The sequence below is a fragment of the Aquarana catesbeiana genome, linkage group LG04 (assembly GCF_042186555.1).
Source record: "Aquarana catesbeiana isolate 2022-GZ linkage group LG04, ASM4218655v1, whole genome shotgun sequence".
NCBI lineage: Eukaryota > Metazoa > Chordata > Amphibia > Anura > Ranidae > Aquarana > Aquarana catesbeiana.
In genome coordinates this window covers 48440-119977 of record NC_133327.1, presented here as the reverse complement: position 1 = coordinate 119977, position 71538 = coordinate 48440, and the positions used below count along the sequence as shown (strand labels likewise).

General features: G+C 48.8%; 2 protein-coding genes and 1 pseudogene across 2 annotated transcripts; 1 reads left to right on the top strand and 2 right to left on the bottom strand.

The window, feature by feature from the left end:
• LOC141141315 (nuclear factor 7, ovary-like) overlaps positions 1-968 on the bottom strand; it is a 3257-nt pseudogene extending 2289 nt beyond the window's left edge.
• Positions 969-16009: 15041 nt separating this feature from the next.
• Positions 16010-21427, top strand: LOC141138965 (E3 ubiquitin/ISG15 ligase TRIM25-like). The gene has a single exon (XM_073624702.1). It carries the CDS (start codon positions 16070-16072, stop codon positions 17654-17656), a length of 1587 nt encoding a protein of 528 aa, XP_073480803.1. The 5' UTR covers positions 16010-16069; the 3' UTR covers positions 17657-21427.
• Positions 21428-41045: 19618 nt separating this feature from the next.
• On the bottom strand, positions 41046-42769 carry LOC141141314 (nuclear factor 7, ovary-like). The gene has a single exon (XM_073628990.1). The coding sequence runs from the start codon at positions 42615-42617 to the stop codon at positions 41046-41048; it is 1572 nt and encodes a 523-aa protein (XP_073485091.1). The 5' UTR covers positions 42618-42769.
• Between the last annotated feature and the right edge of the window lie 28769 nt (positions 42770-71538).

Here is a 71538-nt window from a genome sequence, read left to right as displayed (position 1 = left end):
GTACCGCTCACTGACTAGTTACTAGAGGTTGCAGCACATGATTTCTGCTTGTTGATTGGTTGCTAGAGATTACTGTACATCAATACTGCTCACTGATTGGTTACTGCACATCATTACTGCTTACTGATTGGTTTCTAGAGGTTACAGCACATCATCTCCTCACTGGCTGCACACCATGGACTGGACCTTGCTCACCTGTGCACCCCAAACTGTAATTCCTTCTCTGCCTACCTCTGCACACCACACACACACTACACCCCCCCCCCCCCCACTAATTTGCTTACCTTTGCAGAACAGGCTGATGGTAGGCTTAATGACCACAGTTGTAGGCAGGACTTTCAAGCATGCCCCTTTATCTCCCCAGTGGGTAGCATTCAGTATAGGTGACGGTGGATATGACCTCAGGGGTGCATGATATACATATGAATTCCACCTCAATGCTGCCAGTCTGCCACTATTTACATATGAATGCTGCCGGTCTGCCACTATTTACATATGAATGCTGCCGGTCTGCCACTATTTACATATGAATGCCACTGCTATTTACATATCAATGCTGGTATTTATATGTAAACACAGGGTCTGCAGGTGAGTCATCTGTACACAACAACAAGATAGAGCTGGGCAGCATTAATAACAGAACTTCACACTGAGATATTAGGACAACAGCATGAGACTAAAACCTCAAGGGACGAGGGAATTTAAACTGGGAAACTTGGCAAGTATGAGGCAGCTGCTTTGGGCCCCACAACAGTGACAGTGCCCAGGGCAGCTGCCCCTTTTGCCCTGCCTTAAAGACGGCCCTGGCACTGAGGACAGGAATAATTTCCAGACCCCTCCTGTATATCCAACACACGGTCAATGCAGACCCGGCAGAAGTTGTGTCCACATTTCAACATGAAAGGATCCGTATAAATGTTCAGGCAGACGGTACAATACAGCTCCGCACTCAGGTCTGAGGACGCCATCGCTGATAGAAGACTGAAAAATGAAAAAGGAGTTCCTTATTCTCCAAAACCAGTTGTCCAGTGAGGGAGGTTCCTCCACAGGACGCGGCTAAGGATGTGCCCAGTGTGAGCACAAAGGGGATGTAAAGGTCACAAAACACAGCTGAAAGATAGTTGAAAAAAAAATCAATGATCCCACCCAAAAACAAGCAAAACAATGGAAACTCAGCGAGGACTGGTCCTTTTGACCAAACCCCCCCCCCCCCCCTCGCCCAGGCCAATTCTGATATTTCAAACATACGTGTAAAAGTCAGCATTTATTTATTTTTCTAGAAAATGACTTAGAACCCCTAAACATTATATATTTTTTTTTAAAAAGCAGGGACCCTGGAGATTAAAATGGTGGGTTGCAATTTGTTATGTTGCGCAGATTTTTAGAAAAAAAAATACACTTTAATTATTGCATACAAACGCAATATAATACCCAGTTTTTTGCTAAAATATAAAAGATGATGTTATGGCGAGTAAACAGATACCTAAAATGTCACTCTTTAAAATTGCGCACGCCTGTGGAAGGGCGACAAACGACCGTACCTAAAAATCTCCATAGGTGACAATTTAAAAGCTTTTACAGGTTACCAGTTTAGCGTTACAAAGGAGGTCTGGTGCTAGAAGTATTGCGCTCTGTGCGATCGCTGTTGACATGTGTTTGCAGGACCTACACGAGTGCTCCCATTTGTGCGTGAGCATGGGGGGGAGGGATGGGGTACTTTAAGTTTTTATTATGTTATTTATTTATTTAAATTAAATTCATATTTATTATTTATTTAATATTTTATTATTTATTTTATTTTAAAAAATTTACACTGTCCTTTTAATTTTTTTTTAATCAACTTTATTGCTACCACAGGGAATGAACAGCGTCCCTTGTGATAGCATGGGCCATGACAGGTCCTCTTTATGATGAGATCTGGAGATCTATGATTAGACCCCGTATCTCTCCTCTGGCCTCCAAAGCATGTGTGGCTGTATGGTAAGCTGAAATGGCACCACATCTGCACCGAAATAGTGCAGACCCCCTTTTTTCCCCCTGCACCTGAATCGCATCGCATGGGGTGTTCACACCCATGCGATGCGATTCTGGCAATCGCACTGCATTTTGTGATCTGTTTTGGGGGGTGTCATTGAGATAACATTGACACCCACAGCAGATCACATGGACACCGTGCAATTGCAATGCGATGCGGGAAACGCACAGGATTCACTGCGTTTCCCGCATTGCATAAGTTTGAACCTAGACTAAAATGAATTAACTTTAAATGTCAGAAACCAGGAATGGTAGAAATGGAGTGGAATGAAAAAATAAATGAATACTTTTTAAAAATACATTTTTTAAAGTGCCCCTGTTCCCCCCTGTGCTCGTGCGCAAAGGTAAAACGCACGCATCAGTCCCACACGCACGCAAGCCGCAATTGTCCCACACATGTGAGGGATCACTACGTATGTCAGATCGAGGGCAGTAATTCTAGCACCAAGACCTCCTCTGTAAATCTAAAGTGGTAACCTGTAATGGCGTTTAAAGCGCATGGATAGTTAAATTTACATCATTTGTTGCTTACGCAAGTTTAAAAGTGTGACATGTTTGGTATCTATTTACTTGGTGTAACATCATCTTTTATATTGTACCAAACTATTTTTTATTATAATATATTTATTTAATATAATATAAGAATATATTTTTATTATAATATAATTATTATATTGCGTTTTTGCACATTAAAACTCTATCTATCTATCTATCTATCTATCTATCTATCTATCTATCTATCTATCTATCTATCTATCTAGATATAGATATAGATATCGATATCGATATCAATATATATATATATATATATATATATATATATATATATATATATATATATATATATATATGTTTGAGGGTTCTAAAAAAAAATTTGAGCAAAAAAATACTGATTGTTACATGTAAACAAAAAGTGCCAGAAAAGGTCTGGAGCTAAATAAAATAATTTCACTTTAATGCCAGAACCCAGGAATGGTGTGAAACACACAGGGTCTGTCTAAGAACTATATTGTGGGGGTAGATACACAGGATCAGACATAAGGAACCTGCATACAAATTGTCTTCCAATGTCTCACCACAGGGGACCTGCAGACAATACGGACACTTTGGGTTGAATGGGAAACCAGTGATTGGAATAGTATTGTGTTATCAGACAGAAAGGTGTGCAGACCACATCAATTACCATCCAAAAGAGCAAAAACAAGTTCTTCCTGGAATGAAAAGCCATCATCATTCTTTACTCAAATGCACCATTTATCTTTAACCACCTGAAGACCAGGCCTTTTTCGGACACTATTGTTTTTCAAGTAAAAATCTGAATTTTTTTGCTAGAAAATTACTTACACTCCCAAATATTATATATATATTTTTTAAAGCAGAGACCCTAGAGAATAAAACGGTGGGTGCCGCAATCTTTTATGTCACACGGTATTTGCTCAGCGGTTTTTCAAGCACAATTTAATTTATTTTTTTTAAATACGCTTTAATGAATTTTAATGCACAAAAAAATAATAATATAATACCCATGTGTTTGTTAACGACTTCAGCCCCGGAAGGTTTACTCCCCTTCATGACCAGGTCATTATTTCCGATATGGCGCTGCGTTACTTTAACTGACAATTGCGCGGTCGTGCGATGCTGTACCCAAATAAAATTGGTGTCCTTATTTTCCCACAAATAGAGCTTTCTTTTGGTCATATTTGATCACCTCTGCGGTTTTTATTTTTGCGCTATAAACAAAATAAGAAAAGTAAAAAAAAAAAAAAACCCCCAATATTTTTTACTTTCTGCTATAAAACATATCCAATAAAAAAATGTAAAAAAAATTGAATTTCTTCATTAATTTAGGCCTATATGTATTCTGCTACATGTTTTTGGTAAAAATAAAAAATCCTAATAAGCGTATTAGCGGCCCTCCTGTGCGAAATCACGTACAGGTATGTGATTTCCTGTGCAGTGTCTGGGGAGTGCCCGGGCACAACCGGCAACCCACTCAGTCAATCAGCGGGTCCTGCAGATGCGATGTCTGCTGGGACTCGTTGGTTACGCAAAAGTTATCACATCTACAAACTAGTGGATATTTTTATGGAATTTTTTTTTTTTTTTTTTTACTAGTAATGGCGGCGATCAGCGATTTTTAGCGGGACTGCGACATAGAGGCGGACAAATTGGACAGCGAACTGACACTTTTGATACTTTTTGAGGACCAGTGACACTAATACAGCGATCAGTGCTAAAAAAATATGAACCGTCACCGTACTAATGACACTGGCAGGGAAGGGGTTAACATCCGGGGCAATCAAAGGGTTACATGTGTTCCTAGGGAGTGCTTTCTAACTGTGGGGGGATGCTGTGACTGGAGGAAGACAGAGATCCGTGTTCCTGCTTAGCAGAAACACAAGATCTCCATCTTCCTCTCTCACAGAACGGCAGTCTGTCTTGTTTACATAGGCAGACCATCATTCTGCTTCTCCAGAGAACGATCAATGAGTCCCAGCAGACATCGCATCTGCAGGACCCGCTGATTGACTGAGTGGGTTGCCGGTTGTGCCCGGGCACGCCCCAGACACTGCACAGGAAATCACATACCTGTACGTGATTTCGCACAGGAGGGCCGCCCAGTATATATGTGTGGTGGTGCGGTCCATAAGCGGTTAAAATCTAAAAGACAATGTTATAATTAGTAATTAGACACCAAACATGTCATGTTTTAAAATTGCGCACGCCCGTGGAACAGCAGCAAACTATGTACATTACCACAATATAATACCCGATTTTTTGGGATAAAACATAATACGATGTTACACTGAATAAATAGATACCTAACATGTCATGCTTTAAAATCACGTGCACGCTTGTGGAATGGCGACAAACTATGATACCTAAAAATCTCCATAGGCGTAACGCTTTAAAACATTTTACAGGTTACCTGTTTAGAGTTACAGAGGAGGTCACACGTGTAGTGCGAACACCGTTTACATATGCGTGCGCGACTTACATATGTGTTCGCTTCTGCACGCAAGCACAGAGGGATGGGGTTCTTTAAATGTTTTTTTTTTCTTTTCTTTTTTTTTTTACACTGTCCCTTTTTTTTTTTTTAATCACTTTTATTCCTATTATAAGAAATGTAAACATCCCTTGTAATAGAAATAAAGGGTGACAGGTCCTCTACCTAAGAAAGCAAAAGAATACATTTTTGGTTTAAAAAAAAAAAAAAAAAGTTTACATCTGCCCTAGATGGGAAGTGACATCATGCTGTCGTTCCGATCCTCCTAGATGATAGAGGTGATCAGAGACAAACTGATTTCTCCTCCCCTCTATGGCCAGCCACGCGAACCATTGGACCGTCTCCCGGGCTCACAGGTAAAAATGGTAAGCCTGAGAATCCCTGACGAGCGCCGGTGGAGGGGGTGACCCCCCTAGCTGCTTCTAAAAGCCATCCAGTGGCTAATCAGCTCTGATTGCTTTTATGAAGAAAGAAAATACCAGGGTTATGGCCAGGGCAGTTTTTAATATTGATTGGACCCTGGGCGACAATTTTCTTTTGGCCCCCCTGCATACAATTCTGCTCTCCACCTGCTTTAAACCTACAATAAATAGGAGCTAAACTCAGTTTAGTGTAGCAGATAAGGCAGCAATTGTGATTGGTTGCTAGAGGTTACAGCATAACATTACCACTCACTGATTAGTTGCTAGAGGTTACAGCACATCATTTCTGCTTGCTGATTGGTTACTAAGGGTTACTGCACATCATCACCGCTCACCCATTGGTTTCTGGGGCTAGGGGCGTTGTGATCAGTGGTGGTGGTGGGGGTGGAATGGTATTCATGGCAGTGCTGGGGGGAGAAGGGTGGTGTGATCATTGGCAGTGTTGGGGGGGTTGATGGCATCAGTGGCAGTGCTGGGGGGTGGGATCAGTGGCAGTGCTGGGGGGATGGGGAGTGGGATGAGTGAAGACAGTGCTGGTGGGGATGGGATGAGTGGCAGTGGAGAGATGGGATCAGTAGCAGTGCTTGGGGGGGGATGGGATCGGATCAGTAGCAGTGTTGAGGGGGGGGGGGTGAGTGGCAGTGCTTGGGGTTGATGTGATTAGTGGCAGTGCTGGGTGCAGATCAGTGACACTCACTTGTCCACTCAGTTCCCCCTGCTTGCATGTGAGAGAGAGAGGGGTGGGGGGGGGGGAGCCAGAGAGGTGGGTGAAAGAGAGAGGGGTCAGAGAGGGGGGTTAGATAGAGAGAGGGGGGTCAGATGGGGGAGAGAGGAGTCAGAGGGGGTGAGAGAGAGAGGGGTCAAAAAGAGGGCTGAGAGAGGGGTCAGAAAGGGGGGTCAGAGACGTGGTGAGAGAGAGAGTTGGTCAGAGAGAGAGAAGGGGTCAGAGAGGGGGTGAGAGTGAGATGGGGGTGAGAGAAATAGGGGTTCAGAGAGAGGGGTGAGAGAGAGGCGTTCCAATCAGACGCATTCTACAAACATTTGTGAAAGATTGACCCACTCTCAGGGGCTCGGTGAATTCAAGCGTGCTACCGTGATAGGTTGCCACCTGTGCAATAAATCCATCCATGAAATTTCCTTGCTACTAAATATTCCACGGTCAACTGTTAGTGGTATGATAACAAAGTGGAAGCAACTGGGAACAACAGCAACTCAGCCACAAAGTGGTAGGCCACGTAAAGTGATAGAGAGGGGTCAGCACACGCTGAAGCCCACAGTTCGCAGAAGTCGCAAACTGTCTGCAGAGTCAATAGCTACAGACCTCCAAACTTTGTGTGGCCTTCAGATTAGCACAACAACAGTGTGTAGAGAGCTTCATGAAATGGGTTTACATAGCCGAGCAGCTGCATCCAAGTCTTACATCACCAAGTGCAATGAAAAGCGTCGGATGCAGAGGTGTAAAGCACGCCGCCTCTGGACTCTAGAGCAGTGGAGACGCGTTCTCTGGAGTGACGAATCACGTTTCTCTATCTGGCAATCTGATGGACGTGTCTGCATTTGGCGGTTGCCAGGAGAGCGGTACTTGCCTGAGTGCATTGTGCCAACTGTAAAGTTTGGTGGAGGGGGGATTATGGTGGGGGGTTGTTTTTCAGGGCTTGGCCCCTTAGTTCCAGTGAAGGGAACTCTTGAGGCGTCAGCATACCAAGACATTTTGGACAATTTCATGCTTCCAACTTTGTGGGAACAGTTTGGGGATGGCCCCTTCCTGTTCCAACATGACTGCGCACCAGTGCACAAAGCAAGGTCCATAAAGACATGGATGAGCGGAGTTTGGGGTGGAGGATCTTGGCTGGCCTGCACAGAGTCCTGACCTCAACCTGGTAGAACACCTTTGGAATGAATTAGAGCGGAGACTGCGAGCCAGGCCTTCTCGTCCAACATCACTGCCTGACCTCACAAATGCGCTTCTGGAAGAATGGTCAAACATTCCCATAGACACACTCCTAAACCTTGTGGACAGCCTTCCCAGAAGAGTTGAAGCTGTTATAGCTGCAAAGGGTGGGCCAACTCAATATTGAGCCCTACGGACTAAGAGTGGGATGCCATTAAAGTTCATGTGTGTGTAAAGGCAGTCGTCACAATACTTTTGAAAATAAAGTGTATATATGTATTGTGGTCTGGGAAGTGGTTAACGGTACAAAGTAACATGGTTACTTTAGCATGTACTCTTTATTTTTAATAAAACGTGTTTCTATTTAACCCCTAATAGATCCCATTTTTATTATTTCTATTTTTCTAATCATTAATATTGTAAAAAAAAAAATTGTATTTATTCATTTTTCTCATTTTTTTAATTAAATGCAATAAGAACATTTTAAAAATAACAAATAAAGTTTTCTTCTTTTCTTTTTTTTTATTTATAAATAACTTTACAATGCTTTAAAGCAGAATCTTAATTTTAGCAGTTTAGTTTCTAAAAATGTACGAAGTTATTAATCCAGGGAATCTACATTCATTGTTTGTCAGAATAAGGTAGAAAATAAATGTTATCATGTTTACATTTATTATCTAATTTCCTCCTCTATCATTCATTGGAATTGTTACATTGTTAAAAATATACTTTTTTTTTTTTTTTTCCCTGGAGTCCTCAGCTAAATCCAGTGTCCATCCGGTGGTATTTTACTACTCCCCATAATAAAAGAACATTTACTTAGAAGCAGAACAAATACTGTATACATGCTGAATCATTGAATAAATAGCTATGTGATTTTTTTTTTTAAAGACAAATTGGCCTTAAAAAACGACTGAGCAAATACTGTGTGACATAAAACATTGCAACACCCACCATTTTATTCTTTAGGGTCTCTGCTTTAAAAATATTTATATAATTATATATACTATTATAAAATCAGCTGCATTAAATACAATTTTTTTTTTTTTATACTCACCTTTTCAGGTCTGTTGCTAGGGGGTCCCTTGTAATCTGCCTCTTCCTCTCCAAGGCGCCTGACGTCATTTCCCTCGGCGCCCGTGCTCACTAGGTTTCCTGGGAGATGTCTGTCATCATTTCCCAGGAGTCACTAGGCAGCGCCGAGGGCTGTAATCGGCGCTGCGGCCGCCGTTGAATCGCGCATGCGCGAGAGCGAGAGGTGTATGCTGGTTACCCAGCATGCACCTCTACAAAGATATTCCAGGAAGCGATATCGATGTGGGCTTCACATGCCCACATCAATGATGGAAACAGCCACAAACCAAATACAATATTACAGTAAGGAATTTATATATTTGAAAAATATATCTAGATCATTGTATATTATTATTTTAATTACAGTAGCAATAATACTAGGATCCAAAAAAAAAAAAATTTTATCACCGCAACGCCGCTTTAAGTGGTTAAACCCCCATCATTTACACACCAATGTGTATTCCTTTGATCTAAAGGACAAATCGTTACAATGTTTATACTTAAGTTCCACTGCTAAAGAATGTTGTGATTCTTGGCAGACTGCCCGTTTTTTTTTTCTTTTTTCCTTTCTTTTGATGGCTGTCGGCTTTAGCAGAGCAGAGAGAATTCTCTGCATAGAAAGAATCGGGAAATACTTTGTCAAGATCGCAACGGGGGGAAAAAAAAAATTGCGGTAACGATTCTAAACAATTAATCGGGCAGATCTAGTTCCAAGCCTTTTCTGGCACTTTTTGTTTACATGTAACAATCAATATTTTTTTGCTAGAAAATTTCTTAGAACTCCCAAACATTTTATATATATATATATATATATATATATATATATATATATATATATATATACATATAGATAGATATACACACACACACATACATATACAGTGGGGACGGAAAGTATTCAGACCCCCTTAAATTTTTCACTCTTGGTTATATTGCAGCCATTTGCTAAAATCATTTAAGTTCATTTTTTTCCTCATTAATGTACACACAGCACCCCATATTGACAGAAAAACACAGAATTGTTGACATTTTTGCAGATTTATTAAAAAAGAAAAACTGAAATATCACATGGTCCTAAGTATTCAGACCCTTTGCTCAGTATTTGGTAGAAGCACCCTTTTGATCTAATTCAGCCATGAGTCTTTTTGGGAAAGATGCAACAAGTTTTTCACCCCTGGATTTGGGGATCCTCTGCCATTCCTCCTTGCAGATCCTCTCCAGTTCTGTCAGGTTGGATGGTAAACGTTGGTGGACAGCCATTTTTAGGTCTCTCCAGAGATGCTCAATTGGGTTTAAGTCAGGGCTCTGGCTGGGCCATTCAAGAACAGTCACAGAGTTGTTGTGAAGCCACTCCTTCATTATTTTAGCTGTGTGCTTAGGGTCATTGTCTTGTTGGAAGGTAAACATTCGGCCCAGTCTGAGGTCCTGAGCACTCTGGAGAAGGTTTTCGTCCAGGATATCCCTGTACTTGGCCGCATTCATCATTCCCTCGATTGCAACCAGTCACCCTGTCCCTGCAGCTATAAAACACCCCCACAGTATGATGCTGCCACCACCATGCTTCACTGTTGGGACTGTATTGGACAGGTGATGAGCAGTGCCTGGTTTTCTCCACACATACCGCTTAGAATTAAGGCCAAAAAGTTCTATCTTGGTCTCATCAGACCAGAGAATCTTATTTCTCACCATCTTGGAGTCCTTCAGGTGTTTTTTAGCAAACTCCATGCGGGCTTTCATGTGTCTTGCACTGAGGAGAGGCTTCCGTCAGGCCACTCTGCCATAAAGCCCCGACTGGTGGAGGGCTGCAGTGATAGTTGACTTTCTACAACTTTCTTCCATCTCCCGACTGCATCTCTGGAGCTCAGCCACAGTGATCTTTGGGTTCTTCTTTACTTCTCTCACCAAGGCTCTTCTACCCGATAGCTCAGTTTGGCCGGACGACCAGCTCTAGGAAGGGTTCTGGTCATCCCAAACATCTTCCATTTAAGGATTATGGAGGCCACTGTGCTCTTAGGAACCTTAAGTGCAGCAGAAATGTTATTGTGACCTTGGCCAGATCTGTGCCTTGCCACAATTCTGTCTCTGAGCTCTTCAGGCAGTTCCTTTGACCTCATGATTCTCATTTGCTCTGACATGCACTGTGAGCTGTAAGGTCTTATATAGACAGGTGTGTGGCTTTCCTAATGAAGTCCAATCAGTATAATCAAACACAGCTGGACTCAAATGAAGGTGTAGAACCATCTCAAGGATGATCAGAAGAAATGGACAGCACCTGAGTTAAATATATGAGTGTCACAGCAAAGGGTCTGAATACTTAGGACCATGTGATATTTCAGTTCTTGTTTTATAATAAATCTGCAAAAATGTCAACAATTCTGTGTGTTTCTGTCAATATGAGGTGCTGTGTGTACATTAATGAGGAAAAAAATGAACTTAAATGATTTTAGCAAATGTCTGCAATATAACAAAGAGTGAAAAATTTAAGAGGGTCTGAATACTTTCCGTGCCCACTGTATATATATATTTTTTTTTTTTAAAGCAGAGGCCCTGGAGAATAAAATGGTGGGTGTTGCAATTTTGTGTGTCTTTGCTCAGCGTTTTTTGAAATGCTTTTGTTTGGAAAAAATACACTTTTTTAAAATTTGTGCAAAAACACAATATAATAATGATATCATAATAAAAAAAATATATTATTATATTATATAAATATATTATAATAAAAAAATAGTTTGGTACAATTTAAAAGCTGATGTTACACCAAGTAAATACATACCATACATGTCACACTTTAAAATTGCGCACGCCTGGGCAACGGCGACAAATGACGTCAATTTTACTATCCATAGGTGATGCTTCAAAAGCTTTTACAGGTTACCAGATTAGCGTTACATGGGAGGTCTGGTGCAAAAAGTATTGCGCTTGGTGCGATCGCCATTGACATATGCTTGCGTGACCTATATGAGCGTTTCCATTTGTGAGCGAGCATGGGGGAGGGGTGTAACAATATCATGTACTGGACACATGAGAAGCTGTAGCTAGTGGCCATGTTGTTTGATAACCTTAGGGCAGCCATGACAGCTTGCCTAATGCCGCGTACACACGAGCGGACTTTACGGCAGACTTTGCCCGGCGGACTTTTCAACTGACTTTATGAGGGACTTTCTGAATGAACGGACTTGCCTACACACAATCCACCAAAGTCCGTTGAATTCGTACGTGATGACGTACGACCGGACTAAAACAAGGAAGTTCATAACCAGTAGCCAATAGCTGCCCTAGCGTGGCTTTTTGTCCGTCGAACTAGCATACAGACGAGCGGACTTTTCGACCGGACTCGATTTCGACGGATTAATTTAAAACATGTTTCAAATCTAAGTCCGTCCAACTTTTGAGAAAACAAAGTCCGCTGGAGCCCACACACAATCGAATTGTCCGACCAAATCTCGTCCGCCGGGCAAAGTCTGCCGTAAAATCCGATCGTGTGTAACAGTTTAACATTCAGGAATTCAGTTTAACATTCAGGAATTCATAGGGCTTTATCCTTCAAAGGAGCTGTTATCTCAACAGAGAAAGGAGAACCAGGCTAGGTCTGTAAACACAACTAATGTCTGCCTGGCAGGATGTCCAGGCCTGTCGTAAAACTGTCACCCTCTTAATTCAGAGAACCAGCAGATATCGGTCGTAAATACCTTAGTGCACATCAAGCTTAAACAGTGGAAGAAGTATGAAATTTCATAACTTCCAAAGTAATAATAGCACAGCCATAATATGGACATATTTAAAGTGGCGGCTGGTGCTCAAAATTTTTGGGGGAGCACAAAAAAAATGTTGAAAAAAAAAATCATCAATTGCAGACACTGTGCCCTCAAACGCTGCCACTGTGCCCATCAAATGCAGCCACTGTGCTATCAAACGCTGCCACTGTACCCATTCAACGCTGCCACTGTACCCATTAAACGCTGCCACTGTGCCATCAATTGCAGCCACGGTGCCCATCAAATGCAGCCACTGTGCCCATTAAACCCTGCCACTGTGCCATCAAACGCTGCCAGTGGCCATCAAACACTGCCAGTGTGCCCATCAAATGCTACCAGTTTGCCCATCATATGCTGCCAGTGTGCCCATCATATGCTGCCGGTGTGCCCATCATATGCTGCCGGTGTGCCCATCAAATGCTGTCAGTGTGCCCATCAAATTCTGCCAGTCTGCCCATCATATGCTGCCAGTGTGCCCATCAAATGCTGCCAGTGTCCCTCCCGGGACACCCTGCTAACACCCCCCTGCGCGCAGATGGATCGCGGGATACCCTGCTCAGACCCCCCCTGCGGATGGATCGCGGGGAACCCCGGCTCGCTCACACCCCGCCCGGATAGATCGCGGGGCACCCCGGCTCGCTCACACACCCCCCCGGATAGATCGCAGGGCACCCCGGCTCGCTCACACACCCCCCGGATAGGTCGCGGGGCACCCCGGCTCGCTCACACACCCCCCCGGATAGATCGCGGGCACCCCGGCTCGCTCACACACCCCCCGGATAGATCGCAGGGCACCCCAGCTCGCTCACACCCCCCCCCCGGATAGATCGCGGGGCACCCCGGCTCGCTCACACCCCCCCCCGGATAGATCGCGGGGCACCCCGGCTCGCTCACACACCCCCCCCCGTGGATGGATTGCAGGAGGACCGGCGCTTACCTTAAGGTGTCCTCTTCTCCGGCGTCTCCTCTCCTCTTTTCAGTTTCCTCCACTCTGTCCCACTTCCGCCAAAGCGCTGAGCATCCAATAGGGACGCCTGGCGCAGGGCACCCCAGCTCGCTCACACCCCCCCCCCGGATAGATCGCGGGGCACCCCGGCTCGCTCACACCCCCCCCCGGATAGATCGCGGGCACCCCGGCTCGCTCACACACCCCCCGGATAGATCGCAGGGCACCCCGGCTTGCTCACACACCCCCCCGGATAGATCGCAGGCACCCCGGCTCGCTCACACACCCCCCGGATAGATCGCAGGGCACCCCGGCTCGCTCACACACCCCCCCGGATAGATCGCAGGGCACCCCGGCTCGCTCACACCCCCCCCCCGGATAGATCGCGGGGCACCCCGGCTCGCTCACACACCCCCCGGATAGATCGCGGGGCACCCCAGCTCTCTCACACACCCCCCCGGATAGATCGCGGGGCACCCCGGCTCTCTCACACACCCCCCCTGGATAGATCGCGGGGCACCCCGGCTCGCTCACACCCCCCCGGATGGATCGCAGGGCACCCCGGCTCGCTCACACACCCCCCCGGATAGATCGCGGGGCATCCCGGCTCGCTCACACACCCCCCGGATAGAACGCGGGGCACCCCGGCTCGCTCACACCCCCCCCCGGATAGATCGCGGGGCACCCCGGCTCGCTCACACACCCCCCGGATAGATCGCGGGGCACCCCGGCTCGCTCACACACCCCCCGGATAGATCGCGGGGCACCCCGGCTCGCTCACACCCCCCCCCGGATAGATCGCAGGGCACCCCGGCTCGCTCACACCCCCCCCCCGGATAGATCGCGGGGCACCCCGGCTCGCTCACACACCCCCCGGATAGATCGCGGGGCACCCCAGCTCTCTCACACACCCCCCCGGATAGATCGCGGGGCACCCCGGCTCTCTCACACACCCCCCCTGGATAGATCGCGGGGCACCCCGGCTCGCTCACACCCCCCCGGATGGATCGCAGGGCACCCCGGCTCGCTCACACACCCCCCCGGATAGATCGCGGGGCATCCCGGCTCGCTCACACACCCCCCGGATAGAACGCGGGGCACCCCGGCTCGCTCACACCCCCCCCCGGATAGATCGCGGGGCACCCCGGCTCGCTCACACACCCCCCGGATAGATCGCGGGGCACCCCGGCTCGCTCACACACCCCCCCCCCGTGGATGGATTGCAGGAGGACCGGCGCTTACCTTAAGGTGTCCTCTTCTCCGGCGTCTCCTCTCCTCTTTTCAGTTTCCTCCACTCTGTCCCACTTCCGCCAAAGCGCTGAGCATCCAATAGGGACGCCTGGCGCTTTGGCCAATCAGAAAACAAGTCTCACTGACCAGCCTCCTGATTGGCGGGGAGGCAATGCGGTGTGAAAATAGCAAATATTCATTCGCTATGGTCACAGAATTGGGTGGGATCAGGGCGCACTCTCTGCGCCCCGAGCCCACCCTTTTTTTGAAGCCTATTAAAGCCTCTGGCTCTAATCAGGTGCTTCAAAAAAATACATCCCCTCCCGCCCCCACCATAGGAGTCCATGAGTCCGCCATCCTGAAAAGGGGCCGGGCGCATGGATAGGGAGGCGGCAGAAGAGATGGGGGGGGGGGCAGCACCTGTGCGCCCACAATGCACGGGACGTTGAAAAATATTTTTCAAAAATGATTTATTTATTCTTCTCTTCATTCCATTTATACCATTCCTCCACTCCTGGTTTCTTACATTAAAGTTAATTCATTTTAGTCTAGGTTCACTCTTATGCAATGCGACAAACGCATTGCATTTGCACGATGTCCATGCGATCTGCTGTGGCTGTCAATTTCATCTTAACGACACCCCGAAACAGATCGCAAAATGCAGTGCGATTGCCAGAACTGCCACCCATTGCGATGCGATTCAGGTGGTGGTGGTGGTGGGGGGGGGTGTTCTGCTCTATTTTAACCAACCATACAGCCACACATGCTTTAGAGGCCGGAGGAGAGATAGGGGGTCTAGATTCCAGATCTCACCATAAAGAGGACCTGTCACGGCCCATGCTATCAAAAAGGATGTTGTTCATATCTTGTGATAGTAATAAAGTTGATAAAAAAAATAATAAAAGGACAGTGTAATTTTTTTCTTTAAATAAAATAAATAATAAAATATCAAATGAATAATACATATTAATTAAATAAAAAATTTAATAAATACTTCATAAAGTATCTAAAATTGAAAGCATCCCCCACACATATGGGAATGCTTGTGTAGGTCCTGCAAGCATATGTCAAAAGCGATCGCACTGAGCGCAATAACTCTACCACCAGAACTCCTGTGTAACGCTTAACTGATAACCTATAAAAAGCTTTTAATTTGTCACCTCTGGAGATTTTTTTAGGTACCGTAGTTTGTCGCCCTTCCGCAAGCGTGTGCGCAATTTTAAAGAGTGACATGATAGGTATCTATTTACTCAGCATAACATCATCTTTTATATTTTACCAAAAAAAAAAAATGGGTATTATATCGTGTTTGTATGCACTAAATATCATTAAATTGTATTTTTTATATTATTTTCTAAAAATCTGCGCAAATATCGTGCAACACCCACCATTTTAATCTCCAGGACCTCTACTTTCAAAAAAATATATAATGTTTAGGGGTTCTAAGTAATTTTCTAGCAACAAACAAATGCTGATTTTTACACGTAACTGGGATGTGTCAGAATTGGCCTGGGGGGGGGAGGTTAAAGAGAACCAGTCCTGACTGAGTTTCCATTGTTTTGTTTGTTTTGTCTTTCAGCTGTGTTTTGTACCCTTTACATTTCCTTTGTGCTCTCATTGGTCACATTCTTAGCCTTGTCCTGTGGAGGAACTTCTCTGACTGCACAGCTTGTTTTGGAACTTTGTTCATTTCCGTCTCTTCTATCAGCGATGGCGTCCTCAGACCTGAGAGCGGAGCTGGATTGTTCTATCTGCCTGAACATTTATACAGATCCTGTCATGTTGAAATGTGGACACAACTTCTGCCTTGTCTGCATTGACCGTGTGTTTGATACACAGGAGGGGTCTGGAGATTATTCCTGTCCTCAGTGCAGGGTAGAGTTCCAGGAGAGACCTTCACCGTTCAGAAATATCACTCTGCGTAACATCACTCAACGTTTCCTCTCTGCTCCACCAGATCCAGAGAAGACCGGCATCTCCTGTACTTACTGTATTCACTCTTCCGTACCTCCTGTGAAATCCTGCCTGCTTTGTGAAGCTTCTCTATGTGATGACCACCTGAGAGTCCACAGCAGGTCACCAGAACACGTCTTATGTGACCCCACCACCACCCCGGAGAACAGGAAATGCTCCGTCCATAAGAAGATCCTGGAATATTACTGCACCAAGGACTCTGCCTGTATCTGCTTCACCTGCAGTTTAACTGGAGAACATCGGGGACACAAGGTGGAGACCCTGCAAGAGGCCTCTATAAAGAAGAAGATAAAAATGATAATTAATCTTCAGAAATGGATTATTAAGAGAGAGAAGACAGAAGAAATAGTCCGGAGTCTGCAGGAATACAGGGGAAGAGTACAAGGAAAAGCAGATGGTAAAGTAGAGAGCGTCACCGCCCTGTTCAGAGACCTCAGGAGACGTCTGGAAGACCTGGAGAAAAGGGTCCTGGGTGAGATTTCCAGGCAGACAGAGTGGATCTTACCCGCAGTCGATGAACTTATCCAGCAGTTGGAATTAAAGACGGAGAAGCTGTCCCGAAAGATGCGTCATATTAAGCAGCTGTGTGCCGTGACGGATCCATTGACCGTCCTACAGGAACCAGACACAGGTGACTTGTGTGATACTGAGGATGAAGATGATGATGATGATGACAGAGAGAGACATGATCAACTCCTCTATGATAGAGGGGATCTGGATTTGTCTGTGGCCACAAATATGTTCCGCACAGGTTTATCTGATATAATAACTGGTATTATTGGGGTTACTGGAGGGATCTACATACAGAAAGCTGTAGACATATTATTGGATGAGGACACGGCTCATACTAATGTATCCATCTCATATGATAGGAAGACCGTATCAAGGTCAGGCAGAGGCCAATATCGCCCGTATACTTCAGGCAGATTTTCAAATTATTACCAAGTTTTAGGCAATCAGATTTTTCCCTCAGGGCGACATTACTGGGAAGTAGATGTCCAGAAATCCAATAACTGGAGAATCGGGATGTGTTATGACAGTTTATTAAGGGATGGGGGTGACTCCTTGATTGGATGTAATGACGCGTCCTGGGGTTTGGTCAGAAGGGGTAAAGAGTATTCAGTAGTACATGACAATGGTTATATTGAGCTTCCTGCCAATATTCCTGGTGCCCGAGTCCGGGTATATCTGGATTACGAGGCCGGGCAGATCTCCTTCTATATGTGTGACCCCATCCGCCACCTCCATACCTTCACCGCCACCTTCACCGAGCCCCTCTATGCTGTGTTGGGTGTATGGCATTCATTTATATCATTATCTTGAGGGGGATCTGGATTTGAATGTGATCCATATATGTTCTGTGCGGGTTTATGGGATATAATAACTGGTGTAATTGAGGGATCTATATGCAGAAAGCTGTAGAAATATTTGATAAGGGCAAATCTCATAATGACGTATGTACAGTATCTCATGATAAGAAGACTGCTACCAGGTCAGGTAGTAATTAGAATCACCCAGATACTTCAGAGAGGGTTATGGATTATAATCAAATTTTAGGCAGTCAGAGTTTCTTCTTAGGGCAACATTAAAGGGGTTGTAAACCGAGGGGGCCGGTCACCTGGCAGTGACCCCCCCCTCCCCGTTTTACTTACCTGAGTCCTGGAACTTGACCCGCCGGGGACGCGCTGTCTCTCTGCCCGGGGTTCTTGTCTCTTGATTGGATAGATTGATAGCAGCGCAGCCATTGGCTCCTGCTGCTGTCAATCAAATCCAATGACGCGGGGGGCGGGGCAGAGTCCGGCATTCGTGTCTATGGACGCAAACGCTGGACTCCGGAGCGTGCCCACAAGGTAACCCCCTCAGAGAAGTGCTTCTCCGAGGGGGTTATCAGATGCAGGTAGAAGCACCGGGGGGACCCCAGAAGAGCAGGTTCGGGGCCACTAAAACTGGAGAGTGCAAAATCAGGTGAGCTATGCATGGTAGCCAATCAGCTTCTAACTTCAGCTTGTTTCAGGTTTGACAAAAAAACCTGGAAGCTGATTGGTTTCTCTGCAGCAGATTTTGCACTCTCCAGCTTTAGTAAATGAATCCCAATGTGTGGGTCCTGATTGGCTAAAGCTGGCTACACAATATACAATTTTCTTGTTCATTTTCCACTAGATTTACCTTCAACTGTGTACAGGGCTGTCTTTAACATGGGGCAAAAGGGGAAGCTGCCCTGGGCCCAGTCATTGTTGTGGGGCACAAAGCAGCTGCCCCTTGAGCCCATACGGCCCATAAATAGTTTGATAAGTGGATTCAGGGGGGCTTCAAGAAAATGTTTGCCCAGGGTCCAATCAATATTAAAGACAGCCCTGACTATGTAGTGCAGGGGTCTCAAATCGGTGGCCCTCCAGCTGGTGTGAAACTACAAGTCCCATGAAGCATTGCAAGGTTGACAGTTACAAGCATCACTCACAGGCAGAGGCATGATGGGGCATGTAGTTTCACAACAGCTGGAGGGCCACCAATTTGAGACCCCTGATCTAGTGTATGGGCCTGCCTGATTGCATACAATTTGAAAGTGTTTAGGTTTGACCTAATCTTTACATCTAAAGGAAAATTGTGTAAGAAAATTGTATAATGTGTAGCCAGCTGTCTCTCTCTCTCTCTCTGGGTTGGCAGGTTTCTAGTGACTCCAGCAGTCAGTTTTCTGTATCTGAGTTCCCAGCTCCGCCCACCTACTGTAGACGTAATGATGAAGATCCAATCTCTCTTTATTTAGAATTTTTATATTATGGAGCTTACAACAAGAGGAATGAGACACCATTTCAGTCTATCACTAGTATAAAGTGCCTCTGTTTTAATGTATCTTTTATTCTAAAGGGTCTCCACTTTAATTTTTCACTATTACAAATGTGTTAATACTTGAATCTATCCATAATATAATGTGTCACAGTTATAAAGAATTGCCCATCGCTTCACTTAGATGTATGGCAGCTGAGCGGCTGTTCTGTGCCAGATCATGTACCTAGTATGCACTGCCAGATAGGGGGGGTGCACGTGCGCGTGCCGCCAGTGACCCGGCTGTGCTGTGATTAGACATTGCGCTAGCTGATTATGGTACTGTACATCAGGGTCCCCAACCCCTGGCCAGGCCACGGGCCGGTGCCAGTCTGTGGCCTGTTGCTGATTAGGCTGCACAGCAGGATATGAGCAGCAACTGCGGTCCGCACGGGACTATTGCAGACCGCGGTTTTACCGCTCATCTCGTGCTGTGCGGTCATGCCCGTGTGTCCCCTCCCGGCTCCTCCGCCTGCCTTGCCAACAATGTCATCCAATCAGTGGGGAAGGGAGTGGGAGGAGCTGCAGATCGGAGTGGAGAGCTCCAACTGTCCCCTGCCCTGCTGATAGGACGACATTGTCAGTTGGGCAAGCGAAGGAGCCGGGAGAGGACACATGGACTGTTAGCAGGGCCGGTGCTACCACTAGGCGGATTAGGCAGCCACCTAGGGTGCACTGTCACCTAGGGCGCAACTGTGGCTCTGGTGTATACACAGCTCTCTGGTGTGGAGATGACACAGCCTTGTGTGCGTAGAGCCGGGTGTCAGTATAACAATACAGACAAGCACAAGGAGGGGGGGGGAGTGCGGAGACAGTGCAGCTCAGTCACTGGGGAAAGCAGAAGAATTTTGGTGAAGCCGCTCTGCAGTACATGTCTATGGAGCGATCTGCACTCCCCTCCTAGGAATAATACACAGAGCAGCCTGGAAGTGTCTTCCGCCCACCTCCTGACACTCACACATAAGTCCTGGGGGGAGCCGAACACTATCCCTGTGCTGAGTGCCCGGGTCTGTACACCTGCTGTGCCCATTATGAGGGGTTCCCACCATCCCTGTGCTGAGTGCCCGGGTCTGTACACCTGCTGTGCCCATTATGAGGGGTTCCCACCATCTCTGTGCTGAGTGCCTGGGTCTGTACACCTGCTGTGCCCATTATGAGGAGTTCCCACCATCCCTGTGCTGAGTGCCCGGGTCTATACACCTGATGTGCCCATTATGAGGGGTTCCCACCATCCCTGTGCTGAGTGCCCGGGTCTATACACCTGCTGTGGCCATTATGAGGGGTTCCCACCATCTCTGTGCTGAGTGCCTGGGTCTGTACACCTGCTGTGCCCATTATGAGGGGTTCCCACCATCCCTGTGCTGAGTTCCCAGGTCTTTACACTTGCTGTGCCCATTATGAGGAGTTCCCACCATCTCTGTGCTGAGTTCCCGGGTCTTTACACCTGCTGTGCCCATTATAAGGGGTTCCCACCATCCCTGTGCTGAGTTCCCATGTTCTTGCACCTGATGTGCCCTTTATGAGGGGTTCCCACTGACAGGTTGCACTGATGGAGGTGGCTCCCCATACAGGTGGCACTCAGTGCCCATGGGCACTGATAGGTGCCTTGATTATCTGTGTACATATCCCTATGTACAGGGCCGGCGCTACCTATAGACAAGGTAGGCGCCGGCCTAGAGCACACATCAGTCAGGGGCGCCATACCGATGCCCCCCACCACCTCCAGGCTCAGTGACTGACTCCACCCCCCCCCCACCAAAATGGTAGCAATCTATATAAAGGTGGGGTATACATGGGAAGGGCAAAAGGGGTGGAGTCAGGGGTGGAGCCAAATGGGGGCGGCAAAATTAGGTTTCGCCTAGGGCAGTGATGGCGAACCTTGGCACCCCAGATGTTTTGGAACTACATGTCCCATGATGCTCAACTACACTGCAGAGTGCAGGAGCATCATGGGAAATGTAGTTCCAAAACATCTGGGGTGCCAAGGTTCACCATCACTGGCCTAGGGTGTCAAAAATCCTTGCACCAGCCCTGCCTTCACATCACAGCCCCCCTTTACATCAAAAAAAATAAATATAACTTTTTTTTTTTTTTTTGAGAAATATATATAACCATTTTTTAACATTGTTTTTCTACTTAATTCTAGCAGAGGATGAGTACATTCACTGGATTAATGGCTATGAACATTTTTTTTATAAGTAGGCTGCCAAAATTATGACTGGTATGAAGAATTGCAAAGTTATTTACAAATAAAGTTGTTGTTTTTTTCAATTTTGTGTGGTTTTTTTTTTTGCAACAGACTGACACACCACACCACCGCGCTGTACGCCTTATCCTATGACATCCAGCCTGGATAACTTAACCACTTTGCGGACATCATTTTGCTATATGGCAAGCGGGAAGTGGTTAAACAATGTTACTTTGTATCTCTCTATCTCCCATCTGATCAATGTTTATAAACAATGTTACTTTGTATCTCTCTATCTCCCATCTGATCAATGTTTATAAACAATGTTACTTTGTAACTCTCTATCTCCTTTCTGAATGTTTGTAAACAATGTTACTTTGTAGCAACTATCTGTCAAGCAATTCAAACTGTCTCACTGCTTTGCAAACATTCTGCTACACCTGGGGTAATGCATCTAATTTTGTTTTTTGTAACGTGACCATTTGCTGTGAATGAATGCTTCTCACCTCCTTTTGGGATCTAAGGCTGGATTCACACTAGCGCGTTTTTTGATGCATTTTGCAGAAATGCATGGGAATTTTTTAACATGGGTTCCTATGGAACATGTTCACATCAATGCCTTTTTGTACCTCTGCATTTTTGGAAAGGGTCAGGGACTTTTTTTCATGCAAAATGCAGCAATTTGCATGTAATAGAATTCAATGGACCAGCATCAAAAACGCAAGTGCAGCGTTTTTACAGTGTTTTTGATGCGTTTTGCGTTTTTGGCTTTTTTTTTTTTTAACTGTATACAGTCTAAAAAAAAATGTAAAAAAAAAAAAAAAAAAACGCAAGAATGCCACAAAAACGCTGCTCAAAAACATGGCAAGCATCACAAAAAAAACTCCCAAAACGCTCAAAAGCAACATGCATAGATGTGAATCGAGCCTTAGGCTGGATTCACACCTATGGCATTTTTAGTGCTTTTTGTATTTTGCAGATTTGCACTACAGTCCATTTAACATGGTTTTCTATGGAACACGTTCTGTAGTGCAAATCTGCAAAATGCAAAAAGCACTAAAAATGCCATAGGTGTGAATGCAGCCTAAGAGAAACTCATCTTTATGACTGTGGTCTGTGTCTCTTTAACCATCCCCCAAATTCATGGGTTCCTTATCAGTCCCTAATTGGGGTGTAGAAGGTTTCCTCATTTAATCATCTCAGTATAAATTGAGTTGTGCCCATGGGGGGGAAGTCAGAGAGTGGGGGGAAGTCAGGCAGTGCACATTTGCCTGCCATGAGTAGGCAGCAGTTGAAGCAGTTTAATGAAAGCAGCAAAAAAATAAATAAATAAAAAGACCACAAAGAACTCAGTTCCACTCTGGATTGACCGCAAACCACCACTTTTGGAAGACTTTCCGCAAATCTGAATCCTATCCCCTCTTAGGGTTGCCACCTCATCCCTTTAAAACCGAACACATATGAATTACACAGGTTCTGTGGCTGATTAACCACCTCAATACCGGGCATTTCCACCCCCTTCCTGCCCAGGCCAATTTTGAGCTCTCAGCGCTGTCGCATTTTGAATGACAATTGCGCGGTCATGCAACACTGTACCCATTTTTTTTTCCGCACAAATAGAGCTTTCTTTCTGCGGTTTTTATTTTTTGCGCTATAAACAAAAGAAGAGTGACAAGTTTGAAAAAAACACAATATTTTGAATGTTTTGCTATAATAAATATCCCGATTTAAAAAAAAAAAAAAAAAAATCTCAGTTTAGGGCAATATGTATTCTTCTACATATTTTTGGTTAAAAAAACTCACAATAAGCGATTAGTACTATAAAAATGTACTGATTACTGTATAAATATCACTGGCAGGGAAGGGGTTAACACTAGGGGGCGATCAAGGGGTTAAATGTGTTACCTAGGGAGTGATTCTAACTGTAGGGGGAGGGGACTCACAAGGGGAGGAGACCGATCGGTGTTCCTCTGTATTAGGAATACACGATCGGTGTCTCCTCTCCCTTGACAGGACGTCCCGGCTCTGTTACCGGACATCGCGGCCGCCGGGCACGTGCACGGGCTCCCAAATGATGCGGCGCACGTGTGCCCCTAGACGGCCGGGAAGCCCAGGACGTCATATGACGCCCGGCCAGGATGGGAGATCCCTCCTGTGGATGTCATTTGACTATGGGTGGGTATTGAAGTGGTTAAAGTGGAGTTCCACCCACTTTTTCAACTATTCAGCATCCCTCACTAAACTGTGCACTGTAAACGAATTGGATATTTTTAAATTTCTTTTCTCAGCACCTACTGTATATCTGCTGTATTCATTTTTCACTTCCTCCTCCCTGGCCGTGGCCCATCGCATCATTTCCTGTTTGCAATGCCTTCTGGGAAGGGGCGGCAACTTCCTCTGACACTGCCGTTGCTATGGAAACCTGACCTGAAACCTATTACACCGCTTGTGCTGCACTGAGCATGTGTGAGATCTGCAAGAATGAGAAATACAGTCTGGCTTCAGATGCCCACACTTAAGATGGCCACAGCCTGCTGTAAGTTTATAAAATAACAAACTACTGCTATAAACTAAAAAAACAGACCTTAGTTTACAGACTAATGTTACTAGAATACATTAGGCTTGTGTATTATAGGGGTATTTTTATTTAAAAAGTATAATTTCGGCCGGAACACCACTTTAAGGTGATAATGGAACTCACTTGGTGCCTTATCTGCATTAAATCAGCCTCAGAACCTGTGTAATTCACATGTGTTCGGGTTTAAAGGGATGAGGTGGCAACACTATCCCCACTACCCTTTAATATGTCCCGTCTACTCTGCCTTCTCATACTACTATCCTCAAGTTTCCAATTCCCACTTCTTTTCCCCTCTTCTCCACCCCAAAACTACTGCTCTTATCACCTTCTGCTGGGGTGATGACATCACAAGGGGCGTGGCCTCTAACTTACGTCATCGGGTGGCCCCACCCCATGCCAATATAAGTCATTGCACGCGGCAGACCCAGCATTACACCAGGAGATCGTGGCGAGTCAACATCGGAAGAAGAATAGAGGGAGAAGACCCAACAGAAGAGCAGAAGATAGCGGAGAGAGAGGACAGCGCAGAAAGGAGAAGAACCGGAGAGGGGAGAAGGACCAGAGAGGAGAGAACACGTCATCAGAAGAGGGAGAAGAGCCGGAGATGCCCTAATAAAATACTTTAAAAACCTGTGTAGTGTGTTTATTTTTGACACTTTTTTTATTTAGGCGAATGGGTAGGGGTACGATGTACCCCATACTCATTCACCTAGGGTGGGGGGCCTTGATCTGGGGGGGCCCTTTGTTAAAGGGAGCTTCCAGATCACGATAAGTCGCCGCCCGCAGACCCCGACAACCACAGGGCAAGGGTTGTCAGGAAGAGGTGCTTGTCCTCCTCAACATGGGGACAAGGTGCTTTTGGGTGGGGGGCGCAGGGATCCCCCTGCCCCAAAGCACCAACCCCCCCATTTTGAGGGCATGTGGCCTGGTATGGTCCAGGAGGAGGGGGCGCTCACTCACCCCCCCCCCCCTTTCCTGACCTGCCGGGCTGTGTGCTCGGATAAGGGTCTGGTATGGATCTTGGGGGGAACCTCACGCAAAATTTTGTCGGGGTTCCCCTTCAAGATTCTCAGCACACAAGTGTGAACTCAACGTCCGATTTTCATTTCATTAGTATGGTTTTCGTACGAAAAAAAATCGTAAGAGCAAGACTACGCATGCTCAGAAACGAAAGAATACATACAAAACTATTCAACACATGATGTCACTTCTGACGTTGTATTCTACTAACCTCTGGAGATATCTCCTCTAATCCTGGTCCTCCAGTATCTCACCTCCTACACACCGGCACTAGTGACGGTCCACCCATAAGGAGCGCTGGGGGCAAAGACACCCCTGCCCCCCCAAGCAAGTCATTTTTTTTTTTAAACTTGGCCCTTGAAGTGTGTACCGGGTGCCGGACACACAGCTGTCTATGCGGACATCATTTTGCTATATGGCAAGCGGGAAGTGGTTAAACAATGTTACTTTGTATCTCTCTAGCTCCCATCTGATCAATGTTTATAAACAATGTTACTTTGTATCTCTCTATCTCCCATCTGATCAATGTTTATAAACAATGTTACTTTGTAACTCTCTATCTCCTTTCTGAATGTTTGTAAACAATGTTACTTTGTAGCAACTATCTGTCAAGCAATTCAAACTGTCTCACTGCTTTGCAAACATTCTGCTACACCTGGGGTAATGCATCTAATTTTGTTTTTTGTAACGTGACCATTTGCTGTGAATGAATGCTTCTCACCTCCTTTTGGGATCTAAGGCTGGATTCACACTAGCGCGTTTTTTGATGCATTTTGCAGAAATGCATGGGAATTTTTTAACATGGGTTCCTATGGAACATGTTCACATCAATGCCTTTTTGTACCTCTGCATTTTTGGAAAGGGTCAGGGACTTTTTTTCATGCAAAATGCAGCAATTTGCATGTAATAGAATTCAATGGACCAGCATCAAAAACGCAAATGCAGCGTTTTTACAGTGTTTTTGATGCGTTTTGCGTTTTTGGCTTTTTTTTTTAACTGTATACAGTCTAAAAAAACTGTAAAAAAAAAAAAAAAAACGCAAAAATGCCACAAAAACGCTGCTCAAAAACGTGGCAAGCATCACAAAAAAAACTCCCAAAACGCTCAAAAGCAACATGCATAGATGTGAATCGAGCCTTAGGCTGGATTCACACCTATGGCATTTTTAGTGCTTTTTGTATTTTGCAGATTTGCACTACAGTCCATTTAACATGGTTTTCTATGGAACACGTTCTGTAGTGCAAATCTGCAAAATGCAAAAAGCACTAAAAATGCCATAGGTGTGAATGCAGCCTAAGAGAAACTCATCTTTATGACTGTGGTCTGTGTCTCTTTAACCATCCCCCAAATTCATGGGTTCCTTATCAGTCCCTAATTGGGGTGTGGAAGGTTTCCTCATTTAATCATCTCAGTATAAATTGAGTTGTGCCCATGGGGGGGGAAGTCAGAGAGTGGGGGGAAGTCAGGCAGTGCACATTTGCCTGCCATGAGTAGGCAGCAGTAGAAGCAGTTTAATGAAAGCAGCAAAAAAATAAATAAATAAAAAGACCACAAAGAACTCAGTTCCACTCTGGATTGACTGCAAACCACCACTTTTGGAAGACTTTCCGCAAATCTGAATCCTATCCCCTCTTAGGGTTGCCACCTCATCCCTTTAAAACCGAACACATATGAATTACACAGGTTCTGTGGCTGATTAACCACCTCAATACCGGGCATTTCCACCCCCTTCCTGCCCAGGCCAATTTTGAGCTCTCAGCGCTGTCGCATTTTGAATGACAATTGCGCGGTCATGCAACACTGTACCCATTTTTTTTCCGCACAAATAGAGCTTTCTTTCTGCGGTTTTTATTTTTTGCGCTATAAACAAAAGAAGAGTGACAAGTTTGAAAAAAACACAATATTTTGAATGTTTTGCTATAATAAATATCCCGATTTAAAAAAAAAAAAAAAAAAATCTCAGTTTAGGGCAATATGTATTCTTCTACATATTTTTGGTTAAAAAAACTCACAATAAGCGATTAGTACTATAAAAATGTACTGATTACTGTATAAATATCACTGGCAGGGAAGGGGTTAACACTAGGGGGCGATCAAGGGGTTAAATGTGTTACCTAGGGAGTGATTCTAACTGTAGGGGGAGGGGACTCACAAGGGGAGGAGACCGATCGGTGTTCCTCTGTATTAGGAATACACGATCGGTGTCTCCTCTCCCTTGACAGGACGTCCCGGCTCTGTTACCGGACATCGCGGCCGCCGGGCACGTGCACGGGCTCCCAAATGATGCGGCGCACGTGTGCCCCCTAGACGGCCGGGAAGCCCAGGACGTCATATGACGCCCGGCCAGGATGGGAGATCCCTCCTGTGGATGTCATTTGACTATGGGTGGGTATTGAAGTGGTTAAAGTGGAGTTCCACCCACTTTTTCAACTATTCAGCATCCCTCACTAAACTGTGCACTGTAAACGAATTGGATATTTTTTAATTTCTTTTCTCAGCACCTACTGTATATCTGCTGTATTCATTTTTCACTTCCTCCTCCCTGGCCGTGGCCCATCGCATCATTTCCTGTTTGCAATGCCTTCTGGGAAGGGGCGGCAACTTCCTCTGACACTGCCGTTGCTATGGAAACCTGACCTGAAACCTATTACACCGCTTGTGCTGCACTGAGCATGTGTGAGATCTGCAAGAATGAGAAATACAGTCTGGCTTCAGATGCCCACACTTAAGATGGCCACAGCCTGCTGTAAGTTTATAAAATAACAAACTACTGCTATAAACTAAAAAAACAGACCTTAGTTTACAGACTAATGTTACTAGAATACATTAGGCTTGTGTATTATAGGGGTATTTTTATTTAAAAAGTATAATTTCGGCCGGAACACCACTTTAAGGTGATAATGGAACTCACTTGGTGCCTTATCTGCATTAAATCAGCCTCAGAACCTGTGTAATTCACATGTGTTCGGGTTTAAAGGGATGAGGTGGCAACACTATCCCCACTACCCTTTAATATGTCCCGTCTACTCTGCCTTCTCATACTACTATCCTCAAGTTTCCAATTCCCACTTCTTTTCCCCTCTTCTCAACCCCAAAACTACTGCTCTTATCACCTCCTGCTGGGGTGATGACATCACAAGGGGCGTGGCCTCTAACTTACGTCATCGGGTGGCCCCACCCCATGCCAATATAAGTCATTGCACGCGGCAGACCCAGCATTACACCAGGAGATCGTGGCGAGTCAACATCGGAAGAAGAATAGAGGGAGAAGACCCAACAGAAGAGCAGAAGATAGCGGAGAGAGAGGACAGCGCAGAAAGGAGAAGAACCGGAGAGGGGAGAAGGACCAGAGAGGAGAGAACACGTCATCAGAAGAGGAAGAAGAGCCGGAGCTGCCTTAATAAAATACTTTAAAAACCTGTGTAGTGTGTTTATTTTTGACACTTTTTTTATTTAGGCGAATGGGTAGGGGTACGATGTACCCCATACTCATTCACCTAGGGTGGGGGGCCTTGATCTGGGGGGGCCCTTTGTTAAAGGGAGCTTCCAGATCACGATAAGTCGCCGCCCGCAGACCCCGACAACCACAGGGCAAGGGTTGTCAGGAAGAGGCCCTTGTCCTCCTCAACATGGGGACAAGGTGCTTTTGGGTGGGGGGCGCAGGGATCCCCCTGCCCCAAAGCACCAACCCCCCCATTTTGAGGGCATGTGGCCTGGTATGGTCCAGGAGGAGGGGGCGCTCACTCACCCCCCCCCCTTTCCTGACCTGCCGGGCTGTGTGCTCGGATAAGGGTCTGGTATGGATCTTGGGGGGAACCTCACGCAAATTTTTGTCGGGGTTCCCCTTCAAGATTCTCAGCACACAAGTGTGAACTCAACGTCCGATTTTCATTTCATTAGTACGGTTTTCGTACGAAAAAAAATCGTAAGAGCAAGACTACGCATGCTCAGAAACGAAAGAATACATACAAAACTATTCAACACATGATGTCACTTCTGACGTTGTATTCTACTAACCTCTGGAGATATCTCCTCTAATCCTGGTCCTCCAGTATCTCACCTCCTACACACCGGCACTAGTGACGGTCCACCCATAAGGAGCGCTGGGGGCAAAGACACCCCTGCCCCCCCAAGCAAGTCATTTTTTTTTTAAACTTGGCCCTTGAAGTGTGTACCGGGTGCCGGACACACAGCTGTCTATGGGAAGCATGACACGCTACATTTGCTTTCTTTGGGGAGTCCTTGGGGCGCAAAGCAATGCGACCCGAACACTCCCCTACTCTAGAATAATTCTGCCCGTGGGCATTGTGATTGGTGCCGCCCATAGAAATTAGGCGGTGCCTTTTGTGGAGTCGCGGTGTCACTTCGGTTTCCCCCTGGCACTGGATGGAACTCAAGGCTTGAGCGGCGCCTCCTCTCCAAGTCTACAAGTCCAGGCCAGACCGGTAAGCACCGGCGGCGATGATAATATGGGAAGATGTGGTGGGTTACCCCGCGGTGGACTGCAAACTGAGTGGGCACTCACTGCTGAAACAACTGCTGGCTGCTGCTAGACACAGGAAGGGAAGACTGGTTGCTTGGGCAAGTTGCGCTTAGTTCATGGACATGTCTGACTGTATTAGCTGGTGGTAGACTTCAAACTGGGCACCAGGAGCGGCCAGTCACACTGTCCCTAACTGACTCCCAGTTCCTGTGTGTTGCTGCTGGCTACGCTGCATCACTGGGAACCCCTCATAATGGGCACAGCAGGTGTACAGACCCGGGAAATCAGCACAGGGATGGTGAGAACCCCTCATAATGGGCACAGCAGGTGTACAGACCTGAGAACTCAGCACAGGGATGGTAGGAACCCCTCATAATGGGCACAGCAGGTGTACAGACCTGAGAACTCAGAACTGGGATGGTAGGAACCCCTCATAATGAGCACATCAGGTGTACAGACCCAGGAAACCAGTACAGGGATGGTGGGAACCCCTCATAATGGGCACAGCAGGTTACAGACCCTTGAACTCTGCACAGGGATGGTGGGAACCCCTCATAATGGGCACAGCAGCCAGCAGGTGTACAGACCCAGGAAACCAGTACAGGGATGGTGGGAACCCCTCATAATGGCACAACAGGTGTACAGACCCAGGAAACCAGCACAGGGATGGTGGGAACCCCTCATAATGGCACAGCAGGTGTACAGACCCAGGAAATCAGTACAGGGATGGTGGGAACCCCTCATAATGGCACAGCAGGTGTACAGACCCAGGAAATCAGCACAGGGATGGTGGGAACCCCTCATAATGGCACAGCAGGTGTACAGACCCGAGAAATCAGCACAGGGATGGTGGGAACCCCTCATAATGGGCACAGCAGGTGTCTAGACCCGGGGAGTCAGCACAGGGATGGTGGGAACCCCTCATAATGGGCACATCAGGTGTACAGACCCAAGAACTCAGCACAGGGATGGTGGGAACCCCTCATAATGGGCACAGCGGGTGTACAGACCTGGGAAATCAGCACAGGGATGGTGGGTACTCCTCATAATGGGCACAGTAGGTATACAGACCCGAGAACTCAGCACAGGGATGGTGGGAACTCCTCATAATAGGCACAGCAGGTGTACAGACCCGGGAACTCAGCACAGGGATGGTGGGAACCCCTCATAATGTGCACAGCGGGTGTACAGACCCGGGAACTCAGCACAGGGATGGTGGAAACCCCTCGTATTGTGCACAGCAGCCAGCAAGTGTACAGACCCGGGAACTCTGCATAAGGACGATGGGAACCCTTCATAATGGGCACAGCAGCCAGCAGGTGTATAGACATGGGGACACCTGATGTATAGGGGGACTCTGATGAGGACACCTGATGTATAGGGGGACTCTGATGGGGACACCTGATGTATAGGGGGACTCTGATGAGGACACCTGATGTATAGGGGGACTCTGATGAGGACACCTTATGTATAGGGGGACCCTGATAGGGACACCTGATGTAAAGGGGGATGCTGAAGGGGACCTTTTTTTACTCCATCCGGAACCGAATAGACAGCCGTCCATCCTATCTCTTTTTTATTTGGAAGAGATAGGATGTTGTGTTTTTCTCTCTCTAACAGCTATCTACATCAGTAGGGGGTTATCAGCCTGCTGACAGAAACATAAACACCAAATCCACAGGTATCACTTTAAGCACAGTTTTCTTTCTTTTGTTCTGTCAGTAGGGGGTTATCATCCCTCCTGATAGACACAAGCAGAAGGGGCAAACACAGCAGCAGAAACGTCAACAGTTCTCTTTGGAGTTTCTGGTGGGAGGGGCCCCTCCCCGGACTATCAGACTCCTTTAATGCCCAGTACACACGGTCGGACTTTGTTCAGACATTCCGACAACAAAATCCTAGGATTTTTTCCAACGGGTGTTGGCTCAAACTTGTCTTGCATACACACGGTCACACAAATTTGTCGGAAAATCCGATCGTTCTGAACGCGGTGACGTAAAACACGTACGACGGGACTATAAACGGGGCAGTGGCCAATAGCTTTCATCTCTTTATTTATTCTGAGCATGCGTGAAGCCTTCCTGAAGACGTGTTTAACGAAACGTACGTCGAGGCGGTACTTGGTCACGCAATTACATCACATCTGGCCACAGTGGTTGTTTGTCTGTCATGGGTGGAACACACGCCGCTGCCGTGATCAGCTGAGAACCTTGTTGCAGTGCAGGTTCACCACTTTAGATACGCTTTCCAGCCTCAGTGCCGGGCGATGGCACCTTATATGTGAGTAGCCTTTTGGCTATGTTTGTTTTTATCAATTTTTTAAATAAACGGTGTTACACTATGTCCGGTTCCTCTCCATCTGTTTTATATCCCATGCGTGAGACCCTGTGATGTGAGGACAAGAGTCTGGTTTATCTCTCTCCATTGCAGCAAGCATTATCTTGCTAAAGCCTATTTGACCTTTTTTTCACTAAATTGGTCAACTCCATCTGGCAAGCTGACACCCGTTTCCATGAGCACATTGGTGTTTTTCAGTGATGGTGAAGGGATTCTGCTGTTCACGCTTTGATGTCATGATTCAGACCAGGATTTCACTTCAAATATTTTTTCACCTTTGATGGACTTTTTATATATTTATTGCAATTTTTTCATTATTATTATTTGAATTATTATTATTTGTATCACTTATTTGTGTTATGGTTGTTCAACAATCACTGTACAATTTTATTTTTATTGGTCCCAGTTAGTTATTCGTTTGATTCACATAGGTAGGCTGGTTATTATACACTAGAATATATTATTTGTGGTCAGCACTGGGTGTTTATAATTCTATTTTTTTACCTAAAACATACAATATATAATTTTATATATATGTTTTTTTTATTTAGCGCTCCCCATATCCCCCTTTTTTTCACTTATGTACTGATGATTCTTTCATCCAGTTAGGGTGTAGCTGCTTTAACCTTTTTCAAATGTATTATTACTTTCTGGCGCGGAATTGTTCACTTTTTTCATGCGTCGTTTTTTGCGCGTCCGAATTGCATACAGACGATCGCATTTTCAGATGGGAACTTTTTCCGACGGAAAAATATAGAACCTGCTCTCAATCTTTTGCTGGCGGGAATTCTGCCAGCAAAAGTCCGATGGAGCGTACACACGAGCGGAATTTCTGACCAAAAGCTCACATCGGACTTTTGCTGGTGGAATTTCTGATCGTGTGTACGGGGCTTTAGGGTGGAAATGTTCTTCTGTGAGATGAGATCTACTATTGAAGAATGTGTTTGTCTATTCTTGGTAATGAGAAGAATTATTCGATACTGGCCGGAGATCCCGCCAAAGAATACTCGCATCAATTAAAACAGATACTTGACAATGCAATCGGTGTGGTTGTTTTTTATTTTTTATTTGTTTCAACTTCAATGCAGGGCACTTACACCCCCTTCCTGCCCAGGCCATTTTTCAGCTTTTAGCGTTGTCACACTTTGAATGACAATTGCGCGGTCATGCTACATTGTACCCAAATGAAATTTTAATCATTTTATTCACACAAATAGAGCTTTCTTTTGGTGTATTAAAATCACCTCTGTTTTGTTTGTTTGTTTGTTTGTTTGTTTTTAAACTAAAAATTTTAAAAAAAATTTAAAGTTTTTCTTCGTTTCTATCAGTACATTTTGTAAATAAGTAATTTTTCTCCTTCACTAATGTGCGCTGATGAGACTGCACTGGTGGGCACTGTTTAGGTGGCACTGATGTGGAGGCACTAATATGCCGTATTGATGGGCACTGATAGGTGGCACTGACTAGGAGGCACTAATATGCCGTACTGATGGGCACTGGTGAGTACTGATAGGCGGCACTGGTGGGCACTGATTAGGTGTCACTGATGTGGAGGCACTAATACGCGGCACTGATAGGTGGTACTGATTAGGAGGCACTAATATGCCGTACTGATGGGCACTGGTGAGTACTGATGGGCGCTGATTAGGTGTCACTGATGTGGAGGCACTAATACGCCGCACTGATGGGCACTGATAGGTGGTACTGATTAGGAGGCACTAATGAGTACTGATGGGCGCTGATTAGGTGTCACTGTTGTGGAGGCACTAATACGCCGCACTGATGGGCACTGATAGGTGGCACTGATGAGCACAGATAGGTGGCACTGGTGGGCACCGATTAGGTGTCACTGATGTGGAGGCACTAATATGCCGCACTGCTAGGTGGCACTGATGAGCACTGATAGGCGGCATGGATAGGCAGCACTGATGGGCGGCACTGATGAGCAGGCACTGAGAGGCAGCACTGACTGGTGTCACTGATGGGCACGGGTTGGTGTCACTGATGGGCACAGATTGGTGCCACTGATAGGGGTTTTACTGTAATCAAGGCACTGATGATCAGTGCCCTGATTACCTGCCCTGGTCTCTTCTGTGAGGAGATGCCACTGATTGGCACTCCTCGCCCCACACTCTCTCAGTGTGAGGCGAGGAGAGCCGATTAATGGCACTTCCGAATTTACATGTGACTGGCTGTGATTGGACACAGCCGATCACATGGTTAAAGAGCCGCGTCATTGGCTCTTTTCAGAGATTGGGGTCCTAGGAGATACGGCGAGGCCACGATCACCGCGACGTGCGCCCGTTCTATGACATCCTCCCTGAACACGAGCCGCACTGCTCCTCCGTCATTTGACGGTGGGTGGGCGGCAAGTGGTTAATAAAATAAAAAAATAAAGAAAACGTTAAATGTATACAGCAAAGAATTTATCAATAAAAACATTTTGGTGACTTTTGTATCCTTTTTTTTTTTTTTCTTAACCACTTGCCGCGACGTACCCGTATGTTGCAGGACTTGCAGTGGTGATACGGGGATGATGCCTGCAGCAGCTATTTGCTTGGCCTAATAATGTCTTTTATATTTTAACAAACAATTGGATATTATATTGTGTCTTTGTGCATTAAAATTCATCAAAGTGTATTTTTTTTTTTCCCCCCCAAAAAAATTGGGTTTGAAAAACTGCTGAGCAAATACCGTGCGGCATTAAAAAAATTGCAACATCAACCATTTTATTCTCTAGGGCCTCTGCTTAAAAAAATATATATATAATATTTGGGGGTGTAAGTAATTTCCTAGCAAAAAATACAGATTTTTACTTGAAAAACAACAGTGTCCGAAAAAGGCCTGGTCTTCAGGTGGTTAAAGATAAATGGTGCATTTGAGTAAAGAATGATGATGGCTTTTCATTCCAGGAAGAACTTGTTTTTGCTCCTTTTGGATGGTAATTGATTTGATCTGCACACCTTTCTGTCTGATAACACAATACCATTCCAATCACTGGTTTCCCATTCAACCCAAACATGTCCGTATTGTCTGCAGGTCCCCTGTGGTGAGACATTGGAAGACAATTTGTATGCAGGTTCCTTATGTCTGATCCTGTGTAGGGCCACATTGTGAAAACCACCCCAGGGGTCCCGTGTCCACCCCCACAATCTAGTTCTTAGACAGGCTCCGCATATTTCACACCATTCCTGGTTTCTGGCATTAAAGTGAATTCATTTTGTGTGGGGAAAAAATATAAATGTAATTAGCAAAAACACAATATAATAATATATAATAAAAAAATATCAATTTAATTTGCAAAAACACAATATAATTATTATATTATAATAAAAAAATATATTATATAAACATATTATAATAATATAATAATAATAAAATAGTTTGGTAAAATAGATGATGTTACACCAAGTAAATACATACCAAACATGTAACACTTTAAAACTGCGCACGCCCGCGCAACGGCGACAAATGGCGTAAATTTTACTATCCATAGGCAACGCTTTAAAAGCCATTACAGGTTACAACTTTAAATTGACACAGGAGGTCTGGTGCTAGAATTACTGCCCATGATCTGACGTTCACAGTGATACCTCACATGTGTTGGATGATTGCAGCTTACGTGTGCGTGGGACTGACGCGTTGCGTTTTGCCTTTGCGCACGAGAACGGGGGGGGGACTTAAAAAAAAAAAAAAGAAAAATTCCAAAAGTATTTATTTATTTTTTCATTCTATTCCATTAATACCATTCCTGGTTTCTAACATTAAAGATAATTTATTTTAGTCTAGGCTCACACTTATGCATCGCATTGCAATTGCACGTGCACTCTTAACCTCTTCAGCTCCGGAAAGCTTTACCCCCTCCCTGACCAGGCCATTTTTTTTTTTTGCGATACGGCACTGCGTTGCATTGTGCGGCCGTGCAACACTGTACCCAAATAAAATTAAATGTCTTTTTTTTCCCCACAAATAGAGCTTTCTTTTGGTGGTATTTGATCACCCCTGTGGGGTTTTTTTTTTTGGTTTTTTTTTTGCGCTATAAAACAAAAAAAAGACAGACAAAGTTGAAACAAAAAAAAAAAAAACTATATTTTTTTACTTTCTGCTATCAAACATACTCAATAAAAAAAAATTTAAAAAATCTAATTTCTTCATCAATTTAGGCCAATATGTATTCTTCTACATGTTTTTGGTAAAAAAAAAAAATCCCAATAAGCATATATTGATTGCATTGGTGTGCACAGCCTATTACATTAGGGTGAGCACCCCAGAGCACAAACACACATGCGTTTATATCAGCGGAGCAGTGGATGGTGTAAGCAGAGCCGAGATTGGTGTCAGTAAGGCAGTGGATGGTGTCAGTAGTTTTTATTTTTATTATTTTTAAAAATAATTTTTTTTACAATTTTATATTTTTCATTATTTTTTACAATATTATTATGTTTGTTTTTTTACAATTTCTTTAGGAGCCTTGTAGGGGGGGGCTTTGGTGAAATATCAAGGGTCTAAAGTCCAAGGGTCTTCAAACTATGGCCCTCCAGTTGTTCAAGAACTACAATTCCCATCATGCCTAGCCATGTCTGTGAATGTCAGAGTTTTACAATGCCTCATGGGACATGTAGTTCCGCAACAGCTGGAGGGCCGTAGTTTGAGGATCCCTGGAACAGAGAGAAAGGGACTGAGAACAGAGCTTTCCCATTCCCTTTCTCTGCAGCCTCAGCTGCACTGGACAGTGAAGACATAGGAAGTGCTCTTTGCTGAGCGGCTTCGTTTACTATGCTTCAGTTAAGAATGAACACAGGAGTGATCGGTACAGATCACTCACTGTATATATTCATTCATCCATCCTGAAACATCTCCCACAGCAGTCAGTGGGAGAGGAGAGGAGGGAAGCTGGCAGCACTGCAGGGAGGGGAGTGTGGGATGCCAGGAGGCAGAGGGAATTGGCACCGCATAGAGTGATTAGGGTGTGCCCAGGCACACCCAGCACACCCTGTGCGCACGCCTATGATTGATTGGTTTGCGCAAAAGTTATTGCGTCTACAAACTATGGGATCGGTTTCTAGACTTTTTTTTATTATATTGTTTTTACTAGTAATGGCGGTGATCAGCGATTTTTAGCGGGACTGCGACAGATCTGACCCTAAGTGACACTTTTTGGGGACCAGTGACACAAATGCAGAGATCAGTGCTAAAAATATACACTGTCACTGGCAAGGAAGGGGTTAATACCAGAGGCGATCAAAGGGTTAAAGCGGAGTTCCGGTTAAAAAAAAAAAAAAATTAAGCCAAATAGTGCAGCTGCTGACTTTTAATAATCAGACACTTACCTGTCCCAGGGTCCAGCGATGCGGGGGAGTGAAGCCCGGCTCCCCTCCCCCTCTTCTTTGCGGTACCGGCATTGTCACTGTGAGGGCCCGGCTGTGGCTTCACAGCCGGGCACGCACTGCACATGCGCGACCCGCGCGGCGTGCTGTGACTGGCCGGGCAATCATCTGGAACCTGTGACGTGTCCCAGATGATGTCTGAGAGGGAGGGGGGAGAGGTGAACTGACTTCCGGCTCTGCAGAGCCCCTGAAGGAAGTGGGAGCTGGAACCCTCTTTTTAGAGGGTTTCCGCTACCCCCCCCCCCCAAACAAATGACATGCCAAATGTGGCATGCCGGGGGTCCCTTGCACTTAAAGCGTAAGTTCCATTTGTGGGTGGAACTCCGCTTTAAGTGTGCTCCCAGGGAGTGCTTTCTAACTGTGGGGGGAATGCTGACACTGGAGGAAATCGGAGATCCGTGTTTCTGCTTAGCAGAAACACAAGATCTCCATTTTCCTTTCTGGCAGAACGGAAATCTGCCTTGTGTACATAGGCAGGCCGCCATACTGCCTCTCCTCGGAACGATCGGCGGGTCCCGGCGGCCATCGCGGCCACCGGGAGGCGCTGATTGGCTCCTGCCGTGTCCAGTCACAGCGAGAGCGGGGCTCCGGCGGCGTGTGCGCATGCCCCTGAGCAGGAACAAAAAATGACGTACGGGTACATGACTTTGCGCTAAAGGGCTGCCCTGCTGCAATTCGTGTACGTGGGGCAGTCCTTCAGCGGTTACCGCCACCCTGAAAAACAGATCGCAAAACGCAGTGCAATTGCCAGAAATGCATCGCAATGGTTGTGAATACCCATTGGAATGCAATTCAGGTGTGGGGGGGGGGGAAGGGTTCTGCACTATTTTGGTTGTGGATATGATGCGATTTCAGCCATACAAACTGTATGGCTGAAATCGCAGACATGGCATGTGATGTGTACAGGAATGCGGTGCGATGTCTAGGTTCACACTGGTGCAATACAGTCTTAGAGTCTTCCCGGCACTTTGTCCCTCCATGTGGTGACCTCAGTTGTCTTGTACAATACGGTTCCCATTCTCTCCCCATAATTCTGTTATATTAAACCTATATTGGATGCCAAGTGGTATCTACTCTGCAATGAAACCCTTTCACTGCTCCTTCCTGGCATTCCTCTTTATGAAGTCTATTGAGCTTCCATTTATGGTGGAACGTTCGGGACGAAAGGTCTTTACGTTCTTCTGGGGGGGGGGGTTACGTTTCCACATGCTCATGCGCATTCCATTTTTTGTATTTTTTGAAAAAATTTTCCCCTGCTGTAGCAAATTGGATCATGCTTTGCTGGGGGTTTTTCGCCTTCCTCTGGATCAGCTGTGGGTGAAGGTTTGTGTATATGGGGTTGTATATTTTTTTTTGGGTTGAACTTGATGGACTTGTGTCTTTTTTCAAGCTGACTATGCAATTCCACTACTCGCGCTTCGAAAATTGTTTGTTTGCACAAAACAATATGACTCTAAAGGTTTTTTTGCCGTAAATCTTTTGCATTTGGAGAATCGATACGAGCCCACCAACATTTAGAAGATCGAATGATCGAGCCTTTCGATCTAATTTATGAGTGATTTTTCTACCAATCTATGGCCACCTTTTAGAAGTGATCCCAGCGGCTATACAGCCACCCAATCACTTCTACAGAGCGTGGACGGGGTCCCCCTCCTGCCGCTCCCTGCCACCTTTACCGGGCTCTCTGAAGCGATCGTAGAGCCTGGGATGAGCGCCGATCAATATACGGATCTTCCTAACCGAAAGCCACAAGGATTTTGTCACTTCCAGTTTCGATTGGAATTTTAAATTCCATTTCCAGCTTTTACATCATCCGATCACACCGATCTCGAATTGATCAGATGCTTTGGAGGCCAGAGGAGAGAGAGATATGGGGTCTAATAGAGCCTAGATCTCTCCATAAAGAGCACCGGTCATGGCCCATGTTATCACAAGAGATGTTGTTCATCCCTTCTGATAGCAATAAAATTGATAAAAAATAAATAAATTAAAGGGACGGTGTAAAGTTTTTAAATAAAATAAATAATAATAAAAAAAAATTATTATATTAAAAGTATTATATTAAATATAATATATATATATTAAATATTAATATATTAAAAGTAAATCATAAAAATTAAACAAGTATATAAATATAATATATGAAAGCACCCCAATCCCCACCTGTGCTCACGCGCAAATGGGGAACGTACATGTAGGTCCCGCTGTGAATGTCAGAGTAATTCCCAAACCAGATCTCGTGTGTAACTCTAAACTGGTAAGCTTTTAAATTGTCACCTATGGAGATTTTTAGGTACTGTAGTTTGTCGCCATTCCACAGGTGAGCGCAATTTTTTTTTTTAAATTCTTTATTTACAGGTGTATATATATATATATATATATATATATACACACTGTATATAGTCACCATTACACAGGTGAGCGCAATTTTTTTTTTTTTTTTAATTCTTTATTTACAGATATATATATACTGTATATAGTCACCATTCCACAGGTGAGCGCAATTTTTTTATTTTTTTTTTAATTCTTTATTTACAGATATATATATATACTGTATATAGTCGCCATTCCTCAGGAGGTGAGCGCAATTTTTTATAGACTAATAAAGTGCTGCACTGCAGTCCTGTCCCACACACCCTCCACCCTGCCTGATATATTATAACAGGGATACATTGTTATCATTACACTTTAGTGATACAATAGAGAAGTGTGATGTAAAAAAGAGCTGAAATTGAATCACCACACCACTGCTAGGAGGTCCAGATACAACTTTATTCCATTAAAGATCAGGGGTACAATACAAAAAGTTACGCACTTCGGGTGTAGGTGTCCCCTTCATCAAGGCTAGAAACATAAGAATATTTTCATATCAATCTGATATCGATATACCACCTCCATAATTTAAACCAAACAGCCAGTAGTAATGAGAGTGTCAAAATAATTACACAAAATGAGAATATAGGTGCTGAAGAGAAAAAAAAAAACAAAACAATATAATAACAATAAGAATAATAATAATAATCATCGCTATTATTGAAATGATGCATTGGTTTATATGGTAACCTAATGAGAAAAAAATTTTAAAAATCTCGAAACTGGCATGTGTATATATTAAACCATACCATACTTTACAATTTTTTTAAAATCGTAAAATGGAGAAAAAAAAAACCCTAAATAATAATAATATAACAATACACATCATCATCGCCATTATTGAAATGATGCATTGTGGTTAATTTGGTAACCTAATGAGAAAAAAAATTAAAAAATCTCGAAACCGGCATGTGTATATATTAAACGATACCATACTTTACAATTTTTTTAAAATCGTAAAATGGAGAAAAAAAAAAACCCTAAATAATAATAATACACATCATCATCGCCATTATTGAAATGATTGTTGATATTGATATTGAAAATTATTGTGGGTGATATGGTGTCCTAATGAGAATGAGAGAAAATTGGGTAAAAACCTCTCGAAACCGGTACGTGTATATGGTGAACCATACCTTACACCAGTGATGGAGAACCTTGGCACCCCAGATGTTTTGGAACTACATTTCCCATGATGCTCATGCACTCTGCAGTGTAGTTGAGCATCATGGGAAATGTAGTTCCAAAACATGTGGGGTGCCAAGGTTCACCATCACTGCCTTATACAATCTAAATGTTGAATTGTAAAATGGATTAAAATTTTTTTTTTTAATCAAAAACAGAAAAAAATAACAGCATAATAGTGATAATAATAATTATCGCTATTATTGAAATGATGCATTGAGTGTGATATGGTAACCTAATGAGAAAAAAACAATGTTACAATGATACATTCTCGGTACACTATTCCCCACATTCAGAATAATGTCATTGGTGTCTAGACAGATTTATCACATCTCCCTTCAATCCAATAATATATGTGAGTATATGGAGTATACACCCAACACAGCATAGAGGGGCTCAGTGAAGGTGGCAGTGAAGGTGTGGAGGTGGCGGAGGGGGGCACCCATATAGAAGGAGATCTGTCCAGCCTCATAATCCAGATATACCCGGACTCGCTTACCAGGAACAATATCATGGAGCTCAGTCTCATTTTTATCATGTACTGCTTTATATTTTGAACCCTTCCTGCCCAAACCCCAGGACACGTCATTCCTTCCAATCAAGGAGTCTCCACCATCCCTGTCTATACTGGCATAACACATCCCAATAATCCAGTTATTGGATTTCTGGAGATCTACTTCCCAGTAATGTCTCCCTGAGGAGAAGCTCCGACTGCCTAAAACTTGATTATAATCCATAAATCTCTCCTTACTATCTAGGCGAAGCTGGTATGGACCTGTATTGATTGCAGTCTTCTTGTCATATGAGAGAGCTACATTAGTATGAGCCGTGTCCTCATCCAATAATATGTCTACAGCTTTCTGTATGAAGATCCCTTCAATTACACCACTTATTATATCTGATAAACCTGTGCTGATCATATGTGAGACCCCATCCAGATGCCCTCCATTATAGAGGAGCTTATCATGTATTCCTCTGTCTTCATCATCTTCATCCTCAGTATCACACAAGTCACCTGTGTCCGATTCCTGTAGGACGGTCAATTGACTCGTCATGGCACACAGCTTCTCTAATGGATGCATCTTCTGGGACAGCTCCTCCATCTTTAACTTCAACTGCTGGATAAGATCATTGACTAGGTGTAAGATTCGCTCTGCCTTCCCAGTGATCTCACCCAGGACTTTCTTCTCCAGGTCTTCTAGACGTCTCCTGAAGACTCTGAACTGGGCAGTGACTCTCTCTGTTTCACCGTCTGCTTTGCTTTTTACACTTCTCAGGTGTTCCTGCAAACTCCAGATTCTTTCTTCTGTATTCTCTCTCTTAGTAATCAGTTTCTCCAGATTATATGTCACTTTCTTCTTCTTCTTTATGAAGGCCTCTTCCAATGTCTCCACCTGGTGTCCCCGATGTTCTCCAAATATAACGCAGGAGATACAGATTAAGGCTGAGTCCTCAGTGCAGTAATACTCCAGGATCTTCTTATGGACGGAGCATTTCCTTTTCTCCGGGGTGGTGGTGGGGTCACATAAGACGTGTTCTGGTGACTTGCTGTGGACTCTCAGATGGTCATCACATAGAGAAGCTTCACAAAGTAGGCAGAATTTCACAGCAGGCACAGAGGAGTGAATACAATAAATACAGGAGATGCCGGTCTTCTTTTGATTTGGTGGAGCAGACAGGAAACGCTGAGTGATGGTACTCAGAAATACATTTTTGTACGGTAAAGGCCGGTTTTGGAATTCTTCTTTGCACTGAGGACAGGAATAACCTCCAGACCCCTCCTGGGTATCAAACACACGGTCAATGCAGACCCGGCAGAAGTTGTGTCCACATTTCAACATGACAGGATCCGTATAAATGTTCAGGCAGACAGGACAATCCAGCTCCTCTCTCAGATCTGAGGACGCCATCGCTGATAGAAGAGACAGAAATGAACAAAGTTCCTGATTCTCCGAAAACAGTTGCCTGGTCAGGGAGGTTCCTCCACAGGACAAGGCTAAGAATGTGGCCAGTGTGAGCACAAAGGAGATGTAAATGTCACAAAACAAAGCTGAAAGACCAGTGACAAAAAAAAAAAAAAATCAATGATCCCACCCAAAAACAAACCAAACAATGGACACTCAGCCAAGACTGGTTCTCTTTGACCACCCCCCCCCCCCCCAGGCCAATGTGCACACTTTTCACGTCTAAACATCTGCATTTTTTTTTTTTTGCTAGAAAATTACTTAGAACCCCTTAACATTATATATTTTTTGAAAGCAGAGACCCTGGAGATTAAAATGGTGGATGTTGGAATTTTTTTTATATCGCACGATATTTGCGCTGGCATTTTTAGGAAATAAATTCAAATTCAATGAATTTTTTTGCACACAAACATAATGTAATAACCATTTTTTTTATAAAAATATAAAAAAAGATGATGTTATGCTGAGTAAATAGATACCTAACCTGTCACGCTTTAAAATTGCACACACCTAGCATGAGGACTTTTTTTACTATTTATTTTATTTTTTATTTAAAAAAGTCTATTATGCCTTTATCCTCAAGACTCTGCTTATATTAAGGGTAATTTTGTTACTCCAGTGTCTCATGCTTGCTATGACTGAGCACTATAGAATTATACCCCTCTACTGATTATCTAAATGTGATTTATTTCCATTTTGTACCTTTATTTGCATGGTTATATCTGCAAATAGATCTTTGTGACATTTTCCTATATTGTTTGTTCTCTTTGGTTGATATTACTGCTGATCTTGCCTGGATGCACTATGGAGATTTTTAGTTACTGTAGTTTGTCGCCATTCCACAGGTGAGTGCAATTTTTTATTTTTATTTTTCAAATTCTTTATTTACAGGTAAATATATATATAGATATTCGCCATTCCACAGGTGAGCGCAATTTTTTTTTTTTTTTAAATTCTTTATTTACATATATATATATACATACATATACATAGATATTCGCCATTCCACAGGTGGGCGCAATTTTTTTTTTACTTCAAATTATTTACAGGGGTGTGTATATATATATATATATATATATATATATATATATATATATATATATATATATATATACACACATACATATACATATATATATATATACACACATACATATACATACACACACACACACACACCCCCCTCACATTTTTGTAAATATTTTATTCTATCTTTTCATGTGACAATACTGAGGAAATGACACTTTGCTACAATGTAAAGTAGTGAGTGTACAGCTTGTATAACAGTGTAAATTTGCTGTCCCCTCAAAATAACTCAACTCATGGCCATTAATGTCTAAACCGAAGGCAACAAAAGTGAGTACACCCCTAAGTGAAAATGTCCAAATTGGGCCCAATTAGCCATTTTCCCTCCCTGGTGTCATGTGACCCATTAGTGTTACAAGGTCTCAGGTGTGAATGGGGAGCAGGTGTGTTAAATTTGGTGTTATCGCTCTCACTCTCTCATACTGGTCACTGGAAGTTTAACATGGCACCTCATGGCAAAGAACTCTGAGGATCTGAAAAAAAGAATTGTTGCTCTACATAAAGATGGCCTAGGCTATAAGAAGTTTGCCAAGACCCTGAAACTGAGCTGCAGCACGGTGGCCAAGACCATGCAGCATTTTAACAGGACAATTTCCACTCAGAACAGGCCTCGCCATGGTCGACCAAAGAAGTTGAGTGCACATGCTCAGCGTCATACCCAGAGGTTGTCTTTGGGAAATAGTCGTATGAGTGCTGCCAGCATTGCTGCAGAGCTTGAAGGGGTGGGGGGTCAGCCTGTCAGTGCTCAGACCATACGCCGCACACTGCATCAAATTGGTCTGCATGGCTGTCATCCCAGAAGGAAGCCTCTTCTAAAGATGATGCACAAGAAAGCACGCAGTTTGCTGAAGACAAGCAGACTAAGGACATGGATTACTGGAACCATGTCCTGCAGTCTGATGAGACCAAGATAAACGTATTTGGTGCAGATGGTGTCAAGCGTGTGTGGCGGCAACCAGGTGAGGAGTACAAAGTCAAGTGTGTTTTGCCTACAGTCAAGCATGGTGGTGGGAGTGTCATGTTCTGGGGCTACATGAGTGCTGCCGGTGTTCTGCCATATAGTGTCCTCGTATCAAATAGTGTCCGCCTCGTACTGCGCAGGCGCAGCGCCTGCGCAGTACGGAGGAGCAGGAGATGCCGAAAATGCCCGAAGTTGATCAGCTGACCATCAGCTGTACACGGCGCTCGGGCACCTGTTAGCGATGGCAGTGTAAGAGGGCCCCTCGCGGGCTCGCTTCGCTCGCCACGCTTCGGGCACGGCCTCGCTGCGCTCGGCAAATATTTATTCTAACTCTATGTCCACTTGGATAGTAGGGAATGATCCTGGACATAGGGTAAGAATAAATGCGCAGGCGCCGTGTACAGCTGACGATCAGCTGTTGAACTTCGGAGACTTTCGGCGTCTCTTTTGTCCTCCGTACTGCGCCTGCGCAGTACAGGGAGGACACTATATGATAGGGGACTGAATTCGATAAGACACCGGCACTGGGGAGCTACAGATCATTGAGGGAATCATTAATGCCAACATGTACTGTGATATACTGAAGCAGAGCATGATCCCCTACCTTCAGAGACTGGGCCACAAGGCAGTATTCCAACATGATAACGACCCCAGACACACCTCTAAGACGACCACTGCCTTGCTAAAGAAGTTGAGAGTAAAGGTGATGGACTGGCCAAGCATGTCTCCAGACCTAAACCCTATTGAGCATCTGTGGGGCATTCTCAAATGGAAGGTGGAGGAGCGCAAGGTCTCTAACATCCACCAGCTCTGTGATGTCTTCATGGAGGAGTAGAAGAGGACTACAGTGGCAACCTGTGAAGCTCTGGTGACCTCCATGCCCAAGAGGGTTAAAACTTTCCATAGGTGACACTTCAACATATTTTTATAGTTTACCTGTTTAGAGTTACAGAGGAGGTCTGGCACTAGAATCATTGCTGTCCATACAACGTAACCTCACACGTATGGTGGGTACACCGTTTACATATGCGTGCGTGACTTACGTATGCTTCCGCTTTCTTTACATTGTCCCTTTCATTATTTTATTATCACTTTTATTCCTATTACAAGGAACATAAACATCCCTTGTAATAGAAATAAGCATGACAGATCCTTTTTCGGGAGAGATCTGGGGTCAATAAGACCCCCAATGTCTCCTCTACCTTTGAAAGCAAAAGATCAAAAAAAAAACATTGATCCCAAAGTGGATGTAAACCCGTTTTTAGAAATCCTAAAAAAAAAAAAAAAAAACCTGCAAGACAAAGGCATAATAAGATAGTATGCATACTAGCTCATTATAAATTACTTACTTGAGATTGAAGCCCCCGCAGCGGTCCTCCTTCACAGCTCTGGCGGCCGACATCCCCCCTTGGGACTTACTTCTGGGTATCGCGGCTCCGGCGCTGTGATTGGCCGGAGCCGCGATGACGTCACTCCCCGCTCATGCGCGCGGGAGCCGCCGGGAACGGCACAGTACAACTGAAGCAACGGCAGTGGCTGACTAGAGGAGGAGAGAGATCGTTGTCCCTACTTGGTAGGAACAACACACACAGATGCCGATTCTCGCTTTGTCACGAGCGATCGCGGGTGCCCGGCGGTCATCGCGCGCCTGCTAGAGCATCTTAAAGAGCCGACGTACAGCTACGACAGCTCGCCCGGGGGAGCCATCCTGCCGCAGTATAACTGTGGCTGATCGGGAAGGGGTTAAAGTGACGCCTATGGAGATTTTTAAGTATCGTAGTTTGTCGCCATTCCACGAGCGTGTGCGATTTTAAAGCATGACATGTTAGGTATCTATTTACTCGGCGTAACATCATCTTTTAGATTTTACTCAAAAAATTGGGTTATGTATTGTTTTTGCAATAAAATTCATTAAACGATTCCCGACCGCGGGCGCTTTGTGCAGAATCACGTATAAATAATATATATATATATATGTGATTCTGCACTTTCAGGTTTTGGGCACGAGTGTGTGCCGCTGCTGGCTCACTCCTGTTGTGATTTTACACAGCAGGAGCCGATCGGCGGGTCCCGTGGACCCGATGTCCGCCGGGACCCGCCGATCGTTCAGTACTCTGGCACAATGACAGTCTACCTAAATAAACAAGGCAGATTGTCATTCCGCGAGTACAGAAAACATGGATCCTGTGTTCCTGTGAAGCAGGAACACCGATCCATGTCTTCAAGTAGTAAAAGCACCTCCCCCCCACAGTTAATAAGCACCGCCTAGGCTCACATTTAACCCTTTGATAGCCCCTGATGTTAACCGCGTCCCTGCCAGTGTCATTAGTACAGTGACAGTGCATAGTTGTAGCTCTGATCACTGTATCAGTCACACTGGTCCCCAAAAAGGTGTCAGTTAGTGTCCGATTTGTCCGCCGCAATGTCGCAGCCCCGCTATAAGTCGCTAATCGCCGCCATTACTAGTAAAAATAAATAAATTAAAATATCCCATAGTTTGTAGACGCTATAACTTTAGCGCAAATATGTAGAAGCATACATATTGGCCTAAACTGAAGAAGAAATGTGATTTTTTTTTTACAGTTTTTTTTAATTGGACATGTTTTATATCAGAAAGTTAAAAATATTGTTTTTTTTTTTTTTCAAAATTCTCGGTCTTTTATTGCTTCTAGCGCAAAAAATAAAAACCGCAGAGGTGATCAAATACCACCAAAAGAAACCTGTATTTGAGGGGAAAAAAGGACATCAATTTTATTTGGGTACAGCGTTGCACGTCCGCGTAATTGTCAGTTAAAGTAACACAGCGCCGTATCGCAAAAAATGGCCTGGTCAGGAAGGGGGGGGTAAAACCTTTTAGAGGTCAAGTGGTTAACCACTTACCGACTTCCCCCGCGTACATATACTCCTGCAGGAAATCACCTACAGGTACGTGATTTCGCTCTTCTGGATCTGCGGCGCACACGCCCGCCGTAGGCGACCAACTTCCATTGTGATTGGACACAGCATGAGCCAATCAGTGGGTACAGTGTACCCAAAGTACACCGGGGCCCACCGATCGTTCCCGAGAGAGGCAGAATGGCGATCGGCCTATATAAACAAGGCAGATCACCATTCTGCCAGTAGGGGAGACAGAGATCTTGTGTCGTTGCTAAGCAGGAACACAGATCTATGTCTTCCCCCAGTCAAAGCAGCTCCCCCCCCCACACACACACAGATAGCAAGCACCCTCTAGGAGCACATTTAACCCTTTGATCACCTCTTCCCTGCCAGTGTCATTAGTACAGTGACAGTGCATTTTTTTTAGCACTGATCTCTGTGTTGGTGTCACTGGTCCCAAAAAGTGTTACCCAGTATCAGATTTGTCTGCCGCAATGTCGCAGCCCCGCTAAAAATCGCTAATTGCTGCCATTACTAGTAAAAAAAAAAAAAATGTAAAAAAAATTAAAATTCCATAAAAATATCCTATAGTTTGTAGACACTATAACTTTTGTGCAAACCAATCAATATACGCTTATTAGGATTTTTTTTTTTACCAAAAATGTGTAGCAGAATACATATTAACCTAAACTGATGAAGAATATAGATTTTTTTACATATTTTTACTGGATTTGTTTTATAGCAGAAAGTAAAAAATATTGTTTTTTTTTTTTTTTAAATGGGGGAGGAACACGGAGCGCTGCTCTGTCATTCCCTGTCGCTCCGGTCCGCAGCTCCTGACAGAGGGAGAAGCGGGACGAGCGGGCTCAAGCACATGAAGCCGTAGCTGTCCCGCTCTCCTGTCATATTGTGGCCACCGCTTGGGACAGCAAGGGGGGGTGGGAATCAGCTGCAGGCAGCGCAGGGCTTAAAGCGGAGCGCCACCGAAAAATTTTTTTTTTTAAAAGTCAGCAGCTACAAATACTGCAGCTGATGACTTTTAAAACATGGACACTTACCTGTCCAGGGCGCCCGCGATGTCGGCACCCGAGGCCGAACCGTCTCTCTGTCCTCGGGTGCTGCCGCCTCCATCTTCGGTAAGGGAATTAGGAAGTGAAGCCGTGCGGCTTCACTTCCCGGTTCCCTACTGCGCATGCGCGAGTCGAGCGGCACAATACGGATGGTCCCTGCTGTCTCTGGGACCCGTGTGTTTCCCAGCAGGCAGCGGGGAGGGAGCAGGAAGTGGCGTAAATAACCGCAGATTCTGCGGCTATCTATGCCGGAAGTGGGTACAGATACCTGTAATATACAGGTATCTGTACACCCCTCCCCCCTGAAAGGTGCCAACTGTGTCACCGGAGGGGGGGGGGGAATCTGATGAGTGGAACTCCACTTTAAGTGGCAGCTGCTTTGGGCCCCACAGCGATGACAGGGCCCAGGGCAGCGCAGCGCAGTTAAAGACGGCCCTCGTTGTTGGTTTTACCTGTAGTACGCCCCAGAAACAAGTGTGTGTAGTTTGCTTTTTTTTTTTTTAGCCTACTTAAAATGTAGTAACCAATCAGCTTCTAACTTCAGCTTTATCATTTAAGCTTTGACAATGAAACCTCAAAGCTGTGGACCAATTTTAGTATATCTAAGTAAAAAACACACTAAAGGTAATTTTAGGGCACACCAGGGGTTAATAGTGTCCACTGACACCAATACTGGGGGTTATTAGCGCTTCCGCTGACACCAATACTGGGGGTTATTAGCTCTTCCGCTGACACCAATACTGGGGGTTATTAGCGCTTCCACTGACACCAATACTGGGGGTTAATAGTGTGTCCACTGACACCAATACTGGGGGTTATTAGCGCTTCCACTGACACCAATACTGGGGGTTATTAGCGCTTCCGCTGACACCAATACTGGGGGTTAATAGTGTGTCCACTGACACCAATACTGGGGGGTTATTAGCGCTTCCACTGACACCAATACTGGGGGTTATTAGCGCTTCCGCTGACACCAATACTGGGGGTTTTTAGCTCTTCCGCTGACACCAATACTGGGGGTTATTAGCGCTTCCGCTGACACCAATACTGGGGGTTTTTAGCTCTTCCGCTGACACCAATACTGGGGGTTATTAGCGCTTCCGCTGACACCAATACTGGGGGTTTTTAGCTCTTCCGCTGACACCAATACTGGGGGTTATTAGCGCTTCCGCTGACACCAATACTGGGGGTTATTAGCGCTTCCGCTGACACCAATACTGGGGGTTATTAGCGCTTCCGCTGACACCAATACTGGGGGTTATTAGCGCTTCCGCTGACACCAATACTGGGGGTTATTAGCGCTCCCTCTGACACAGAGGAATTAGTATAGGAATAGTCCGCCAGTTCTATCAGATCTTCATGATTTCCCTTGGACCTGTCACCAGTATATGCACATTCCCATATAAAGAGGACCACTCCTTTTCTGGCACTTTTTGTTAACAAGTAAAAATTAATATTTTTTTGCTAAAAACTTACTTAGAACCCCTAAACATATATATTTTTAGAAGAGACCCTAGAAAATAAAATGGTGAGCCTTGCAATTTTTTATGTCACACTGTATTTGTACAGCAGTTTTTCAAATGCATTTTTTGAGGAAAAAATACACTTTAACCACTTGATCTCCTGAAGATTTACCCGATACATGACCAGGTCATTTTTTGCCATACGGCACTGCGTTATTTTAACAATTGTGCGACGCTGTACCCAAATAAAATGTATGCCCTTTTTTTCCCACAAATAGAGCTTTTTTTTGGTGGTATTTGATCACATCTGCGATACAGAGGTGAATGTGAATGGGGGGTACAGAGGTGAACGTGGATGGGTGGGTTACAGAGGAGGACAGGGGGAACAGAGGGGGACAGGGGATACAGAGGAGAATGTGGATGGGGGGTACAGAGGTGGACATAGATGGGAGGGTTACAGAGAATGATGGGAGGGTTACAGAGAATGACGGGGGGACAGAGGTGGACGGGGGGATACAGAGGTGAACGTGGATAAGGGGATACAGAGGTGAACGTGGATGGGAGGGATACAGAGGTGGACATGGGGGATACAGAGGTGGACAGAAGGATACAGAGGTGAACGTAGATGAGGGGGTACAGAGGTGAATGTGGATGGGGAGTACAGAGGTGGTGGAGGAGGTACAGAGGTGAACATGGATAGGAGGGTACAGAGGTGAACATGGACAGGGGGATACAGAGGTGGACGGGGGGTACAAAAGGTAGACATGGAGGGGATACAGAGGTGGACAGAAGGATACAGATGTGAACGTAGATGGGGGTGGGGGGTACAGAGGTGGCCAGGGGGGGGTACAGTGGTGGACAGAAGGATACAGAGGTGAACGTGGATGGGGTGGGGGCTACAGAGGTGGACATAGGGGGTACAGAGGTGGATGGAAGGATACAGAGGTGAACATGGATGGGGGGGTACAGAGGTGGACAAGGGATACAGAAGTGGGCTGTGGATAGAGGTGTACAGAGGTGAGCTGTGAATGGCGGGGGGGTAGAGAGGTGAGCTGTGAATGGCGGGGGGGTAGAGAGGTGAGCTGTGAATGGCGGGGGGGTAGAGAGGTGAGCTGTGAATGGCGGGGGGGTAGAGAGGTGAGCTGTGAATGGCGGGGGGGTAGAGAGGTGAGCTGTGAATGGCGGGGGGGTAGAGAGGTGAGCTGTGAATGGCGGGGGGGTAGAGAGGTGAGCTGTGAATGGCGGGGGGGTAGAGAGGTGAGCTGTGAATGGCGGGGGGGTAGAGAGGTGAGCTGTGAATGGCGGGGGGGTAGAGAGGTGAGCTGTGAATGGCGGGGGGGTAGAGAGGTGAGCTGTGAATGGCGGGGGGGTAGAGAGGTGAGCTGTGAATGGCGGGGGGGTAGAGAGGTGAGCTGTGAATGGCGGGGGGGTAGAGAGGTGAGCTGTGAATGGCGGGGGGGTAGAGAGGTGAGCTGTGAATGGCGGGGGGGTAGAGAGGTGAGCTGTGAATGGCGGGGGGGTAGAGAGGTGAGCTGTGAATGGCGGGGGGGTAGAGAGGTGAGCTGTGAATGGCGGGGGGGTAGAGAGGTGAGCTGTGAATGGCGGGGGGGTAGAGAGGTGAGCTGTGAATGGCGGGGGGGTAGAGAGGTGAGCTGTGAATGGCGGGGGGTAGAGAGGTGAGCTGTGAATGGCGGGGGGGTAGAGAGGTGAGCTGTGAATGGCGGGGGGGTAGAGAGGTGAGCTGTGAATGGCGGAGGGGTAGAGAGGTGAGCTGTGAATGGAGGGGGGTAGAGAGGTGAGCTGTGAATAGAGGGGGATATAGAGGTGAGCTGTGAATCGAGGAGGTAGACAGGTGAGCTGTGGATGGAGGGGGGTAGAGAGGTGGGCTGTGGGTGGAGGGGGTAGAGAGATGGGCTGTGGGTGGAGGGGGTAGAGAGATGGGCTGTGGGTGGAGGGGGTAGAGAGATGGGCTGTGAGCTGTGAATGGACTGGGGTAGAAAGGTGAGTTATGAATGGAGGGGGGTAGAGAGGTGAGTTGTGAATGGAGGGGGATACAGAGGTGAGCTGTGAATCGAGGGGGTAGAGAGGTGAGCTGTGGATGGAGGGGGGGTAGAGAGTTGAGCTGTGGATGGAGGGGGGTAGTTTAGTGAGCTGTGGATGGAGGGGGATAGTTTACTGAGCTGTGGATGGAGGGGGATAGTTTACTGAGCTGTGGATGGAGGGGGATAGAGAGGTGAGCTGTGGATGGAGGGGGATAGAGAGGTGAGCTGTGGATGGAGGGGGGGTAGAGAGGTGATCTGTGGATGGAGGGGGGTAGAGAGGTGGGCTGTGAATGGAGGGGGGTAGTGAAGTAAGCTGTGGATGGAGGGGGATAGAGAGGTGATCTGTGAATGGAGGGGGGTAGAGAGGTGAGCTGTGAGTAGAGGAGAGTAGAGAGGAGAGCTGTGAATCGAGGGGGTAGAGAGGTGAGCTGTGGATGGAGTGGGGTAGAGAGGTGAGCTGTGGATGGAGTGGGGTAGAGAGGTGAGCTGTGGATGGAGTGGGGTAGAGAGGTGAGCTGTGAATGGAGGGGGTAGAGAGGTGAGCTGTGAATGGAGGGGGTAGAGAGGTGAGCTGTGAATGGAGGGGGTAGAGAGGTGAGCTGTGAATGGAGGGGGTAGAGAGGTGAGCTGTGGATGGAGGGGGTAGAGAAGTGAGCTGTGAGTGGAAGGGGGTAGAGAGGTGAGCTGTGAGTGGAAGGGGGTAGAGAGGTGATCTGTGGATGGAGGGGGGTAGAGAGGTGAGCTGTGGATGGAGGGGGGTAGGGAGGTGAGCTGTGGATGGAGGGGGGTAGGGAGGTGAGCTGTGGATGGAGGGGGGTAGAGAGGTGACCTGTGAATGGAGGGGGGTAGAGAGGTGACCTGTGGATGGAGGGGGGTAGAGAGGTGAGCTGTGGATGGAGGGGGGTAGAGAGGTGAGCTGTGGATGGAAGGGGGTAGAGAGGTGAGCTGTGAATGTAGGGGGTTGAGAGGTGAGCTGTGGATGGAGGGGTGTACAGAGGTGAGCTGTGGATGGAGGGGGTAGAGAGGTGAGTTGTGGATGGACTGAGGTAGAAAGGTGAGCTGTGGATGGAGGAGGGTAGGGAGGTGAGCTGTGAATAGAGAGGGGTAGAGAGGTAAGCTGTAAATGGAAGGGGGTAGGGAGGTGAGCTGTGGGTGGAGGGGGGAAGAGAGATGGGCTGTGAATGGAGGGGGGTAGTTTAGTGAGCTGTGGATGGAGGGGGGTAGAGAGGTAAGCTGTGGATGGAGGGGGGTAGAGAGGTGAGCTGTGGATGGAGGGGGTAGAGAGGTGAGCTGTGGATGGAGGGGGTAGAGAGGTGAGCTGTGGATGGAGGGGGTAGAGAGGTGAGCTGAGAATGGATAGGGGTAGAGAGGTGAGCTGTGGATGGAGGGGGGGGGGGGGTACAGAGGTGAGCTGTGGATGGAGGAGGGTAGAGAGGTGAGCTGTAGATAGAGGGGGGTAGAGAGGTGAGCTGTGGATGGAGGGGGGGTACAGAGGTGAGCTGTGGATGGAAGGGGGTAGAGACGTGAGCTTTGAATGGAGGGGGTAGAGAGGAGAGCTGTGGATGGAGGAGGGTAGAGAGGTGAGCTGTGGATGGAGGGGGTACAGAAGTGAGCTGTGAATGGAGGGGGGTAGAGAGGTTAACTGTGGATGGAGGGGGTAGAGAGGTGAGCTGTGGATGGAGGGGGTACAGAAGTGGGCTGTGAATGAAGGGGGGTAGAGAGGTGAGCTGTTGATGGAGGGGGGTAGAGAGGTGAGCTGTTGATGGAGGGGGTAGAGAGGTGAGCTGTTGATGGAGGGGGTAGAGAGGTGAGCTGTTGATGGAGGGGGTAGAGAGGTGAGCTGTTGATGGAGGGGGTAGAGAGGTGAGCTGTTGATGGAGGGGGGTAGAGAGGTGAGCTGTTGATGGAGGGGGTAGAGAGGTGAGCTGTGGATGCAGGGGGGTAGAGAGGTGAGCAGTGAATGGAGGGGGGTAGAGAGGAACTGTGAATGGAGGGGGGTAGAGAGGTTAACTGTGGATGGAAGGGGTAGAGAGGTGAGCTGTGGATGGAACGGGTAGAGAGGTGAGCTGTGGATGGAACGGGTAGAGAGGTGAGCTGTGGATGAAACGGGTAGAGAAGTGAGCTGTGGATGAAACGGGTAGAGAGGTGAGCTGTGGATGGAGGGGGGTAGAGAGATAAGCTGAGAATGGAGAGGGTAGAGAGATAAGCTGAGAATGGAGGGGGGTAGAGAGCTGAGCTGTAAATGGAGGGGGGTAGATAGGTGAGCTGTGGATAGAGGGGGTTACAGAGGTGAGCTGTGGATAGAGGGGGGTACAGAGGTGAGCAGTGGATGGGGGGATATAGAGAGGTGAGCTGTGGATGGAGGGGGTAGAGAGGTGAGCTGTGGATGAAGGGGGGTAGAACAGTGAGCTGTGAATAGAGGAGAGTAGAGAGGTGAGCTGTGAATGGAGGGGGTAGGGAGGTGACCTGTGGATGAAGGGGGTAGAGAGGTGAGCTGTGGATGGAGGGGGGTAGGGAGGCTTGCTGTGCATGGAGGGGGTTAGAGAGGTGAGCTGTGAATGGAGGGGGTAGAGAGGTGAGCTGTGAATGGAGGGGGTAGAGAGGTGAGCTGTGAATGGAGGGGGTAGAGAGGTGAGCTGTGAATGGAGGGGGTAGAGAGGTGAGCTGTGAATGGAGGGGGTAGAGAGGTGAGCTGTGAATGGAGGGGGTAGAGAGGTGAGCTGTGGATGGAGGGGGTAGAGAGGTGAGCTGTGGATGGAGGGGGGTAGAACAGTGAGCTGTGAATAGAGGAGAGTAGAGAGGTGAGCTGTGAATGGAGGGGGTAGAGGTGACCTGTGGATGAAGGGGGTAGAGAGGTGAGCTGTGGATGGAGGGGTGTACAGAGGTGAGCTGTGGATGGAGGGGTGTACAGAGGTGAGCTGTGGATGGAGGGGTGTACAGAGGTGAGCTGTGGATGGAAGGGGGTAGAGAGGTGAGCTGTGGATGGAGGGGGGTAGGGAGGCTTGCTGTGCATGGAGGGGGTTAGAGAGGTGAGCTGTTGATGGAGGGGGTTAGAGAGGTGAGCTGTTGATGGAGGGGGGTAGAGAGTTGAGCTGTTGATGGAGTTGGGTAGAGAGTTGAGCTGTGGATGGAGGGGGTAGAGAGGTGAGCTGTGAATGGAGGGGGGTACAGAAGTGAGCTGTGAATGGAGGGGGGTAGAGAGGTGAGCTGTGAATGGAGGGGGGTAGAGAGGTGAGCTGTGAATGGAGGGGGGTAGAGAGGTGAGCTGTGAATGGAGGGGGGTAGAGAGGTGAGCTGTGAATGGAGGGGGGTACAGAAGTGAGCTGTGAATGGAGGGGGGTACAGAAGTGAGCTGTGAATGGAGGGGGGTGGAGAGGTGAGCTGTGAATGGAGGGGGGTAGAGAGGTGAACTGTGAATGGAGGGGGGTAGAGAGGTTAACTGTGGATGGAGGGGGTAGAGAGGTTAACTGTGGATGGAAGGGGTAGAGAGGTGATCTGTGAATGGAGGGGGGGGTAGAGAGGTTAACTGTGGATGGAGGGGGTACAGAGGTAAGCTGTGAATGGAGGGGGTAGAGAGGTGAGCTGTGGATGGAGGGGGGGTACAGAGGTGAGCTGTGGATGGAGGGGGGTACAGAGGTGATCTTTGGATGGAGGGGTACAGAGGTGAGCTGTGGATGGAGGGGGTAGAGAGGTGAGCTGTGGATGGAACGGGTAGAGAGGTGAGCTGTGGATGGAACGGGTAGAGAGGTGAGCTGTGGATGGAACGGGTAGAGAGGTGAGCTGTGGATGGAACGGGTAGAGAGGTGAGCTGTGGATGGAGGGGGTAGAGAGCTAAGCTGAGAATGGAGGGGGGTAGAGAGCTGAGCTGTAAATGGAGGGGGGTAGAGAGGTGAGCTGTGGATAGAGGGGGGTACAGAGGTGAGCAGTGGATGGGGGGATATAGAGAGGTGAGCTGTGGATGGAGGGGGGTAGAGAGGTGAGCTGTGGATGGAGGGTGTAGAGAGGTGAGCTGTGGATGAAGGGGGGTAGAACAGTGAGCTGTGAATGGACGGGGGTACAGAGGTGAGCTTTGGATGGAGGGGGTGCAGAGGTGAGCTGTGGATGGAGGTGTGTAAAGAGGTGAGCTGTGGATGGAGAGGGGTAGAGAGGTGAGCTTTGGATGGAGGGGGGTAGAGAGGTGAGCTGTGGATGCAGGGGGGTAGAGAGGTGAGCTTTGGATGGAGGGGGTAGAGAGGTAACCTGTGGATGGAGGGGGGTAGAGAGGTGAGCTGTGGATGGTGGGGGGTAGAGAGGTGAGCTGTGGATGGAGGGGGGTAGAGAGGTGAGCTGTGGATGGAAGGGGGTAGAGAGGTGAGCTGTGGATGGAAGGGGATAGAGAGGTGAGCTGTGGATGGGGGGAGGGTAGAGAGATGAGCTGTGGATGGAGGGGGGTAGAGAGGTGAGCTGTGGATGGAAAGGGGTAGAGAGGTTAACTGTGGATGGAGGGGGTAGAGAGGTGAGCTGTGGATGCAAGGGGTAGAGAGGTGAGCTGTGGATGGAAGGGGTAGAGAAGTGAGCTGTGGATGGAGGGGGATAGAGAGGTGAGCTGTGGATGGAGGGGGGTGAGAGGTGAGTTGTGGATGGAGGGGGGTAGAGACCTGAGATGTGGATGGAGGGGGGTAGAGGTGGGCTTTGAATGGAGGGGGGTAGAGAGGTGAGCTGTGGATGGAGGGGGTAGAGAGGTGAGCTGTGGATGGAAGGGGTAGAGAGGTGAGCTGTGAATGGAGGGGGATAGAGAGGTGAGCTGTGGATGGAGGGGGATAGAGAGGTGAGCTGTGGATGGAGGGGGATAGAGAGGTGAGCTGTGGATGGAGGGGGGTAGAGAGGTGAGTTGTGGATGGAGGGGGGTAGAGACCTGAGCTGTGAATGGAGGGGGTTACAGAGGTGAGCTGTGAATGAAGGGGGTAGAGAGGTGGGCTGTGGATGGAGGGGGGTAGAGAGGTGAGCTGAGAATGAAGGGGGGGGGGGTACAGCAGTGACCTGTGAATGGAGGGGGGGATAGAAGTGAGCTGTGGATGGAGGGGGGCAGAGAGGTGAGCTGTAGATGGAGGGGGGGTAGAGAGGTGAGCTATGAATGGAGGGGGGTAGAAAAGGGGGGTAGAGAGGTGAGCTGTGGATTGAGGGGGGTAGAGAGGTGAGCTGTGGATTGAGGGGGGTAGAGAGGTGAGCTGTGGATTGAGGGGGGTAGAGAGGTGAGCGGTGGATTGAGGGGGGTAGAGAGGTGAGCTGTGGATTGAGGGGGTAGAGAGGTGAGCTGTGGATGGAGGGGGGTAGAGAGGTGAGCTGTGGATGGAGGGGGGTAGAGAGGTGAGCTGTGGATGGAGGGGGGTAGAGAGGTGAGCTATGGATGGAGGGGGTAGAGAGGTGAGCTGTGAATGGAGGGGGATAGAGAAGTGAGCTGTGGATGGAGAGGGGTAGAGAGGTGAGCTGTGAATGGAGGGGGGTAGAGAGGTGAGCTGTGGATGGAGGGGGGTAGAGAGGTGAGCTGTGGATGGAGGGGGGTAGAGAGGTGAGCTGTGGATGGAAGGGGATAGAGAGGTGAGCTGTGGATGGGGGGAGGGTAGAGAGATGAGCTGTGGATGGAGGGGGGTAGAGAGGTGAGCTGTGGATGGAAAGGGGTAGAGAGGTTAACTGTGGATGGAGGGGGTAGAGAGGTGAGCTGTGGATGGAAGGGGTAGAGAAGTGAGCTGTGGATGGAGGGGGATAGAGAGGTGAGATGTGGATGGAGGGGGGTAGAGAGGAGAGCTTTGAATGGAGGGGATAGAGAGGTGAGTTGTGGATGGAGGGGGGTGAGAGGTGAGTTGTGGATGGAGGGGGGTAGAGACCTGAGATGTGGATGGAGGGGGGTAGAGGTGGGCTTTGAATGGAGGGGGGTAGAGAGGTGAGCTGTGGATGGAAGGGGTAGAGAGGTGAGCTGTGGATGGAAGGGGTAGAGAGGTGAGCTGTGGATGGAGGGGGATAGAGAGGTGAGCTGTGGATGGAGGGGGATAGAGAGGTGAGCTGTGGATGGAGGGGGATAGAGAGGTGAGCTGTGGATGGAGGGGGGTAGAGAGGTGAGTTGTGGATGGAGGGGGGTAGAGACCTGAGATGTGGATGGAGGGGGGTAGAGGTGGGCTTTGAATGGAGGGGGGTAGAGAGGTGAGCTGTGGATGGAGGGGGTAGAGAGGTGAGCTGTGGATGGAAGGGGTAGAGAGGTGAGCTGTGAATGGAGGGGGATAGAGAGGTGAGCTGTGGATGGAGGGGGATAGAGAGGTGAGCTGTGGATGGAGGGGGATAGAGAGGTGAGCTGTGGATGGAGGGGGGTAGAGAGGTGAGTTGTGGATGGAGGGGGGTAGAGACCTGAGCTGTGAATGGAGGGGGTTACAGAGGTGAGCTGTGAATGAAGGGGGTAGAGAGGTGGGCTGTGGATGGAGGGGGGTAGAGAGGTGAGCTGAGAATGAAGGGGGGGGGGTACAGCAGTGACCTGTGAATGGAGGGGGGGATAGAAGTGAGCTGTGGATGGAGGGGGGCAGAGAGGTGAGCTGTAGATGGAGGGGGGGTAGAGAGGTGAGCTATGAATGGAGGGGGGTAGAAAAGGGGGGTAGAGAGGTGAGCTGTGGATTGAGGGGGGTAGAGAGGTGAGCTGTGGATTGAGGGGGGTAGAGAGGTGAGCTGTGGATTGAGGGGGGTAGAGAGGTGAGCGGTGGATTGAGGGGGGTAGAGAGGTGAGCTGTGGATTGAGGGGGTAGAGAGGTGAGCTGTGGATGGAGGGGGGTAGAGAGGTGAGCTGTGGATGGAGGGGGGTAGAGAGGTGAGCTGTGGATGGAGGGGGGTAGAGAGGTGAGCTATGGATGGAGGGGGTAGAGAGGTGAGCTGTGAATGGAGGGGGATAGAGAAGTGAGCTGTGGATGGAGAGGGGTAGAGAGGTGAGCTGTGAATGGAGGGGGGTAGAGAGGTGAGCTGTGGATGGAGGGGGGTAGAGAGGTGAGCTGTGGATGGAGGGGGGTAGAGAGGTGAGCTGTGGATGGAAGGGGATAGAGAGGTGAGCTGTGGATGGGGGGAGGGTAGAGAGATGAGCTGTGGATGGAGGGGGGTAGAGAGGTGAGCTGTGGATGGAAAGGGGTAGAGAGGTTAACTGTGGATGGAGGGGGTAGAGAGGTGAGCTGTGGATGGAAGGGGTAGAGAAGTGAGCTGTGGATGGAGGGGGATAGAGAGGTGAGATGTGGATGGAGGGGGGTAGAGAGGAGAGCTTTGAATGGAGGGGATAGAGAGGTGAGTTGTGGATGGAGGGGGGTGAGAGGTGAGTTGTGGATGGAGGGGGGTAGAGACCTGAGATGTGGATGGAGGGGGGTAGAGGTGGGCTTTGAATGGAGGGGGGTAGAGAGGTGAGCTGTGGATGGAAGGGGTAGAGAGGTGAGCTGTGGATGGAAGGGGTAGAGAGGTGAGCTGTGGATGGAGGGGGATAGAGAGGTGAGCTGTGGATGGAGGGGGATAGAGAGGTGAGCTGTGGATGGAGGGGGATAGAGAGGTGAGCTGTGGATGGAGGGGGGTAGAGAGGTGAGTTGTGGATGGAGGGGGGTAGAGACCTGAGATGTGGATGGAGGGGGGTAGAGACCTGAGATGTGGATGGAGGGGGGTAGAGACCTGAGATGTGGATGGAGGGGGGTAGAGGTGGGCTTTGAATGGAGGGGGGTAGAGAGGTGGGCTGTGGATGGAGGGGGGTAGAGAGGTGAGCTGAGAATGAAGGGGGGGGGTACAGCAGTGACCTGTGAATGGAGGGGGGGATAGAAGTGAGCTGTGGATGGAGGGGGGCAGAGAGGTGAGCTGTGGATGGAGGGGGGGTAGAGAGGTGAGCTATGAATGGAGGGGGGTAGAAAAGGGGGGTAGAGAGGTGAGCTGGGGATGTAGGGGGGTAGAGAGGTGAGATGTGGATGGAGGGGGGTAGAGAGGTGAGATGTGGATGGAGGGGGGTAGGGAGGTGAGCTGTGGATGGAGGGGGGTAGAGAGGTGAGCTGTGGATGGAGGGGGGTAGAGAGGTGAGCTGTGGATGGAGGGGGGTAGAGAGGTGAGCTGTGGATGGAGAGGGTAGAGAGGCGAGCTGTGAATGGAGGGGGTTACAGAGGTGAGCTGTGAATGAAGGGGGTAGAGAGGTGGGCTGTGGATGGAGGGGGGTAGAGAGGTGAGCTGAGAATGAAGGGGGGGTACAGCAGTGACCTGTGAATGGAGGGGGGGATAGAAGTGAGCTGTGGATGGAGGGGGGCAGAGAGGTGAGCTGTGGATGGAGGGGGGGTAGAGAGGTGAGCTATGAATGGAGGGGGGTAGAAAAGGGGGGTAGAGAGGTGAGCTGTGGATTGAGGGGGGTAGAGAGGTGAGCTGTGGATTGAGGGGGTAGAGAGGTGAGCTGTGGATGGAGGGGGGTAGAGAGGTGAGCTGTGGATGGAGGGGGGTAGAGAGGTGAGCTGTGGATGGAGGGGGGTAGAGAGGTGAGCTATGGATGGAGGGGGTAGAGAGGTGAGCTGTGAATGGAGGGGGATAGAGAAGTGAGCTGTGGATGGAGAGGGGTAGAGAGGTGAGCTGTGAATGGAGGGGGATAGAGAGGTGAGCTGTGGATGGAGGGGGGTAGAGAGGTGAGCTGTGGATGGAAGGGGATAGAGAGGTGAGCTGTGGATGGGGGGAGGGTAGAGAGATGAGCTGTGGATGGAGGGGGGTAGAGAGGTGAGCTGTGGATGGAAAGGGGTAGAGAGGTTAACTGTGGATGGAGGGGGTAGAGAGGTGAGCTGTGGATGGAAGGGGTAGAGAAGTGAGCTGTGGATGGAGGGGGATAGAGAGGTGAGATGTGGATGGAGGGGGGTAGAGAGGAGAGCTTTGAATGGAGGGGATAGAGAGGTGAGTTGTGGATGGAGGGGGGTGAGAGGTGAGTTGTGGATGGAGGGGGGTAGAGACCTGAGATGTGGATGGAGGGGGGTAGAGGTGGGCTTTGAATGGAGGGGGGTAGAGAGGTGAGCTGTGGATGGAAGGGGTAGAGAGGTGAGCTGTGGATGGAAGGGGTAGAGAGGTGAGCTGTGGATGGAGGGGGATAGAGAGGTGAGCTGTGGATGGAGGGGGATAGAGAGGTGAGCTGTGGATGAAGGGGGATAGAGAGGTGAGCTGTGGATGGAGGGGGGTAGAGAGGTGAGTTGTGGATGGAGGGGGGTAGAGACCTGAGATGTGGATGGAGGGGGGTAGAGACCTGAGATGTGGATGGAGGGGGGTAGAGGTGGGCTTTGAATGGAGGGGGGTAGAGAGGTGAGCTGTGGATGGAGGGGGGTAGAGAGGTGAGCTGGGGATGTAGGGGGGTAGAGAGGTGAGATGTGGATGGAGGGGGGTAGGGAGGTGAGCTGTGGATGGAGGGGGGTAGAGAGGTGAGCTGTGGATGGAGGGGGTTAGAGAGGTGAGCTGTGGATGGAGGGGGGTAGAGAGGTGAGCTGTGGATGGAGAGGGTAGAGAGGCGAGCTGTGAATGGAGGGGGTTACAGAGGTGAGCTGTGAATGAAGGGGGTAGAGAGGTGAGCTGAGAATGAAGGGGGGGGTACAGCAGTGACCTGTGAATGGAGGGGGGGATAGAAGTGAGCTGTGGATGGAGGGGGGCAGAGAGGTGAGCTGTGGATGGAGGGGGGGGTAGAGAGGTGAGCTATGAATGGAGGGGGGTAGAAAAGGGGGGTAGAGAGGTGAGCTGTGGATTGAGGGGGGTAGAGAGGTTAGCTGTGGATTGAGGGGGTAGAGAGGTGAGCTGTGGATGGAGGGGGGTAGAGAGGTGAGCTGTGGATGGAGGGGGGTAGAGAGGTGAGCTGTGGATGGAGGGGGGTAGAGAGGTGAGCTATGGATGGAGGGGGTAGAGAGGTGAGCTGTGAATGGAGGGGGATAGAGAAGTGAGCTGTGGATGGAGAGGGGTAGAGAGGTGAGCTGTGAATGGAGGGGGATAGAGAGGTGAGCTGTGGATGGAGGGGGGTACAGAGGTGAGCTGTGGATGGAGGGGGTACAGAGGTGAGCTGTGGATGGAGGGGGGTACAGAGGTGAGCTGTGGATGGAGGGGGGTGCATAAGTGAGCTTTGGATGGAGGGGGTACAGAAGTGAACTGTGAATGGAGGGGGATAGAGAGGAGAGCTGTGAATGGAGGGGGATAGAGAGGAGAGCTGTGAATGGAGGGGGATAGAGAGGTGAGCTGTGGATGGAGGTTGGTAGAGAGCTGAGCTGTGGATGGAGGGGGGTAGAGAGGTTAACTGTGGATGGAGGGGGTAGAGAGGTGAGCTGTGAATGGAGGGGGGTAGAGAGGTGAGCTGTGAATGGAGGGGGTAGAGAGATGCGCTGTGGATGTGGGGAGTAGAGAGGTGAGCTGTAGATGGAGGGGGTAGAGAGGTTAGCTGTGGATGGAGGGGGTAGAGAGGTCAGCTGTGGATGGAGGGGGGTAGAGATGATCTGTGGATGGAGGGGGGTAGGGAGGTGAGCTGTGGGTGGAGGGGGGTAGAGAGGTGAGCTGTGGGTGGAGAGGGGTTGAGAGGTGAGCTGTGGATGGAGGGGGGTAGAATGGTGAGCTGTGGATGGAGGGGGGTACAGAGGTGAGCTGTGGATGGAGGGGGTACAGAGGTGAGCTGTGGATGGAGGGGGTACAGAGGTGAGCTGTGGATGGAGGGGGTACAGAGGTGAGCTGTGGATGGAGGGGGTACAGAGGTGAGCTGTGGATGGAGGGGGTACAGAGGTGAGCTGTGGATGGAAGGGGGTAGAGAAGTGAGCTCTATGTGGAGGGGGGTAGAGAGGTGAGCTGTGGATGGAGGGCGTAGAGAGGTGATCTGTGGATGGAGGGGGTAGAGAGGTAAGCTGTGAATGGAAGGGGGTAGAGAGGTGAGCTGTGAATGGAGGTGCGTAGAGAAGTCAGCTGTGGATGGAGGGGGGTAGAGAAGTGAGCTTTGGATGGAGGGGGGTACAGAGGTGAGCTGTGGATGGATGGGGGTAGAGAGTTGAGAGCGGAGTAGAGAGGTGAGCTGTGGATGAAGGGGGGTAGAGAGGTGAGCTGTGGATGGAGGGGGGTAGAAAGGTGAACTGTGGGTGGAGGGGGTAGAGAGGTGAGCTATGGATGGAGGGGGGTAGAGGGGTGAGCTGTGGGTGGAGGGGGGTAGAGAGGTGAGTTGTGGATGGACTGGGGTAGAAAGGTGAGCAGTGGATGGAGAGGGGTAGAGAGGTGAGCTGTGAATAGAGAGGGGTAGAGAGGTGAGCTGTGAATGGAGGAGAGTAGAGAGGAGAGCTGTGAATGGAGGGGGGTACAGAGGTGAGCTGTGAATGGAGGAGAGTAGAGAGGAGAGCTGTGAATGGAGGGGGTAGAGAGGTGAGCTTTGAATGGAGGGGGTAGAGAGGTGAGCTTTGAATGGAGGAGGGTACAGAGGTGAGCTGTGAATGGAGGGGGTAGAGAGGTGAGCTGTGGATGGAGGGGGGTACAGAGGTGAGCTATGGATGGAGGGGGTACAGAGCTGAGCTGTGGATGGAGGGGGTACAGAGGTGAGCTGAGAATGGAGAGGGGTAGAGAGGAGAGCTGTGAATGGAGGGGGGTACAGAGGTGAGCTGTGAATGGAGGAGAGTAGAGAGGAGAGCTGTGAATGGAGGGGGGTACAGAGGTGAGCTGTGAATGGAGGGGGTAGACAGGTGAGTTGTGAATGGAGGGGGGTAGAGAGATGGGCTGTGGAAGGAGGGGGGTAGAGAGGTGATCTGTGCATGGAGGGTGGTAGAGAGGTGGGCTGTGAATGGAGGAGAGTAGAGAGGTGAGCTGTGAATGGAGGGGGGTACAGAGGTGAGCTGTGAATGGAAGGGGGTACAGAGGAGAGCTGTGAATGGAGGAGAGTAGAGAGGTGAGCTTTCAATGGAGGGGGATAGCGAGGTGAGCTGTGGATGGAGGGGGTACAGAAGTGAGCTGTGGATGGAGGTTGGTAGAGAGGTGAGCTGTGGATGGAGGGGGGTAGAGAGGTGAGCTGTGGGTGGAGGGGGGTAGAGAGGCGAGCTGTGGGTGGAGGGGGGTAGAGAGGCGAGCTGTGGATGGAGGGGGTACAGAAGTGAGCTGTGGATGGAGGGGGTACAGAAGTGAGCTGTGAATGGAGGGGGTACAGAAGTGAGCTGTGAATGGAGGGGGGTAGAGAGGTGAGCTATGAATGGAGGGGGGTAGAGAGGTGAGCTGTGAATGGAGGGGGTAGAGAGGTGAGCTGTGGATGGAGGGGGTAGAGAGGTGAGCTGTGGATGGAGGGGGTAGAGAGGTGAGCTGTGGATGGAGGGGGTAGAGAGGTGAGCTGTGGATGGAGGGGGTAGAGAGGTGAGCTGTGGATGGAGGGGGTAGAGAGGTGAGCTGTGGATGGAGGGGGTAGAGAGGTGAGCTGTGGATGGAGGGGGTAGAGAGGTGAGCTGTGAATGGAGGGGGTAGAGAGGTGAGCTGTGAATGGAGGGGGGTAGAGAGGTGAGCTGTGAATGGAGGGGGGTAGAGAGGTGAGCTGTGGATGAGGGGGGTAGAGAGGTGAGCAGTGAATGGAGAGGGTAGAGAGGTGAGCTGTGAATGGAGGGGGGTAGAGAGGTGAACTGTGAATGGAGGGGGGTAGAGAGGTGAACTGTGAATGGAGGGGGGTAGAGAGGTGAACTGTGGATGGAAGGGGTAGAGAGGTGAGCTGTGGATGGAAGGGGTAGAGAGGTGAGCTGTGGATGGAGGGGGTAGAGAGGTGAGCTGTGAATGGAGGGGGGTAGAGAGGTGATCTGTGGATGGAGGGGGTAGAGAGGTGAGCTGTGAATGGAGGGGGATAGAGAGGTGAGCTGTGAATGGAGGGGGGTAGAGAGCTGAGCTTTAATTGGAGGGGGTAGAGAGGTAAGCTGTGGATGGAGGGTGGTAGAGACCTGAGCTGTGGATGGAGGGGGGTAGAAAGGTGAGCTGTGGATGTGTGGTGTAGAGAGGTGAGCTGTGAATGGAGGTGGTAGAGGGGTGAGCTGAGAATGAAGGGGGGTACAGCAGTGAGCTGTGGATGGAGGGGGTAGAGAGCTGAGCTGTGGATGGAGGGGGTAAAATGGTGAGCTGCGGATGGAGGGGTGTACAGAAGTGAGCTTTGGATGGAGGGGAGTGCAGAGGTGAGCTGTGAATAGAGGGGGTGGAGAGGTGATCTCCATTCACCGCTCACCTTTATACCCCCCTCCATCCACAGTTCAACTCTCTACCCCCCTCCATCCACAGCTGTGGGCGGAGGGGGGTAGAGAGTTCAGTGGTGAATGGAGGGGGATAGAGAGGTGAGCTGTGGATGGAGGGGGTAGGGAGGATCGCTGAATGGAGGGGGATTGCGAGGTGAGCTTTGAATAGAGGGGGGTAGAGAAGTGAGCTGTGGATGGAGGGGGGTAGAGAGGTGAGCTGTGGATGGAAGGCGTAGAGAGGTGAGCTGTGGATGGAAGGCGTAGAGAGGTGAGCTGTGGATGGAAGGCGTAGAGAGGTGAGCTGTGGATGGAGGGGGGTAGAATGGTGAGCTGTGGATGGAGGGGGGTAGGGAGGTGAGCTGTGGATGGAGGGGGGTAGAGAGGTGAGCTGTGGATGGAGGGGGTTAGAGAGGTGAGCTGTGGATGGAGGGGGGTAGAGAGGTGAGCTGTGGATGGAGAGGGTAGAGAGGCGAGCTGTGAATGGAGGGGGTTACAGAGGTGAGCTGTGAATGAAGGGGGTAGAGAGGTGGGCTGTGGATGGAGGGGGGTAGAGAGGTGAGCTGAGAATGAAGGGGGGGGTACAGCAGTGACCTGTGAATGGAGGGGGGGATAGAAGTGAGCTGTGGATGGAGGGGGGCAGAGAGGTGAGCTGTGGATGGAGGGGGGGTAGAGAGGTGAGCTATGAATGGAGGGGGGTAGAAAAGGGGGGTAGAGAGGTGAGCTGTGGATTGAGGGGGGTAGAGAGGTTAGCTGGGGATTGAGGGGGTAGAGAGGTGAGCTGTGGATGGAGGGGGGTAGAGAGGTGAGCTGTGGATGGAGGGGGGTAGAGAGGTGAGCTGTGGATGGAGGGGGGTAGAGAGGTGAGCTATGGATGGAGGGGGTAGAGAGGTGAGCTGTGAATGGAGGGGGATAGAGAAGTGAGCTGTGGATGGAGAGGGGTAGAGAGGTGAGCTGTGAATGGAGGGGGATAGAGAGGTGAGCTGTGGATGGAGGGGGGTACAGAGGTGAGCTGTGGATGGAGGGGGTACAGAGGTGAGCTGTGGATGGAGGGGGGTACAGAGGTGAGCTGTGGATGGAGGGGGGTGCATAAGTGAGCTTTGGATGGAGGGGGTACAGAAGTGAACTGTGAATGGAGGGGGATAGAGAGGAGAGCTGTGAATGGAGGGGGATAGAGAGGAGAGCTGTGAATGGAGGGGGATAGAGAGGTGAGCTGTGGATGGAGGTTGGTAGAGAGCTGAGCTGTGGATGGAGGGGGGTAGAGAGGTTAACTGTGGATGGAGGGGGTAGAGAGGTGAGCTGTGGATGAAGGGGGTACAGAAGTGAGCTGTGAATGGAGGGGGGTAGAGAGGTGAGCTGTGAATGGAGGGGGTAGAGAGATGCGCTGTGGATGTGGGGAGTAGAGAGGTGAGCTGTAGATGGAGGGGGTAGAGAGGTTAGCTGTGGATGGAGGGGGTAGAGAGGTCAGCTGTGGATGGAGGGGGGTAGAGATGATCTGTGGATGGAGGGGGGTAGGGAGGTGAGCTGTGGGTGGAGGGGGGTAGAGAGGTGAGCTGTGGGTGGAGAGGGGTTGAGAGGTGAGCTGTGGATGGAGGGGGGTAGAATGGTGAGCTGTGGATGGAGGGGGGTACAGAGGTGAGCTGTGGATGGAGGGGGTACAGAGGTGAGCTGTGGATGGAGGGGGTACAGAGGTGAGCTGTGGATGGAGGGGGTACAGAGGTGAGCTGTGGATGGAGAGGGGTACAGAGGTGAGCTGTGGATGGAGGGGGTACAGAGGTGAGCTGTGGATGGAGGGGGTACAGAGGTGAGCTGTGGATGGAGGGGGTACAGAGGTGAGCTGTGGATGGAAGGGGGTAGAGAAGTGAGCTCTATGTGGAGGGGGGTAGAGAGGTGAGCTATGGATGGAGGGCGTAGAGAGGTGATCTGTGGATGGAGGGGGTAGAGAGGTAAGCTGTGAATGGAAGGGGGTAGAGAGGTGAGCTGTGAATGGAGGTGCGTAGAGAAGTCAGCTGTGGATGGAGGGGGGTAGAGAAGTGAGCTTTGGATGGAGGGGGGTACAGAGGTGAGCTGTGGATGGATGGGGGTAGAGAGTTGAGAGCGGAGTAGAGAGGTGAGCTGTGGATGAAGGGGGGTAGAGAGGTGAGCTGTGGATGGAGGGGGGTAGAAAGGTGAACTGTGGGTGGAGGGGGTAGAGAGGTGAGCTATGGATGGAGGGGGGTAGAGGGGTGAGCTGTGGGTGGAGGGGGGTAGAGAGGTGAGTTGTGGATGGACTGGGGTAGAAAGGTGAGCAGTGGATGGAGAGGGGTAGAGAGGTGAGCTGTGAATAGAGAGGGGTAGAGAGGTGAGCTGTGAATGGAGGAGAGTAGAGAGGAGAGCTGTGAATGGAGGGGGGTACAGAGGTGAGCTGTGAATGGAGGAGAGTAGAGAGGAGAGCTGTGAATGGAGGGGGTAGAGAGGTGAGCTTTGAATGGAGGGGGTAGAGAGGTGAGCTTTGAATGGAGGAGGGTACAGAGGTGAGCTGTGAATGGAGGGGGTAGAGAGGTGAGCTGTGGATGGAGGGGGGGTACAGAGGTGAGCTATGGATGGAGGGGGTACAGAGCTGAGCTGTGGATGGAGGGGGTACAGAGGTGAGCTGAGAATGGAGAGGGGTAGAGAGGAGAGCTGTGAATGGAGGGGGGTACAGAAGTGAGCTGTGAATGGAGGAGAGTAGAGAGGAGAGCTGTGAATGGAGGGGGTACAGAGGTGAGCTGTGAATGGAGGAGAGTAGAGAGGAGAGCTGTGAATGGAGGGGGGTACAGAGGTGAGCTGTGAATGGAGGGGGTAGACAGGTGAGTTGTGAATGGAGGGGGGTAGAGAGATGGGCTGTGGAAGGAGGGGGGTAGAGAGGTGATCTGTGCATGGAGGGTGGTAGAGAGGTGGGCTGTGAATGGAGGAGAGTAGAGAGGTGAGCTGTGAATGGAGGGGGGTACAGAGGTGAGCTGTGAATGGAAGGGGGTACAGAGGAGAGCTGTGAATGGAGGAGAGTAGAGAGGTGAGCTTTCAATGGAGGGGGATAGCGAGGTGAGCTGTGGATGGAGGGGGTACAGAAGTGAGCTGTGGATGGAGGTTGGTAGAGAGGTGAGCTGTGGATGGAGGGGGGTAGAGAGGTGAGCTGTGGGTGGAGGGGGGTAGAGAGGCGAGCTGTGGGTGGAGGGGGGTAGAGAGGCGAGCTGTGGATGGAGGGGGTACAGAAGTGAGCTGTGGATGGAGGGGGGTAGAGAGGTGAGCTGTGAATGGAGGGGGTACAGAAGTGAGCTGTGAATGGAGGGGGGTAGAGAGGTGAGCTGTGAATGGAGGGGGGTAGAGAGGTGAGCTGTGAATGGAGGGGGTAGAGAGGTGAGCTGTGGATGGAGGGGGTAGAGAGGTGAGCTGTGGATGGAGGGGGTAGAGAGGTGAGCTGTGGATGGAGGGGGTAGAGAGGTGAGCTGTGGATGGAGGGGGTAGAGAGGTGAGCTGTGGATGGAGGGGGTAGAGAGGTGAGCTGTGAATGGAGGGGGTAGAGAGGTGAGCTGTGAATGGAGGGGGGTAGAGAGGTGAGCTGTGAATGGAGGGGGTAGAGAGGTGAGCTGTGGATGAGGGGGGTAGAGAGGTGAGCAGTGAATGGAGAGGGTAGAGAGGTGAGCTGTGAATGGAGGGGGGTAGAGAGGTGAACTGTGAATGGAGGGGGGTAGAGAGGTGAACTGTGAATGGAGGGGGGTAGAGAGGTGAACTGTGAATGGAGGGGGGTAGAGAGGTGAACTGTGGATGGAAGGGGTAGAGAGGTGAGCTGTGGATGGAAGGGGTAGAGAGGTGAACTGTGGATGGAAGGGGTAGAGAGGTGAGCTGTGGATGGAAGGGGTAGAGAGGTGAGCTGTGGATGGAGGGGGTAGAGAGGTGAGCTGTGAATGGAGGGGGGTAGAGAGGTGATCTGTGGATGGAGGGGGTAGAGAGCTGAGCTGTGAATGGAGGGGGATAGAGAGGTGAGCTGTGAATGGAGGGGGGTAGAGAGCTGAGCTTTAATTGGAGGGGGTAGAGAGGTAAGCTGTGGATGGAGGGTGGTAGAGACCTGAGCTGTGGATGGAGGGGGGTAGAAAGGTGAGCTGTGGATGTGTGGTGTAGAGAGGTGAGCTGTGAATGGAGGTGGTAGAGGGGTGAGCTGAGAATGAAGGGGGGTACAGCAGTGAGCTGTGGATGGAGGGGGTAGAGAGCTGAGCTGTGGATGGAGGGGGTAAAATGGTGAGCTGCGGATGGAGGGGTGTACAGAAGTGAGCTTTGGATGGAGGGGAGTGCAGAGGTGAGCTGTGAATAGAGGGGGTGGAGAGGTGATCTCCATTCACCGCTCACCTTTATACCCCCCTCCATCCACAGTTCAACTCTCTACCCCCCTCCATCCACAGCTGTGGGCGGAGGGGGATAGAGAGTTCAGTGGTGAATGGAGGGGGATAGAGAGGTGAGCTGTGGATGGAGGGGGTAGGGAGGATCGCTGAATGGAGGGGGGTTGCGAGGTGAGCTTTGAATAGAGGGGGGTAGAGAAGTGAGCTGTGGATGGAGGGGGGTAGAGAGGTGAGCTGTGGATGGAAGGCGTAGAGAGGTGAGCTGTGGATGGAAGGCGTAGAGAGGTGAGCTGTGGATGGAAGGCGTAGAGAGGTGAGCTGTGGATGGAGGGGGGTAGAATGGTGAGCTGTGGATGGAGGGGGGTAGAGAGGTGAGCTGTGGATGGAGGGGGGTAGAGAGGTGAGCTGTGGATGGAGGGGGGTAGAGAGGTCAGCTGTGGATGGAGGGGGTAGAATGGTGAGCTGTGGATGGAAGGGGGTACAGAAGTGAGCTTTGGGTGGAGGGGGGTACAGAGGTGAGCTGTGGATGGAGGGGGTAGAGAGGTGAGCTGTGGATCGAGGTGGGTACAGAGATGAGCTGTGGCTGGAGGGGGTAGAGAGGTGAGCTGGGAATGGAGGGGGCTAGAGAGGTGAGCTGGGAATGGAGGGGGCTAGAGAGGTAAGCTGAGGATGGAGGCGGGTACAAAGGTGAGCTGTGAATGGAGGTGGGTAGAGAGGTGAGCTGTGGATCGAGGTGGGTACATACATGAGCTGTGGATGGAGGGGGTAGAGAGGTGAGCTGGGAATGGAGGGGGCTAGAGAGGTGAGCTGTGGATGGGGGGGGGGTAGAGAGGTAAGCTGTGGTTGGAGGGGGTAGAGAGGTGAGCTGTGGTTGGAGGTGGTAGAGAGGTGAGCTATAAATGGAGGGGGTAGAGAGGTGAGCTGTGGATGGGGGGGGGGGGTAGAGAGGTAAGCTGTGGTTGGAGGGGGTAGAGAGGTGAGCTATGGATGGAGGGGGGTACAGAGGTGAGCATTGGATGGAGGGGGTAGAGAGGTGAGCTGGGAATGGAGGGGGGTAGGGAGGTGAGCTGGGAATGGAGGGGGGTACAGAGGTGAGCTGTGGATGGAGGGGGTAGAGAGGTAAGCTGTGGTTGGAGGGGGGGTAGAGAGGTGAGCTGTGGATGGAGGGAGGTAGAGAGGTGAGCTGGGAATGGAGGGGGGTAGAGAAGTGTACTGTGGATGAAGGGGGTACAGAGGAGAGCTGTGGATGGAGGGGGGGTACAGAGGTGAGCTGTGGATGGAGGGGGTAGAGAGGTGATCTGTGGATGGAGGGGGTAGAGAGGTGATCTGTGGATGGAGGGGGTAGAGAAGTGATCTGTGGATGGAGGGGGTTAGAGAAGTGAGCTGTGGATGGAGGGGGGTAGAGAGGTGAGCTGTGGATGGAGGGGGTAGAGAGGTGAGCTGTGAATGGAGGGGGATAGAGAAGTGAGCTGTGGATGGAGGGGGGTAGAGAGGTGAGCTGTGGATGGAGGGGGATAGAGAGGTGAGCTGTGGATGGAGGGGGTAGAGAGGTGAGCTGAGAATGAAGGGGGGTACAGCAGTGAGCTGTGGATGGAGGGGGGTAGAGAGGTGAGCTGTGGAAGGAGGGGGGTAGAGAGGTCAGCTGTGGAAGGAGGGGGGTAGAGAGGTCAGCTGTGGATGGAGGGGGGTAGAATGGTGAGCTGTGGATGGAAGGGGGTACAGAAGTGAGCTTTGGTTGGAGGGGGGTACAGAGGTGAGCTGTGGATGGAGGGGGTAGAGAGGTGAGCTGTGGATCGAGGTGGGTACAGAGATGAGCT

Excerpts from the sequence above, each read along its gene's own strand:
- LOC141141314 (XM_073628990.1), bottom strand. The coding sequence starts at position 42,617 with ATGGCGTCCTCAGATCTGAGAGAGGAGCTGGATTGTCCTGTCTGCCTG.
- LOC141138965 (XM_073624702.1), top strand. The coding sequence starts at position 16,070 with ATGGCGTCCTCAGACCTGAGAGCGGAGCTGGATTGTTCTATCTGCCTG.